This window comes from Triticum dicoccoides, chromosome 3B (genome assembly GCF_002162155.2).
Source record: "Triticum dicoccoides isolate Atlit2015 ecotype Zavitan chromosome 3B, WEW_v2.0, whole genome shotgun sequence".
Lineage (NCBI taxonomy): Eukaryota > Viridiplantae > Streptophyta > Magnoliopsida > Poales > Poaceae > Triticum > Triticum dicoccoides.
The window spans coordinates 671,467,619-671,539,707 of NC_041385.1; the positions used below are offsets into that span (position 1 = coordinate 671,467,619).

At 42.4% G+C, this 72,089-nt stretch overlaps 2 protein-coding genes across 4 annotated transcripts; both read left to right on the forward strand.

The window, feature by feature from the left end:
* The first annotated feature begins 6,907 nt into the window (after window positions 1-6,907).
* LOC119281795 (ammonium transporter 3 member 1-like) lies at window positions 6,908-8,386 on the forward strand. The gene has a single exon (XM_037562225.1). The coding sequence runs from the start codon at window positions 6,908-6,910 to the stop codon at window positions 8,384-8,386; it is 1,479 nt and encodes a 492-aa protein (XP_037418122.1).
* A 16,117-nt stretch (window positions 8,387-24,503) lies between these two features.
* Window positions 24,504-30,892, forward strand: LOC119277754 (phospholipase ABHD3-like). Of its 3 annotated transcripts, none has more exons than XM_037559075.1 (14): window positions 24,505-24,964; window positions 25,204-25,293; window positions 25,674-25,741; window positions 25,818-25,894; window positions 26,033-26,122; window positions 26,417-26,539; window positions 27,032-27,109; window positions 27,635-27,720; window positions 28,374-28,422; window positions 28,687-28,743; window positions 28,930-29,060; window positions 29,438-29,521; window positions 29,772-29,838; window positions 30,175-30,892. In XM_037559075.1, the coding sequence occupies exons 1-14, from the start codon at window positions 24,729-24,731 to the stop codon at window positions 30,634-30,636; spliced, it is 1,698 nt and encodes a 565-aa protein (XP_037414972.1). In that variant the 5' UTR covers window positions 24,505-24,728; the 3' UTR covers window positions 30,637-30,892. The 3 variants fall into 3 exon arrangements, with proteins under 3 accessions (XP_037414973.1, XP_037414972.1, XP_037414971.1); XM_037559074.1 differs by having other exon boundaries at window positions 24,508-24,964; window positions 25,812-25,894; XM_037559076.1 differs by lacking the exon at window positions 29,438-29,521 and having other exon boundaries at window positions 24,504-24,964; window positions 25,812-25,894.
* Window positions 30,893-72,089: the final 41,197 nt, after the last annotated feature.

The following is a 72,089-nucleotide window of genomic DNA, read 5'->3' on the forward strand; positions in this document are numbered from 1 at the left end:
ATACTCCCCCTGCTAGCTGGGACCCACCTTGGTGGGAGGCTAACTTGTGGGCCTACTAAGTTGACGGGGCGGAGGGATTTGTCAACTTAGTCAATATGAACGATTCTAGCTCCAGTGACCGTACGATGTCCATCCAACGGTCGTAGTGCTTCTTCAACCTCTGGTCTTCTTGCTCCAGCCGCCCAAAGCAGCGCCGGTCGTGCCGCCTGCTCCTGCCTCCCGTGGCCGGCTGTGCTGCCGCGGAGGCCTCACCGCCCCTACTATTCCCACCGCTGGCCAGGCCCTACGGCGACGGCAGCCTCACACCACAGCCAAACGAGTGAACCCTCATACTCCTCTCCGCATGGGCATCCACTGCCGCGTCTTCACCGGCTCTGCATCGTCCCCTTCCTAGGCCTCCCCGTCGTCCACCGCCCTGGTGCTCTCGGCGCGGCGTGGTCAACGTGGTTAAGAAACAACTTCCATCGGACGTGGATTGTACGTGGAGAGGCTGACAGCTGGGTCCACAGCCGCAGCAAGGAAGTGCCTCCTTATTACGCGGAAAATAATGATTCCTCCACCTGACAGCAGGGACCCATCGGACGGGCCACCGTATTTTGCGAAAAAAATGTTTCCCCCCTGACTGCTGGGACCCACCAGCTACACCTTCGCCCGCAAGGAACTGCGTCCGGGCAAAAAAAACGATTTGCCCCCCTGACTGCTGGGACCCACCAGCTACATCTTCGCACGCAAGGAAGTGCGTCTGGGCAAAAAAAATCGCCCCCCTGACTGCTGGGACCCACCAGCTACATCTTCGCAAGCAAGGAAGTGCCTGACAGTCGGGACCCACCTGGTCGAAGCGTACGTAGCGTTGTCATTCTGGTCGCGAACGTGTACGTACATATATACTGGTGGATGTAGAGGCGCGCACGTAGCATGTACACGTACGTACAGCGGCCAGGGTGCAAGAAAGAAAACACGGTCACGTACGTACATACGGGCAGGGTCTCGAACGCCTACTCGCGCATACGTACGGCTAGGGCTCGTGTACATGGCTGGGTCGGAACGGAGAAACAGCGCCGTCGTCGTGTCCATGGGGAGCCAACCGGCTGGGTCGGAACGGAATGCGTGGTCGTGTTCATCGGGAGGGCTTGGACGGAACAGGCGATGGAAACGAGGCATGGCGTACCGCAGAACGGAGGAAACGGACCTCCTACGTTCGGAATGGGGTCCTGTTGATCGGAGGGGTGTGGCGTACCGCAAAACGGAGGAAACGGACCTCCTACGGTCGAAATGGGGGTCCTGTTGATCGGGAGGAGTGTGGCGTACCGCAAAACGGAGGAAACGGACCTCCTACGGTTGAAACGGGGGTCCTGTTGATCGGGAGGGGTGTGGTGTACCGCAAAACGGACGAAACAGACTTGCGTTGGAGTGCTACGGTCGAAACGGGGGTCCTGTTCATCGGAAGGGGTGTGGCGTACCGCAAAAAGGGACTCCACGGGATACTGTTCATCTCCACCGTCGACCTCCTCCAGCCTCCACGGGCTACTGTTCATCCACCGTCGACCTCCTCCAGCCTCCACCTGCGACTGTTCATCCACGGGCTCCTGTTCATCCAGCCTCCACCGCGCGCTACTCCACCGGCTACTGTTCAACCACCCCTTTCCACGGGCTCCTGTTCAACCACCCCTCCACGGGCTACTATTTATCCACCCCTCCACCGTCTACTATTCATCCAGCCATCCATGGGGTCGTCCTATTCATCCAGCCCTCCACACCACGGGGTCCTGTTCATCCAGAGGCAATGCCACCGCTCACTGTTCATCGGACCCCCCCCCCCTGCAACGCTCACTGTTCATCCAGAGAGGCAGCCTCGATCGGCTTCAGTTAGCAGCATTAGCGAACGAATCAATCGCTCGGGTTCAGTAACGCGTAGCCTGCAGTGCAATCGCTCGGGTTCAGTTAGAGCCCAACGCCTCGCTCGGGTTCAGTTAGAGCCAATGCCTCGCACACACGGGCGTACGTCTACGAGAGAAACGTGCATCGCTCGGCCCCCGACCTCCCACCGTAACCAGGAACTCCCCAAAATTTTTCTCGCCCTCGCTTCTACCACAGTTTTTTCCGTCATGGACGGCCCAAAGAATGTCATGCAGCTGCGTCTCCGGCCCGCCCAGGACGAAAAGCCCATTTTCTGTCATGATTTTTTGTCATAGAAGTAGGAGCCCACCACATCTATGATGATATCGGGTTTTGTCACAACTATCGTCATAAAAGTGTCATATGTATGACAGGAAAAAAATTCGTTCGACCCAAAATGTCACAGATGTGTCTTTTTTTGTAGTGGTAGGGTTTGCAATATGTTTATGATTTGCTTATGGTGGGTGGTGTGAGTGAACAGAAGCACAGACCCGAGTAAGTAGGTTGTTTGCGTATGGGATAAAGAGGACTTGATACTTTAATGCTATGGTTGAGTTTTACCTTAATGATCTTTAGTAGTTGCGGATGCTTGCTAGAGTTCCAATCATAAGTGCATATGATCCAAGAAGAGAAAGTATGTTAGCTTATGTCTCTCCCTCAAATAAAATTGCAATAGTGATTACCGGTCTAGTTATCGATTGCCTTGGACAAATAACTTTCTCGTGACAAAAAGCTCTCTACTAATACTTACTTTATTGTCTCTTTATCTAAACAGCCCCTAGTTTATATTTACGTGCTCTTTATTATCTTGCAAACTTATCCATCAACACCTATAAAGTACTTCTAGTTTCATACTTGTTCTAGGTAAAGTGAACGTCAAGCGTGCGTAGAGTCGTATCAGTGGCCGATAGGACTTGAGAGAGTATTTGTTCTACCTTTAGCTCCTCGTTGGGTTCGACACTCTTACTTATCGAAAGAGGCTACAACTATCCCGTATACTTGCGGGTCATCACCTCCCCTTTGAACCAAGGGCTCTAGAGGAGTATCAACCTCTCATAATACCTTCCTTAATGTCCAAGGATCCCATAGGAGCAACGGGGATGAAATTGGTGAAGAACCATGGAATTATAGCCAAATATGCAGAGAGTATCATGCAGTACAACCGTGTGCGGCCGTATCACACACGTCTTCTCTTCTGGAACATGCGTGTGTTGTTTCGCATCTTGCTCTCCATTTCGTTATATGAACTCCGATTTGGCTTTTCTTGGCATCACTGGATTTGTATACACTAGCCCGGTAACCAATAGGTATTGGATCTTCAATTTGGGTTCGTTGGAAAATGCAGTTTTTGTCAAACTCTCCAAAAGGCTCGTGTCTGGTGCTCGTAACTTCTCTGGATAGGTCCCAATTTGGTTCCTTTCATCATGGCAAGTTCATGGGAGCTCCGACTCACCTACATACACAACAAGACGAAGGAAAAACTAATAAAACTAAATACTATGCAATGACCTCAAGAAAATGCGCAGAAAATAGAAATTATGCAAAATGGACATGAGAGTTGCTAGATGGATATGATACGAGGGATTTTGATGCGAACCATGAAACTAGTTAGATATAAAACATGATACAAAATCCACCCATCAACATGAGTAACCTTAAACCTTGTTTGTCCTCGAGCAAAATAGGTGGATAAACTGAATGATCTTATCCATCTAGCCTAATGAAGATTACTGCCTAAAGGCACATCTAGAGCTTTAGCCAACGTTTTTATGTACATTGTCAAAGTTAAAGCTAGCAAGAGAGTGTATATTTGGATTCTCCTACTTAATTACTTATTCATTAATTTTTGTTTCTCTTTTGATGAAAACATAATTAAGGATGCAAGAACATGTCAAAGAAAATATAACACTAGGTGTCCATCCTCCTCATGTGTCTTTTATTTCCTTCATGAGTTCTTACCGCATATTTTTCCTATTTTCCATTGGAGCTCCTTTTTCTCGAGTTTGCCGCTTTAAATGTGCTTCCACCAGAATCCTAGATGGGCTGAGTGGTTGTGAGGCCCATCAACATATTCTTTTTAAAATTTATACAATACTGTTAGAAATCTGTTTAACAATGGAAAAATTTAATATGGCAAATAAAAAATCTTCATGTACTATCATCTGTATATGATTAAAATAAAAAACCTAGATACAAACTAAATATTTAGGTCTTTAGAAAATTCCATACATGTCAAAATATAAAATTGTTTACATGCCAAATATGTGTTCATGAAATTTCAAAAAATGTTCTAGTTTTACGAAAAATGAAGATAAAAGAAATAAAAAGAAAAGGGAGAAAAAAAGGAAAACCTTGTCGGCTCAACAGGCCCGTAGGCGGGGACGCATAGGCGTCAACTCCCTTGACGCCCACACGGGCGTTAAATAGAAAAAAGTCGAAATTTCCATGAAGCTACACACATGATTTGCTTAAAATGAAAATATGGGCGATTCCCATAATTCTTAGTATAGCAGTTTTAAAAACAATCAATTTCACCCAAAAAATATTAAACATGAAAATAGATAACTATGTTCTTACATAGTAAGACATAATTTTGACCCCCCAGAAAATGGACAAAATTTTGATGCCATCATCTAAAGTCTATAGTGAATTTTTTTCGTGAAGTAGGTAATTTGAGCAAAGAAATATTTTTAATCAACTTTAAATATACATATCATCATTTTGTATTTTTTATACACACTTATGACAATTTAACTTTTTTCTTATGTACAAGATTTTTGCATGTTAGATGGTACGTTGTTGAAATGACATGGTGGACACGAACAAACCTGTGGTTGGATGGTTAGTAGGACAGTGGTTTCCCAGCCCATAAGAGTTCAAGTCCTTGACTTGACACCGGGTGCCCGCATTTTTCTGGATTTATTTCAGTCCTTCCGGTGATGTGCGTTCAATGGGAAGAGACGTTCTCGTCAACTAAGAAAGTGTATGTGGCGACTTCATCTCTCAAGATTATGTGCCAGCTAAGTCTCTCGAAGGTGCTCTAGGGATAGAGTGTGCGAGTGTGCATTCATAAGGATGAAATCGTGTGCGTATGTATGTGCATCTACGTCAGTACTTGGTCCAAAAAAATGACATGGTGGACTGTTGCGGACTTGCTAGCTGCAAGGAGAAAATGGAGGGAAACGCTATTTGACGCATTAAGTGACAACTTGACGGGGTTTCACACAGACATGCGACACTAGCACTCGAGTGCGCCGACCCAATTTCAAGTAGGGTGCGCAGTGTGCTTTTCTTTTTCCTTCTATTTCTGATTAGGGTTTTCTTCGCTTTTTTCAAAATAGTTCTTTTAAAAAATATGAAATTTCCAAAAATGTTTCTGGACTTTTTCAAAAAAATTCAGGTGTTCATAGTTTGTTCGGAATTTGAAAATGTTTGATGTTTAAAAAAATCATAAATACAAAAAAGCTCTTGTTTTTCCTTTGTTTTGAAAAATTCAAAAAAGGAAATCAACGTCTTAGTTTTTTGGTATTAAAAAATATATGCATGGTTATCAGATATTGTTCGGAATTTTAAATAATATTTCTATTTTCAAAATTCATAAAATAAAAAATGTTTGTGTGTATAACAATGTTTGCTTTAAAAAATCAAAAGACATATCCGTTTTAACAATTTGCTTATAAATTCAAAACTTATTCGTGATTTTATTTTATTTTCGGATCTTGAAAAATGACTACATTTTCAAAATGTTTAGAATTGAAAATACCATCTTTTAAAAAAATTATCAGAATTTTGAAAAAAAAATCTCGTTGAAAACAGTTCTAAATTTTTATTTATTTATGTTTTGCTACAGTGAACCGGGAAGCAACAGTAGAACGCCCTTCAAGACGCCTCTTGTGCGGCAGCCTCCTATCTCACGTCAAACAGGAGCTCCCGAGAAACAGAGGGCGCCAAACTAAAGTGTTATTCAGAACGTTCCATTGTTACTAATAAATAAATAAATCCTTAATGAGATATAAAAAAAATCCTTAATGCTACTTCCTCCATTCACAAATATAAGATGTTTATTTAAAAAAAAATTGAATGTATATGCACACATTTTAGTGTGTTAGTCCATATGTACTTAGAATCGAATATATATATACAAATATGCAAAACATCTTATATTTGTGAATGGAGGGAGTATTAGAGATTCTCTACAAAGAATATGATAAGCCGAAAGTGCCCTTCTCAGCTCGAGCTCATATGAGCTCGAGTGAACAGTAAAATAAGAAAAAAATCTGGTTATTTTATTGCGGCAACATTTGATAAATGTTTTCAATGCATGCACATTTTCATCACGAAATAAACATTCATGAAGGTCGCTCTAAAAATAGCTTTTTTGGAGCATCAATTTTGTTTTTTTGCCACGACTTACGTGAATGTCATCTTACGATGAAATTTTGCAAGCATTTAAAACATTTGTCAAATATTGCCACAAAAGAAATTCAGAATTTTTTGAATTTGTTTTCAATTTTTTTCCTGATTTTATTGTTCACACAGCTCAGTCTGTCCACTTCCCTGATTGTCAGATTTTTTTAGAAGAAGAAAAAAGATAAGCTGATTAGTTTTTTTACATATAGTAAGCTACTACTAGATCTAGATAGCCCTTCCTTCAGTTCCAACGCCCCGTGCTTGGAATCTTCTTCCTCCCTGCAACTCCGAGCACCAGCTCATTGATACAGCTTAGCGGCATAGGATCTACCTCCTCGGCGAGCCACTTAACAATGCTCTAGCTCGGCACGCCCGCCGTTGGTCGGCCTTGCCCCAATGTCAGCCACTGATCAGACTTTGTTTTCTTGGACACGACGGACCTCCCTATACTGATTCCTATATATAAGACCGCGATCCTAGTATAGCTTCACCAGTCATCAGTCACACCGACCGGTAGCTTCTCCGGCTAGCTAGCTCGTACGTGCGCGTACTATCTAACCGCAGGCGAGCTCGGCGCGGGCCTACCGGTCGAAGTAGCAAGATGTCGTCGGCCGCGGATTACAACATGTCCTCTGGGTACTCGCCCAACGGCATAGTGGTGCCGCCATGGCTGAACAAGGGCGACAACGCGTGGCAGATGATCGCTGCGACGCTGGTGGGACTTCAGAGCATGCCCGGCCTGGTGATCCTCTACGGCAGCATCGTGAAGAAGAAGTGGGCCGTGAACTCGGCCTTCATGGCGCTCTACGCCTTCGCCGCCGTGTGGCTCTGCTGGGTCACCTGGGGCTACAACATGTCCTTCGGCCACCAGCTCTTGCCCTTCTGGGGCAAGGCCCGGCCGGCGCTCGGGCAGCAGTTCCTCCTCATGCAGGCCGTGCTGCCGGAGTCCACCCACTTCTTCAAGGACGGCAGCACCGAGACGGTCTGGATCAATCCGAATTACCCCATGGCCTCCATGGTCTACTTCCAGTGCGTCTTCGCCGCCATCACGCTCATCCTCCTCGCCGGCTCTCTGCTGGGTCGCATGAACATCAGGGCCTGGATGATCTTCGTCCCGCTCTGGCTCACCTTCTCCTACACCATCGGCGCCTTCTCGCTCTGGGGCGGAGGCTTCCTCTTCCAGTGGGGCGTCATGGACTACTCCGGCGGGTACGTCATCCACCTCTCCTCCGGGATCGCCGGATTCACGGCCGCGTACTGGGTCGGGCCCAGGTCCACCAAAGACAGGGAGAGGTTCCCGCCCAACAACGTGCTCCTCATGCTCACTGGCGCCGGCATACTCTGGATGGGGTGGGCTGGGTTCAACGGCGGCGACCCTTACTCCGCTAACATCGACGCTTCTATAGCCGTGCTCAACACCAACATCTGCGCAGCGACCAGCCTCCTGGTCTGGACCTGCCTCGACGTCATCTTCTTCAAGAAGCCCTCCGTCATCGGCGCCGTCCAGGGCATGATCACCGGCCTCGTCTGCATCACTCCCGGCGCGGGTCTCGTCCAGGGGTGGGCGGCGATCGTGATGGGCATCCTGTCCGGAAGCATCCCGTGGTTCACCATGATGGTCGTGCACAAGCGCTCCAGGCTGCTGATGCACGTGGACGACACGCTGGGCGTGTTCCACACCCACGCCGTGGCGGGGTTCCTCGGCGGCGCGACCACGGGGCTCTTCGCGGAGCCGCAGCTGTGCAACATGTTCGTGCCGGTGACCAACTCCCGCGGCGCCTTCTACGGCGGCAACGGCGGCATGCAGTTCCTGAAGCAGGTGACGGGCGCGCTCTTCATCATCGGCTGGAACGTGATTGTCACCAGCATCATCTGCCTGGTCGTCCGCCTCATCGTGCCGCTGCGGATGCCGGAGGAGGAGCTCGCCATCGGGGACGACGCGGTGCACGGCGAGGAGGCCTACGCGCTCTGGGGCGACGGCGAGAAGTACGACTCCTCCAAGCACGGGTGGTACTCCGACAACGAAACCAACCTGCAGGCGCGCAACAAGGCGCCCAGCGGCGTCACGCAGAACGTCTAATAAATTGTCGTCGCCGGCCTGATTGGAGTTTGCTTTTTATCCATCTTTTATGTGTTGTGGAATAATGTGGTGCTACCTACACAAGCATGAGCAAGGTGTTCACGACACTTGCTTTTTGTACGGATAGTATCACTACTCTTTGATTGTTCGAGAGGGAATACAACATTCACTTTGTGGTTTAAACTCGTTCTATCCTTTCTTTCCTTTTTTTTTGGTTTTGCTAATTCTCGGTTTACTGGCATTTCCATAAATCGCAATCAACTGAGATTGAACATTACCAAGCCTATATTCTTGGAAGCACCGACTAGCAGTATATCATCGCAACCTTTGTTTTACAAGTTAGATACATGGAGTGGCATCATCGTTGGGTCACTCTGCCTAGGCATTGCTTTGATATTATGTGACTTTGTTTTTATGTTGGCGTGATCTTTTGTGTGTGTGCGCGCGCATTTGTGTTGATTGTGTGCATTCTAGTCATGTAGAGATGAGTATATGATCATTGTATGTGTATCTCCTTAATACAACTACACTATCGGGATGACCGAAGTTTTCTAGCCGGAAGACATTACGGTCGGCTTCAAATCATAGAAGACGAACGGCTTATCTGACACAATGTGCTAAGTACTTGTAAAGACCATAAAATTGAATACGAAAAAGCTAATGAATTGACGCTTATTGGGACTATATTCCATGTGAACAGCTTGTGGGCCGTTGGATTAGACGCCTGAATCTTATTGTAGGGCGCCTTGCCACGTCGTCATCTGGCAACCGTTCGCTCCAGGCTAGCAACCGCGCGAACGGGGGCAACATAGCCCGATGTTCTAGTGCCACACCCTTACCCTACTTGTCCGTGTCGCGTTTCTCCCACCGCCTCTTCCTCTTCTCCCTATCTATTCATGTCTTTAGGTAGATACCTCTCTGCCGGAGATTTGGTCCCAATCTCTTGTTGGCGGCTGCATTCGGCTTTATCATCATGCATTGTTGAAGATTTCAAGGTAAACTGCTCAACCGCCTCCACCACAAGCTTGGCTGCCCACGCCGCCACGAGTCTCTGCCCCACACACACCACCTTTGCTTTCATATCTAATATCCCCGTCGGCCGCTCCAGCGTGTTGTGAGGTGTGGTTCAACACTTCGGCGAGCCTCCAGCGCCGACAAGCCATAGTGGGGGGGGGCATGGTGGGGGGCATTCCGTCCTCTTCCCATTTGCATTGCCTGCAACCTTCGTTGCAGTTGCTCATTGTCGTTGTCGTTTTCTGTCCTACGACCATGCCCATGCTACCTTCGTCGTCATCGCAGCTATCCCCTTCCCTGTGTGGGCGGTCGCAGGGATTCAGAAACGCACAATGGACCAACATTGATGAGGTATCAATCTCAACCCGACAAGGTATGCCTCATCTTCCTCCCTTTTTCCCGTGGTTGTTTCTCTTGCAAAATGATATCTGCAAACCGGGCAAATTCTAAAAATGTTTTTGTACTGGTCCATGGAAAATTTTACAAAAAAAAATTCTCTACAACATGACAGCTTTTACATGCTATTCTCGTAACTACATTATGGCAATTTTCTAAACCTAGGCAACTTTAGGATTTTTCTCCTTTAAAACACGGCATTTTTTGAACATGCTTTGTACTTGTCACGTGTTAGCCTTTTGAATTTTTTGTTTTCTACAACATGGAAATTTTATTAAAAAATTGCTTATTCACATTGCAAACATAGGAAAAAACTGTCTGCTACATCATAGCAAACATAGAAAAAATGTGTCTGCTATAGTGTGGCAAAGATGTATAACTTTTGCTCAGTCACATGGCAATTTTAGAAAGCTATGTATCCTAAATCATTGCACATTTTACGAAAAAAAAGTCACATGCAAAATGTAGGGTTTTATCCTATTATACATGGAGTTTTTATAAATGTTTCAACTGGTGACATAGCACCTTTTTAGAAATTTTGCTTTGTACAGCAGGTCAAAATTACAATTTCTTTGTACATTATCACATGAAATTTTAGGAAATTTGTCCTAAATCATGGAAAAATTAGAGCAAATGTTGTAACAGGCACATGTCGAATGTAGGAATGTTGTTCTCTACGACATGGCAATTTTTTAAAATGTTTGTGTATTGGTCACATTGCAAACTTAGAAGAAAACAAATGTATTTACATGGCAAATACATGATATTTTTTGTACTGTACCATGGAATTTTTCATGTATATTTTTTTGTCTATACCATGTCAGAATAATTTTGCCATGCAATAATTATTATTTTTGTTCCAAAAATCTCATATACCATGTGATACGTTTCTTACTTATTTTTACAATTTGGCATATCATAATTACAATTTTTAAAATTGTCATATGAAGATTACAAAATTTCGAACAAGTCGGCATGCTTTTGGAGAACATAAAATGCTAAATTACAGGTACAATGTTTTTTTTATTTTGTCATGATCGGTAGAACATTTGTCTCTTAGTTTTACCATGGACATGGATCCATCATCCATTTTCTATCTTTTTATTTTTATCTTTTTTGGCAAACACGAACAATCTTGCACACAAACACAACATTCACTAAAGGTGGTATGGGAGAGTGGCAAAAAAAATACCAACTTTGTATTCACCTCTCATGGCAATTTCAGTCATATGTGGATGCCAATTTGTTACATAACAACTACATATACTTTTCCAAACCAAATCCTAACAAACAACTTATTCTTCTTTTCTCATATGCAAGTTTATCCTTCTTCACATGACAGATTTACATCCAATTGCATGGAAAATCATATATTACTTGCATGGCAAGTTCTTTTTGCAAAAAGAACACACATCTTTATAAGCATGAAGCAGTGAGTAGTTCTTTATGCTCACACATTATTCCACATGGAAAAATCAATCACATACTCATGGCAACTTTGCTTATACTATCATTGCAAATTTGACAACTACATGTTGTTATACTAGAAAATTATATCAATCACCCTCATTGTTATCTAGCCATGGCAAATTCACTATCTCTACCTCTGTTTGCTACACAGGTGGGGTATTGGTGTCTTCTTGAGGGTGGGAGTGAAAATAGGGCAAATATATGCTATATTTTCCCTATGCAAGAGATTTACCATGTCCAAATCCTTCTATTCTACCAAACATCACTTCCCATGTCATGTACTACAATGCCATGGCAAATATATGCCAAGTATCATGGCAAACCCCCCAACCATGCATGAATTTATTTCCCCCGAAATTTACATGGCAAATTACCTACATATTTTCACCATGGCAAATCTATTGCTCTGTTTCCTTTTGATTTCACTTGAGATTGATGGAAATTGAGGAGGTGGTGGGGATGGTATGCTTGGAGATCATTGCCTAAATTGAGTGCTCCACCGGCTGATTTTCTTCAAATTAAATGATCTGCGGCAAACTTGCCATGGTGACTGGGCGGAGAAGGAGGAACAGAGAGGAAACCAGATCGTGAAGGGGGAAATGAGGTTTGTATTGCCTCACAAGAAGGTGGGTAGGGGCGGAGTGGTTTGCATGGGGGGTTATCAGGCTGACGCGGCGGTGTAGATAGTTCATGGACCGCAGCCCTTCACGCACTCATGCTCGTCGCGCGGGGTAGGGATCTCGGCAAACAAATTTGTTTGTTTTGTTGATCCCTGTAGCGTGGACAATGGATCGCTCGTATGTCCTCCCTGAGGAAACATCCGCACATTATTGGCATACATAGCATAAGCCAATGACAATCATATAAAAAAGGATGTAACCCTTGAAAATGTTCATATCATTGACCAGCAAAGCTCATGTTCACTAATTAAGTTTAGGCAAATGTAGTGCCTACTAGTGGACACATGCAAACAACTCGAAAAAGCAACCATCATGTGCTTCGCTCATGCTGGAGCTAGAACTAGAGAAATGGCAACTAAATCATCACAAAGGAAGAGAGCTCAAGCACAAAACACTATCAGGATGTCGACAAACTAATCACACAACGACCAGCTGATAGAGACCAAAGGTCCCCCGAGACTATGCCTCTAAGGAGAGAATGGTGACATCCCACTGCCACGGCCATCTGGAGTCGATCACCTTCTACTTAAATAACTATTGTTCATCGAGAGAGTTAGGGAAACAACCTTGAAATGGCCAATCCAACATACACTACTTAATAAATAAATTAAATGTGACATTTTTATTGTGTAACACTTCATGCAAGTGTGAGGATTTTTGTTGGAGAACCATCAAGTCATGTTTCTGTCTCATTTTTATACACTCGCACACCTTCATAGGTCAAAAATTTGCAAACTATCTCTCAAGAAAGCTGCAAATAAGAAGGAAATGATGAAGAGATGAGTTGAACACAAGATCCCCCACTTATGCCATCTTACACATCCTTTCCTTGAACTTAGACATTTTTATCATACAATCCTAAGATCCTTCACTATGAAGATTATAATGAAGTCGGATTAATCATCGTTCCACTCACTTTCTAGCGGTTGCATGGAAATAATTACCATGATCGTCAAGCATGGCCACATGCATCCATCACGGAAATCCACAGAGAATGTTGCAAGAGCATGCATGAGTCATAACCTTTCTACCTGAATTATTTACTTAACTCGCCGCTTATATCGTTTCTGCCAAAATGTTTGTCACTATGCAGTAGTCGTGGTTAATTAGCTAATCTTAGATAGTAGTAAAAATGTGGATTTCGCTACAAATCAAACATCGGTTTTTTTAGCATGGCAAAGCATGGCAAATCTTGTCAAGTTCAATTTTGTGCCGGGAATTTTCATGCTTACGGTCATCCTCGCGACAACATAATTTGTCATTAAAAAAACATTCGATTTGCCATGTCTAAAAAGTCGACACGTTTCTGAAAGATGTTCATGGTGTAAGTATCTTATCTCATTTTGAAGGAGTAATATCTGTAACGCTTTTAAAAGTAAAGAATCTAGAGCAAGGAGGATATGACTTGGAGATTATTCCTAAGCGAGAGAAAGATCATGAGCTCCTTCACCCAAAAAAGAAAAATCATGGCAAGTATACTTCCGGGTGGTTTGCTCAACTGCTACTCTTGGCAGTAGCCCAGATTCCAGCTTCCCTCGAAAATTGGGACCCACGACCACAAGAAAGGAATCTTGTTTTGTGACAACAAGATGTGACATCATCGCTCTACTATTCCGCCTTGGCTCGTCGCGTCGGGGGCGCTCTGCATCTCCGTCGACCGTGTGGATCGCGGCCTCCGCCGCTCCTGGAAACTGCCGCTCAAACAACCTTCATATATCCTGCTTCTCGCATCCTCGCTCTCTCCCGGCTGCTTCCCTCCCTCCCTCCGGCGGCCTCCACGCAGCCGCGCGCGCCATGGCAGCCGAGTCGGTTGGCGAGCTGTTGCGCCGCGCGGCGGCGCTGGTGCCCGCGGAGCACTACGCGCTCGCGGCCCTCGTCGCCGTGTCGGTCGTCGCGTACCGGTTAGTGGAGCTCCACGTCATCGGCGACCTCCTCCGCGGCCTCCGCGGCTGCCGCGTCGAGCTCACCTTCCACCCGGCCTCCGAGATCTACCACTGCGTCGCCTCCAAGTGCCGCTCCCTCCACCGCAGGTACATACATACGGCTGCGAGACCATGGACCTGATCGCTTAATTTTCTCAGTCGCACGAGAAATAGCAGGACCGAAAAGATACTAGTCGGAGTTTTCAGTTTCGTCGCCCGGCCACTGCAATTCGGGGCAACTCCTCACGCGAGTTGAAAGAAAGTTAAGAAACGCTCGCCTGAAGCACATAGCACATGGGCCTCGCCAGAAACGTATGCAGCTCGCACTCGGGGCTTGCCCACCAGAAATGGCGGCCGCAAGGCTCGTTTAATTAGCCCGTTGGTTTATTTTCTTAGGAAAAATAAACTTTCTTGAATTGTTCGACCGACAAGTGGGCTAAACGGCGCGGGCTTTGACATCGTGACCTCCAGTCAATGCACACATCCATACGCTTAGCTAAATTCAAGTCAACCTGCACTTCCAGCACTTGTGCCACTGCATTTTCTTCCAATTGTTTTCTTTTGTTTCTTTTATATTTTTTTTGAGGGGGTTCTGTTTCTTTTATATATACTAACTATCCGTAGGTGGTAGCATGTATTTTCTCTATATTTCGAAATATTCTCAATATATATACTCAAACATCACGTTAACTAAAGTTTTAGAAAAATGTTCATTGTGCAATTAAAACTTACAGTGTAAAGAAGTTCTTCGTTGCAACTTCAACTTTTAGAAAACGTTCATACTATTAAAGAAATGTTTGTGACATCTAAATAAATGTTTACGTGTTTGAGAAAAAAAATGTTCGCCACACTTGAAAAAATGTTAATCGTGTATTTGAAAATATTAGACATGTATAAGAAAAATATTTCTTATGTATACAAAAAATATACAATCAGTATGAAACTGTGACTTCAAAACATATATTTGAAAAAAATGTTAATCATGTATTTTAAAAATGTAAAACGTGTATAAGAAAAATGTTTCTTATGTATACAGCAAATGTACAGTCTGTATGAAAAATGATTAAAGCCGGAGAAAACGAAGAAAGAAAGAAATTAAAAAAGAATAAAAAAGCAAAACAAACAAAGAAAAAAGGTGAAAAAACAGAATATAAAAGTCCATTGAAAGCGAGAAAGAAACAAGTAAAACCGATGGAAAAAGCAAGAAAAACAGAAAAAACTGTAAAGCAACTGAAAGCGACCTCGATCGAAACCATCGAACATTTTTCTAAAAAAAATGGGCCAGCCTAGTAGCTACACGTTTTTAGAGAAAAAGCGAGAGCCCGACATTATAAATAAAGCGATACGACAGAGTCAGAAGCCACAACAACCTTAAGTCTTATACAGAACCAAGGCAGGCAAATCAAGTAAATAGTTCGTCAAGAGGCACGCAGGCCAACTTGATCTTGCTGGTAAAGGGAAGACGATGTCGATCTAACAAGCGAGATCAGCACATCCGTAGCCCCACGGTCCGCCTCCTTAGTCAATAATCTCCAGTGGTGAAGAAAAGATAACAGTTTGAACAAGCAATCAATAGGTTTATTAGGGAAGACATGATCAATAGTAAATTTATTTCTTGTGGTCCAGAGAACCCAGTACATAGTAGCCAGAATAGCCGCTTCAGACCAGAGAGTTGAGATGTAAGAGCACACAATTCCACAAAAAGAGGCAGGGACAAAATTCAGACCCAGGACCGTTATGCTTTCGACAACACGCTTTCGAATCTGGTCAACAACAGGAAGCCTCCCACGAATGGCTTGCCACATAAATTTTTTGATTTTGACAGGAATCTTGGCCTACCAAACGTCTTTGAATTTATTAGTAGTAGAGCCCATAATCAACCTAGAGTAAAGCGACTTGACCGACAACCTGCCAGAAGAGGAGTGAGGCCAGGAAACGGAGCCAACCTCCTCCGAGGGCAAAGGGAAGAGGGCACCAGGACGCTGCCACTCTTCCAACTCTACAGGAGAGAGCACACGCCATAGTCCCAGGTCCCAATTATTACGAGAAAGCCCCAAGATGGAAATGTCAGGGGAAGAACAATGCGAGAACAAAACAGAGAAGGAAGCAGACAGAGGTCCATCGCCACACCACCAATCAAGCAAAAAAAGAACAGACACCCCATTACCCACAACGAATTTGACTTGAACCCGAAATTCATCCCTTACTTTAATTAAATCACGCCAAAGTTGAGAACCCCCAACGGCGTGGCCGATATTTCTTTTTGTTCTCAGCAGTAACTACACGTGGGGCTAAAAACCTTCAGCGAGACGTATGTTAGTCTCGCGTTGAGCAAGATATAACATTTGCGCTGCAATTCGTTGTAGAAAACTGAAGCTGCATTGGTGCAAGTCCTGGCCATATGGCCGTGCTTTTAAGGCTGGCCCGTGGGCACGGAATTTTGGCCTGACATGGCAGAGGAAGAACTTTTTGAATTTTGTTTACTAGTATATCTTAGTGTTGTATCTAAAACAACCTCGGTCAATGTATTTTGTGGGAGAAAAGTTGTGAGATGTTTTTTATTTGATGCGAAGATCTATATCTAGATTAAGATATGATTGGTCACTTTTTCCTCATTAAATAAAGTGCCATATTAGGGAGTGAAGTTTTTGCACCCGAACTCAAATGAGCTTGGGTGAATAGTAAAATTGGAAAATATTTAAAATTCAAAAAAATCTGAATTTTTTATGAAAAACTTTGACAAATGTTATAAGAGCTTGCATAGTTTCATCATGAAATCATATTTGTGAAAGTCGTGGCAAAAAAATTGATAAAGTATCGATTTTTTTTTGCCACAACTTCCACAAATGTGATTTCGTGATGAAATTTTGCAAGCTCTCAGAACATTTGTCAAAGTTTTCCAAAAAAAAGTCAGATTTTTTAAATATTTTTTGAGTTATTGTTCATCCCGAGCTCATTTGAGCTCGGGTGTAGAAAGGGACTTTCGGCCATATTAGATATTTACCTGTGAAATTGTGCTAACATATAAACATTGGGATGATAGGGAAAAGTAAGTAACATAAAATATGAATGAAATTATGCTACAATAAAACTAATGAAGCAAAAGCAAAGACTACTTATGAGCTACTACCTCCGTCCGGGTTTATTGGTCCCCATTGTATTTCGTGCCAAATTTTGACCATAGATTAAACTAACAAAATGTTCACGCATGTCACCAAACATTATATTTTTGAAAACTATGTTCAAATACGAATCCGATGAGATAATTTCTCTTGACATGCATTAACATTTTGTTAGTTAAATTTTTAGTCAAAATTTAACACAAACTATAAAGGGGACCTATAAATCAGGACGGAGGTAGTAGTTCATTTAGCTAGTTCCTTACGTGCATATGTATCTCTTGCGAATAAATACACATGTCAGCTTAAAAAAATACACACGACTCCTTATGTTGGATTCAATGAACTTATCCTAAGTGCCTGTACATGTATGTACAATAACTAATTTTTCTCGAATACGCACGAGTATGCGGACTATATAAGTATTAAAGAAGAGGAATGTACAACAACTAATTAAATAGGACTCAGAACAAATCAACTACTCCCTCCGTCTAGGTGTGTAGTCATCTTACAAAAATCAGATATTCCCAAAAGTCCTAAACGCATTACATTAAATTTCGTTCTCGTTTTCGTCACAGCCTCGTACTACTGCCCACATAGAATATGTGCAGGGGCGAAGAGAAGGCGCCGGCCAGTGAATGCATCGCTGCTGGACTTTGATTAGGCAAAAGATTAATGGTTGTTTTGCATGCACTCACGTATTCAATGCTAATTTTATTTTTGTTTTAAACCAGCATTGTGATTGGAAGTTTCCTTGCTTGCCGTGCTCCTTCTCATCCAATCTCAATCCACCTAGGTTGTGATGCTCTTTCTAATGTGACTTATACACCTAAACGGAGGGAGTACTTTTACAGCGTTCAGAATATTCTGCGCGTCGTGGGAGCAGCCGGCTGCACCGAAGACAACGACACTAGCATGGACCGAGTGGATTTTGTCAAAGCTTTCACGAGAACAGTCTTTGGTCATCAATGGAAGATGCTGCTGCATGGAGTAATTAATTAAGCTGAATTTTGCCTAAGCTTTCATGAGAACAGTCTTTGGTCATCGATGAAAGATAATGCTGCATGGAGATTTAGCTGACACCGTGACCTTCTCTTCCAGCTTCAGTCGACTAGTAGTAAAAAAGTAACAAAAAAGGATGGATTTCTTGACGCAAAAGTAACTAAATTATCAGTTAATAGAAAACCGGTATGTTATCACTTGAAGGTCCGTCTCTCTGGCATACACGGAATAAATCGCGGAAGAAAGGAAATTGCGGTAGAGAAACTTGCAGCGATTGTTAAGGCATGAATGGCACGATCTCCCACGATTTCATGAGTCATGCAAATCATAGGGCAGTTTCAGATCGGCGATAGCACTACAATAGCTGCTATTTCGCTGGCGATTAATCCTTCCTAACCTATGATAGAAATTCGTCTCCTCACAGCTGACTACCTTGCCTTTGATCCCGTTGTGTTCATTACACAACAGTTGTCTCATGGGTGCAGCTTTAGGGAGCATGGTCATGCTCGTGATTAAATTTATAGGGGCATTGCTGTTACGAATTTGTTACTACTACATACTCCCTCCGTTCCTAAATATTTGTCTTTTTAGAGGTTTCAAATGGTTACCACATACGGATATATGTAGAAATATTTTATAGTGTAGATTCACTCATTTTGCTCTGTATGTAGTCACTTGTTGAAATCTCTAGAAAGACAAATATTTAGGAACGGAGGAAGTACTATAGTTGCATGGGCGGATCCAGTGCGGGGGATATGGGGCCATTTTGTAAAGCTTTTTTTTACTGGTGAATGTTTATTATCCATTTCCTCCGTCCAACAATACAGTGTGTATTATGCCTTTTTAAAGTCAAAACGATATAAACTCTGATCGTAAATTTTACAAACAAAATATGAATTATATGCCGCAAAAAGTATGCATATTTCAAACAACATTCCGATGATATATTTTTAATGGCATATAACCATATTTTGTTGATCAAAATTATAAGTCAAAGTTTGACAGGAAAAACAAAGTGATCTTGTATAAAAAAAGAAGGGGGTATAAGATGTTTTGGATATTTCAATATGGACTACATACAAACCGAAATGAGTGAACAATCACACTAAAACATGTATATATACATCCGATTCTGAAAAAGGTAGAACATCTTATATTTGTGAACGAAGGGAGTATTATAGAAATAGATAAATTTCTCTATAAACTTGGTCAAACTTTGCGACGGTTGACTTCCAGGAAAACCAGTGTGCACTATATTATATGGGACAAAGGAAGAATTATTATAATCTGGTGCAGCCTAAATACTTCAATACTAAAGGCCTAAAGCCCACGGAAATAGAAGATTAGGTTTCAGCCCAACATCATATAATTCAAACTTTGACCTGGAGCCTAATACAACCCATTTCTACTCCCCATAAATACTACACTAGACCATAAAGGCGCGCATTGCGGCGCCCGTTCATTCTAAATTAACTGTAATAGAAATTTCTTATAAGTAACTGAAATTTATAAATAATTGATTGGGAAACCACATATTTGCTTCACTACCTAACATCGGGTTTTCAGTAGTATAATAATACGCAAAATCTTGAGACAAAATAGGGAAGTGAATAGATCTTGTTTTAATTAGAAGTCTGAACAAATAGCACCCTGCGAGTGAACTTTTCCTGAGTACATCAAGCATAAACGATGTTAGTCCTAATCGGAGGAACAAATCTACCATAAGCATGGTTATGACAGAAATGAAATCCTCAACTCGACAGATCACCAGATCATCAACATTTGATCAACGCAAAAATCATGCCAGGATGGTCTTACTCAGGCATAAATCATCACACTCGGACAATTTTCATGCTAATAGATGATAACGGAACAAAATTGCAAGTTCACAACCCAACATGATAGCTGTGCATATTTCATAATTTCAGTACCGATTCTTGGCCTTCCTCATCACAAGGATATTCCCTCACGTGATTCAAATGTTTTATCAATATAAAAACAAAACAAAAGGTCTATCAAATAACATGCAGAACAAGAAAGAACAGTCCGAGGGGAGGCGGACGAGGTGAAGGGATGCGACACAGTAGACAACGCCGCCATAGCCACCCGAGCCCATCCAAGCAGCTTCTCGTCCATTAATTTACAAACAGTATATGCACTAGCCGGAATAGAATCAAGATAGGGGTAGGCTTCTATCCATGCCAAAGAAAAAACGAAATAATATCGGGAAATCTGCAAGAAAGAGCTAGCAAGAATGGTAGTTGCAGAAAGCAAGAGGAAATACAATACTCTAATCCATATATAAGGGAGCAAAGGCAAAAAAAAGGCAAACAATGAGTAACGCGCCTCCACTCCGAGCAGCAGTAATGGAAGGAGACGTCCAAGCTACCTTCCATTATTCCTCCGACGTAGGGATGCACAACGTCGGGACAAATCGATCGCTCGAAAGAGATTATTTTGGGGTATGATCGAGACAGAGAGAGAGATGGAAAGCACGGTACGGGCCTTGTTTACCAACATTTTGGGCCTATCTATGATTTAACAGTCAGTCGGCCCGATTAAGGAGAGGTTGGCTAGGTCGGCCCTCAGAGTAGCGGCCCCTTGATGCGGTAACGGACTCAGAAACTCAAGTCGTGGGACCTGTAAGATCAACAACGTTAAATAGCACGATCCGACGGCTGACAAATGAAATCGCTGCGGTGAGCCGTAGCTAGCTCCGTTATACTGTTTCTCAATTCCACATCTAAATAAATGACGACACTTCCACTAAAAAATTGTGAAGTTGTGTTCTCCGCTTCATCAACGAAGCTATGTGTTAAGTTGAGGGGGCCATTGCCCCCAACTATAAACCCAATTTCCGGAGAAATTTTTATTGAAGGGCTTAGGGCATCTCCAACGCTGACTCCCAAATCGGACACCGTATCCTTCCATGGACCGGTGGGGATCAATTTACGGACAGTGATGCAGGAGAGAGCCATCCAAAGCTTATTCGCTAATAATCCTCATTTGTTCATTTGGGAGGCAAGAGAAGAGATAGGAGGACCATGCATGTGTTGTGTGGTTGGGAGGCGAGAGAGGGGAGAGGAGGACCACATGGATGTTTTTTGTTGGCTAAGTGGATATCTAAACGCCCGCAAACCAGCCACGAATTTGCTTTCACTATACTGAATTTCGGACATGCGAACTGGTCCGCGAACACTATGGGGACTCGATTGGTAGCAAAAATGGGAAAAGGTGGTCCGAACACCATGGCCCGGACATATACGGGAGGTTTGAGGGTCCGCTTTGGAGATGCCCTTAGATGGGAAAATTTTAGCCTTTGTGAGCCTTAAATAGTCATATTATGTCTTGCTCCACAATTGATTTTGTCTAGCTCCGCCACTGTATAGTTGATTGGCTAATGATCATGCACACATGCACTAGTGTCAGTTTCTACATTACAGTACGTACTAACCACTTCCATCCAACACTAATTTATTAATTTTGTTAACCGGTGATGATTAATGAGATCAAGAACCCTTGGAATTTAGGGGATGAGAGGCGAATCAAGAGGAGGGGAAAGGGCTTACTATTCCACCATTGGGGAGAGGGGCTTCATCAATGGGGCCATTCCCGTCACAAAGAAACACGTGTCACTGTTACTCTGGGTCACCATCGTTGTTCGCGCCATTACAGTTGGACGGGGAGAGGGTGGAGGACGCATGCCGTTGTCGTCTCCCTCGGTAGGGTTGTCGCTGCCCTCCATCATTAGTGCCGATGCTGAACCGAGCACTAGTAGAAACTGGAGCTTTAAAACCGGTTTGTAAGGGCCTTTAGTGTCGGTTATAGAACCGGCACTAAAGCCCCCCCCCCCCTTTAGTACCGGTTCGGCACGAACCGGCGCTAAAGTGCCACCACGTGGCGTGAGCTCGCGTCCTAGTATGGGGGACTTTTAGTACCGGTTGGTGTTACCAACCGGTAATAAAGTTTTTTTTTTGAAAATTTTGAAAAAAAAATTGTTTTTTTTTCTATTTTTAATTTTTCTGAATTATTTGATGATTTAGTCTCTGATCACCTCTCTTAACTGCTCAAGTGTGGATCACTCATTCCAAATCATCTAACTTCCTGACCGGTCACCCATCCCTCTCACTACTCCAGCCCGAGCACGCTTAACTTTCAGGTTCTATTCTCCTTCGTTTCCGAGTCTGCACTTGTTGTTTTTCTGACAATAGTAAGATGTCAATCCTATTAACTCTCAGAAGTTTAGCTTGAGCATGAAGTCACACATTTCACCGTTTGAGTTTGAAACTATTATTCTAAAAAAAACAGTAATTATTTAGTAACGCTAATATTTCTTGAATAAGTTTGACCATAGTTTGACCAAAATTCAAAAAATTGAAATAATTATTTAGTAACACTAATATTCTTGAATAATTATGTAGTAACATTAATACTTCTTGAATAAGTAGTTTGACCAAATTTAACCATTTTTTCTTTAAAAACTAAAATTTGACCATATCTTTTTTTCCTTTTCGAATTTGAGGATTCTAAAAAATTCCAAACAGACCGTAGGCTGTCTCTATCGGATGCGGATTTTCGTGCTGAATTTTTTGATATATTATACGTTTTTTCCGACATCGTATGCAAAAGTTATAGCCGTTTTACATTTTCCCTACACTTTTTGCAAAACATGTCCAAATTTAAGTTTTCAAATTTTCCTAACTAGTAGATATAGTAATATAACTACCTCTCGAAGGATTTTATTTTTTGAAGTTTTTATCATTTTCTTTTGATTTTTTCAAAACTGAAATGGCGATACACGGGGGGGGGGGGTAGAGTTTGAAAATTGGCCCCTTTAGTACTGGTTCGTGGCACGAACCGGTACTATAGGTTAGACCTTTAGTACCGGTTGGTAACACAAACCGGTACTAAAGGGGCTCGTGGGGACCCGGCCTGACGCCAGCCTGCCACTACCCCTTTAGTACCGGTTCGTGGCACGAACCGGTACTAAAGGCTCAACACGAACCGGTACTATTGATCGCAGCCACGAACCGGCACTATTGATCACATTAGTGCCGGTTTTTTTACAAACTGGCACTAATGTGCTTCACATTTGACCCTTTTTCTACTAGTGGAGAGAGAGAGAGAGAGAGAGAGAGACGTGGTTTGGTTCCACGGGGTGGGACACATGAGTTGTTTCCCGACAGTTTCCATGAGGGTTGGGAGGGGTTTAATCCTAGTCAGGTCTAACCAAAGGCAGCCAGATCGGATCCAACCCCCCGCCGAGGCAAAACCCACTGGGAATGACATGATGGTATTACACGAACAAGGCCTAAGCAGGAGAAAGATCATAAGCTCCTCTTCACCGAGAAAAGAAAAGAAAATCTTATACCCCTCAAGACATAGAAAACAAGAAAAAATCATGACAAGCACACTCGTGCGGTTGTTTTCCTCGTACTATCATGATGTACCAAGAAAAACGCGGTTGTTCAAGTACGAGAATGCTTGTCTCAGCCCAAAGTCGGGACTTGCGAGAAAGGAGTCTCATGTCATGACGGTTTGCCTAAAAGCGACAAGAGGAGATGATATCGCTATAGTCCTCCGACAAGATGCCATGAGTTTCGGGCAAGCCATGGAGAGACTAGAATCTAGGCTATGCAACAAGAATAGTGATTGAACATGAGGACTATGTAACAAGAATAGAGATTGAGCAACTCACAAGAGGGCATAACGAGAAAGCAACAAGAGGTGACATATCGCTATAGTCCTCCGCGATTCGGGGTACTCTCATTGTCAAGATTACCGAAGCCAGGTTGATCATTGATCCAGTCATTTATGGCATCTTTCTATATACCTTTTTTTAAGTCAAACAATTTTTATTAGGCAATTGTAAGACAACTCAGTCACTATGAAGCCACATTGATCAACGGTCCACTCACTCTCTAGCAACTGTATGAAAATACGACGATTGTCACGCATGACCACATCTATTCCACATTTATCTTGACAATGTCCTTGGGATGCTTAAGCCACACCTTTCTACCTGCATTATTATCTATACATAACATGTTGTTTATACCGTTTTGGCCCAAATGTATGTTACCGCGGTAGTTAAAATGTCATGTGTTACTAAAAAAGTTAAAATGTTCATAGTATCTTGGCTTTACATGTTTACTAAAAAAAAGATCCATAAACACTAGCACCCAGGACATATTTTTATAGAAGGAGCCCACCCGGGTGAGATCGCGGGAATTCGTTTCCGACTGCAGTCGAACCCCGGTCTACAAGGAAGCGCCACTAGGCTACTGCCTAGTCGTCTACATGTTTATTAGAAGTAAAGAATCTAGAGCAAAGAGGACATGACTTGGAGATTATTCCTAAGCGGGAGAAAGATCATGAGCTCCTCCTCACCGAGAAAAGAAGGATCGTGACAAGTCCGTACGTACGTGGTTGTTCAACCGCAGCAACCTCCGCCCAAATCGGGGACCCGCGAGGGAGGAGCCTCGTGTCCTGAGCGACGGTTTTTGCCTAAAGGCGACAGAGAGGGCGACGCGACGTCTCGCTCTCGTGTTCGTCCTCCGGCTCGCGTCGGGTCCGCCCCGCATCTCCGTCCGTCGCGTGGGTCGCGGCCTCCGCCGCTCCTGGAAACTGCCGCTCGAACAACCTTCCATATATACCACTGCTCCCACTCTCCCTCTCTCCCGGCTCCTCCCTCCCTCCCTACCCCCGGCCTCGTCTCGTCCGATCCCCGCGCCCCGCAATGGCAGCCGAGTCGGCCGGCGAGCTGCTGCGCCGCGCGGCGGCGCTGGTCCCTGCGGAGCACTACGCGCTCGCGGCCCTCGTCGCCGTGTCGGTCCTCGCGTACCGGTTCGTGGAGCTCCACGTCATCGGCGACCTCCTCCGCGGCCTCCGCGGCCGCCGCGTCGAGCTCACCTTCCACCCGGCCTCCGAGATCTACCACTGCGTCGCCTCCAAGTGCCGCTCGCTCCACGGCAGGTACACACACACGGCCGCCAGGCGCCAGGCCCTGGGCCTGATCGGCAAATTTTCTCGGTCGCGTCAGAAATAGCAGGACCCGAATAATAATTAAATTAAATGCCGCCTGGGGTTTTCAGTCTAATCGCTCGGCCACCGCAATTCGTGGTCAAAGCTGCATTGGTGCGACTGACTGTTTTCCGGCATTTCGTCATGGCTGCCTGAGATTGACTGTGCTTGTGTTATGACGATGGATGCAGGTACCTGGCGACGCCTTGGCTTGCGAGCCCGCATTTGCAGACATTGTTCCTGGGAATCCATGGGAGACCGCCGTCCTTCACCTACAAAAGGTTAGGCTAGATCCTTGTAGAGATTAGTTAGTACAAGTGCATTGTACTCTTGAACATTGCAAACTATCCGATTATAGTGTCCCTTTGTAAATTTTAGTACAGTCTGCACTGGCAATTATTCTGCTACTGTATTACAAATCTAACTACACGCCGGACTGTAGTTGCTGGTTCTGTGAACGCAAAACAATCAACTCATGTGATTTAATTTGGCTATGTATTATTTCTTCATGGCTGCTGTTATTGCTATCCAATATGATAAAGATCAATGCATTATCTCTTTTTGTTCATGATGTATGACTTCTTGATTCTGGAGGAGCACAAGAATCACTTTCCTCATTTTTTTGGTTGACAATGGACCGATTATACCCTCTATACTGCAGGCAACTGTACACAGTTCGTGATGGTGGAACCATTGCTTTGGATTGGCTGCTGGCCTTTGATTTGGAGGGTATGGGGCTCGCATATTGTGGAATTGTATATATCATATATGGTGGTGTCTGACATTTTTAGCTTGGCAGATGCAGATGAGATCATTTCAAAAGATTCTTCAACACCCCTTTTAGTTGTCGTCCCTGGATTAACCAGTGATTCTGATGCTGCTGTTAGTCTCTAACCTTTTTCTGATGTTGGCTTATACAGTTATACCTGTGTTGCATTTTTGAAGAGCTCTGGGTTTCATGATTAGATAACTTATTACTATATTTGGTAACCATTCTAAAGATTTAGTTGGCTATTGCAGTATGCAAAACACTTGGTTCATTCCATGGCAAGAAAAGGGTGGAATGTTGTTGTAAGTAACCACAGGGGTCTTGGTGGTGTGTCCATTACAGTAAGTTCAGTTATATAATTTACATTTCCAGTTATTTGTATTTCACTTCGCAATCTCCCTGTCACCTTGCTGCATACTTACAAATTCTTGATTACTGTTTGGAGTTCGCTTGTCACCTGTAAATTGTCAAGAAGATTAATGTCTATTACTTGAGCTATAAACCTGGTTACCTTAAAATGACCAGAACATGCCGAAAGTCAAAGTTGTAGACTGCAGAAAGAAGTTTGATTTGCACTGAATGAATTGATTTGGACATTCACCATCACTCACCCATAAATTTTATTTGCCTGGCAGTCAGATTGCCTCTACAATGGTGGATGGACAGAAGATGTCCGAGAAGTTATTAATTATCTCCATCGCAAGTATCCAAAGGCTCCGATGTTCTGTGTTGGTACAAGCATAGGTGCCAATATTCTGGTATGTTATCTTTGTCTAAACTTGCCTTTCATTTTCTACCACAAGTGACGATTGAACAGTTGTTAGTTGCTTAGTCTACTAACACCACTTGGACCTTTGTATTTGACTTTGATTTAGTTTTAAAACTATAACTTCTTTACATACTACGTAAGAAACTAGACTGTACCATCCAGGAAGTGTCTGAAACCAGCTATTCTATTAAGTCTTCCCTCCACATATGATGTTAAACTAAGTAGTTTTTTGAAGAAAAATTATACACACATAATTAATGCAAATCTACCCTTTTTTCTCTCGCCAAAACCCCCGTAAGGATCATTTGGCAATCCTTGTCAGATCTATCATTTAGGTAATGTGGATTTCTACTATTGTGTTCACTAACTCCCGTGCTGCTCTTGCTTATTATCTTAATAAATGCTAAAGTATGTCACTGGATCTAAGAGCAATCTTGATATATGTACTGACAATGTGTATTGAATACACATCTTTGCCCAGGTCAAGTACCTTGGAGAAGAAGGTGAGAGTACTCCTCTGGCTGGTGCTGCATCTATTTGTTCTCCATGGGATCTGGTGGTTAGTTGCTGGACCTGATTAACTGTAGTACATATTACTTATAACTGCATATGCAATTTACTGCAACTCTCACTAATTTTGAACTTAGTTTGGCACCACCTTCCTGAGAAGAATGTATTTGTCATGAATAAAGAGATTCACTGCTCAAAGAACCTATGAATAATCTTTCATATGTTTTGATTTATTGGTGACTTAGGGTTAGGGTGGCATCTGGGGAGATTTCTGGAAGTGCTTTTGATTTTTTCTTGTTTACCGAAAACTGTTAGGGGAGGCCGCAGCAGTAAATTTAAGTATCAAATTTTGTTTTTGCTTTACTATTACAGAGTTATCAATTCTTAACCTCCTCTTTTGAGTCCTAGCAAAATCATTTCGATAGAATGGCAAGGATTCTCTTCTGTACTACCAAGTTTACCCAATTGCTTCCACAGAGCAACACCAAGTCAGCACTTAGCATCATTGTATCAGTGCAACACCAATTCAGCGCTTAGAATCATTGTATTTTGTCATTTAACTTCAATTTTGTAGGTATGTGACAGATTTATTTCCCGTAAGCTTGTGCAACGGTTTTATGACAAAGCCCTTGCATTTGGTCTAAAGGGCTATGCAAAGCTGTAAGTATCCGGTCCTTAGTAAGCATTTTTACATTACTCTTTTTACCGAATCTCCAGTTTTGACGTCATTCTTACTGTTTTGGTTTTGGTGCTACTGCTATACTCTCCTGTAGATTCCTACCATGTGTATATAACCTAAATTTAGTTTTTTTAATAAATTAAAGTCTCACTTGAGGACAGAAGATAAACTTTGTCTATGTAACCCTAGTTCAGTGATGCCATTTTTTGTAGTTCTAATTCTTTTACAGCTTGGTAATACATGTCTGTACAAGGGGAAAAACTATATTTTGTACAGGTTTGAGCAAATGTGTGATATGTTCCCATTATCCAATAATCTCTGCAGCTTTGCCAAAAATAAAACAATGTCTATGCAAGTGTATTGGTTCCTTTAGCAGTCTGGAGCTAGAACAGAACCTAGAAATGCTCTATATTTTCCATTTTTTGGTTGCAAGAGGCACTGGGTACAAGTCTATTGTCCATACTGCACTTCTGATCTGATCTCACTATGTTAGTACCCTTTGCACAGTGGTGACAGGAATAATGACAAAAGATCCAAGTTGTAGTTCGTGGCACTAAAACTTGTAATCGATTATATGATGGCTGTTGAGCAAGAGGGCCCTTTCTTAGATGCCTTACGTTTTCCCCTTTTGCAGACATCAACCTGTCTTGGCTCGCCTTGCAAATTGGGAGGGTATTAAAAAGGTTTGACTCGCTCTGCTGCAAAATTGTTTCAGGCACTGAATAAATTTGTGGGATTTATACTGAAACTGTCCTTCTGTTAATTTGGTCGCTTTCCCTTTGTGGAGCCAGAACACCGATTTGTTGGCATGCACCGTTTTATAATTAGCTACCTCTCTACTTTAAATGCTGCCAACAGTTTGACTACTTTGCTACTTCATAACTGGGAGAATTCATTTAGAGGGATTATTCACGACGTGTGATATTCATTTTTTTTCATTTTTTCAGTCACGCTCTATCCGGGAGTTTGACCACCATGCCACTTGCATTGTTGCAAAATATGAGGTACCTTCCTAGCACGCACCAGTTGCCTAGCTTTGCTCATTACCTGACTCTGTCATCAATCAGATGTCTTACTCTTCCTGTTGCTTAAATCACATGCCCACTGCTCTATGATTATAAGATTAAGAACAGCTTGCTGTTGAATGATGGGAGAATCTCATTGCTCACGTAATTTTTCTTGTTTCTCAGACTGTGGATACCTACTACCGCCGGTGCAGCAGTGCTAGTTTTGTTGGTAATGTGTCAGTTCCCTTGCTTTGTATAAGTGCTTTGGATGACCCCCTTTGCACAAGAGAGGCAATTCCTTGGGATGAATGCAGGTGAATTTTTTTTCCTTGTAACAAGCATTCTCCTGAAATTTATATTTTCTATACCAATGTTAAAGCATGAGTTCTTTCTGAGTTTGATCCAATCAATCCAGAGCATACATAAGGAATTGATCCAATGGATGAGAAAATAAGCTCAAACACATGCGCTAGTTATCCTCTTATTCCACATCTAGCTCTCTTAACTTCTTAACAAATTTCTCTGTACATGTTTCTATCCCATCACATTCCTTATGTTTGATTCACATACCCTGCTGCTTCTCTTGCTCGCACGTCATTTTATATTTCACAGGATGTATAATGTGAATACGTCCATTGCATGTACATGATTGCCAGTATGTACTCATTGAAAGCATCTTGATTTGATTTAGAGCCAACAAGAACATTGTTTTGGCGACTACTCAGAATGGTGGCCATCTTGCATTTTTTCAAGGACTAACTGCTGGAAAACTATGGTATTGATGATCGTACTAAATCTGAAATGTCTAGTATATCCATGTGAGTTGTACTCCCTCCGTTCCCAAATATTTGTCTTTCTAGGCATTTCAAATGTACACAACATACGGATGTATGTAGACATATTTTAGAGTGTAGATTCACTCATTTTGCTCCGTATGTAGTCACTTGTTGAAATCTCTAGGAAGACAAATATTTGGGAACGGAGGGAGTATGTTTATTGCATGATTTAATTGATATACTTTGTAGGTGGGTCGGAGCTGTGTCTGAGTTCCTCTGTGCTCTGCACGACAGCTCGTACATGCATCGACAAAAGGTGTGTCACTATATCATGGTTCATGGATGGTGTTTTGCCTCCTGGGTCCATTGGAGCTCGAAATTTTCAAGAAATGAAAAACATACTTTAAAGTTTCAGGGAAATTTTGAAAATACATAAAGATGTGATCTACATGCATGTAAAATAGTTAAATCTATATGTACTTGTGCAAAAAAAAAGGAAAAATAAAACAGATCTCTTTAGGAACACCAAAATGTGTTTTGGAAACTTTGAATAAAAAGGGGCTCCAAGTGAACTGAGCTCATCTTATGATATCGTTGCGCACCCAATTTTGGTAATGGTCTTTTGGTTTGTTCATGCCGTAACTGAATGCAGGCGGAAGATCATGTCTTGCATTCTTCACTGGAGTCGTCCATTGACAAGAGCCCGTACGTCAACATCCTTGCAGACGGAATGATAGCTCCGGTCGGAAACGATGGCCCCCCTTCTAGCCAGATCACCGATGATCTGAAGCCGGATGCCACGGTGAACAGCACACAACATGATGAACAAGCCAAGGAAGTGGAGAACAAAAGCGTCACGGATGCAGATACAGTGCCCGCTCAAAGCCCTGCAGCTGCAGGGTACGCAAAGCAGCAAGGGGAGGAACGCTACGTTGATAAGATCCGCGACGCCATCGCTCCCGTCAAGAGATCCGTAAACAAGCTCGCCCGGTACCAAGGGAGGTCGGTCTGGCTCCTCGCGTACGTTGCCTTGGTGACATCGTGGCCGCTGCTTGGCTCCCTGGCTTTCATGCTCTTCAGGAAAAAGTCGAGGAATCCTCTGTCCGCCAAGTAACCATGGGGCAGATAAGTAAACTGTGCTCATAGTATTTATTATACTTACTCTGTTTGCATCATGGTCTGTATGTACGCCATGGTGCAGTGGTCGGAATAATAACAGTGTCATACGTGCACCTGCCTTCAGTTAAGCTATATACGTGTTGAGGCAATTTTATACCGATAAGATGCTTCCATATCGTCGTGTTGCTATCTCGCAACAACCTGCATCTATGTTAGTACTACCGTGGAAGAGAAAAAGGCTGAGTTTGTCTTGTTGATCCCCTCTCCGTGCACTTGGTAGAGACAAGTGGCTGGTGTGGAGTTTCTGTCTTCTTTAATCCAAGTGAGAATGAGGAAATTGTTGGTTTGCGTCGGCGGTAAACATTGCAAGTGTCAACCATTTGAAGCGAAGGGACAATGGCTGACACTGATGTATCCAGCTAGCCGCTTGATGGTCCGATTTGCTTGGATTGTCTACGATTTCGGTGCAGTGACTAGTGAGATATCTTTTCGGAGCACTTGTCCGATTCCGATTCCTGGCCACACACGCGCGGCCCCGGCCGGCCTCTGCTCCGCTTTCGTTCTTGGCCTAGCATAAAATCCCCTTCCCGCCTTTTCACGCCGATAAGATGTGCTTTTCTGAGAAACGATTCTGAATTTTCCGCTGGGAGATATACTTGCATCTCCCTCCGAATAATCTATTCGTTGTCACGCAAGCCACTTTGACTTGTGTATATACTACTAGTACTAGTACTTATATAACTATATATGGTGGAGAAATTATGGTGGCTTGTGATTTGCTGGCCTGTTGCGTGAGCCATTCCGTCCGATCTTGAGGCGTGCACGGTTTTCACAAGACTGATAAACAAATACTGCCAAGGTCAACTACTAATCCTTCCAACTCTCTGCTGGATAATCGAAAACTACGTAAGTAGCTGCATATACGTGCTGGCCCCACCACAGCCAAATGTAGAGCCAAAGTACTTCTAGGGAGCGAGTTTGGCGAGACGGCTGCGTCGGTCGCTATGACTGGTCTGGTTTAAGCAGCACCGAGGCGGGTGTGCCCAGGCCAGCTGCCCAACGGTGATTTGGACTGAAAGAACGAACAGGACCGCACGAACCAACAGGTCAGGCACAGTGTGCTTCTGTTGGAGTGCGTGAGATGTTTCTTCGCTTGTGTGGTGTCCCATGTGCGGCGGATGACCTCAGGGATGATGTCAAAACGAGTTTCTTCTTCTGCCGCGTCGCCGTCGCCATTGTGGCAGCTCTTGTGTGCCGTGACATCCTTGCCAATGTAGTGAGCTCCTGTGTGCATCCTGGCCATAGATTTTTGTGGGTGTTTGCAATTTTTGGTTGATAGCTTACCAAGCTGGCCACATATTTCCTGGATGTTTCTAGTAAGATTTTACGAACTTCTATCGACAGCTTCTTTCCATGTGCTGCTCAATGACACTGTTGGCACCCCCATTCCTCACGGGGGGAGGCTTGCGGCAGGGCAACCCCCTCTCCCCTCTGCTGTTTGTAATGACGACAGGCCCCGTCAACCACGTCCTTGAGCATGCCACCACCATCGGCCTCCTTCCAAGGTTCGGGGGACGCACGCGCATGATCAGGGCATCGCTATGTGCGGGAGATGCGGCTATTTTTTGTGACCGCAACTAAAGACGACGTCTTGAAGCTTGCCTTGATCCTCCACCACTTTGGGATTGTCAAGGGCCTGGTAACTAACTGTTAGAAGAGCTCGACGGTGCCGATCCGATGCCATGGGATTGACCTCAATGATGTGCTCCGCGACTTCCTGACAATTAGACCCGCTTTCCGCATAAGATACCTTGGGCTCCCGCTTACCACTGGTTGCATTAGGCGTAGCGATTTGCAGCACCTTTGAGGACAAGGTGGCAGCCAAGTCGATGTCGTGGTGTGGCAGGCACACTACCACAATCGGGAGAAATGTTTTGGTAAAGGATGTGCCCACCTCGCTTGTCATCTACCACCTCACCCCGTTGGACAACCCCATTTGTTGTTCTATGCTACATTGATAAGCTTCGGCATGCGTGCCTTTGGGCGGCTAGCGACAAGGCCTTGGTGCAAATGTAAGACCTGGTGGGATAAAGTTTGTTGTCCTTGGAATCCTTAACCTGGAAAATTTTGTTCCCGCTCTTCGCCTGCGATGGCTTTGGCTTGAATGGACGGACGACTCTAAGTCTTGGATTGGCCTCGGGAACCCCTACACCAATGACGATAGAGATATCAGTTGTCATTGGTGATGGAGAGAAGGTGAGGTTATGGAGCTCACCGTGAACCTAAATCGATAGATCTCGGGGTAGGGGATCCTAAGCTAGGTGTCTAGGAGCGATGGTAACAAGGACACATGATTATACCTAGGTTCGGGCTCTCTGAAGAGATAATAACGTACGTCATGCTTGTGTTTATTGCGTTGGAGAGTTTAGTAAGAGGACTACGTCGGTATGATTGCAATTTCTTGAGCTTGCATTGATTTTTCCCTTGAAGAGAAAATGGTGATGCCGCAAAGTAGAGATAAGTCTTTCCCTCAGTTAAGAACCAAGGTATCAATCCAGTAGGAGGCACAAGCAAGTCCCCAATAGATGCACCTGCACAAACTAACAAACACTTGCACACAACGCGAAAAAGAGGTTGTCGATCCCTTCACGGTTACTAGCAAGAGTGAGATATGATAGAGATAGTTATAAAAGATAAGTAAAAAGGTAAACGTAAATAAATTGCAGCAAGATATTTTTGGATTTTTGGTTTTATAGATCTGAAATAATATGGTAAAAAAATAGACCCGGGGGCCATAGGTTTCACTAGAGGCTTCTCTCTTGAAGAAAGCATACGGTGGGTGAACAGATTACTGTTGAGCAATTGATAGAAAAACGCATAGTAATGACGATATCTAAAACAATGATCATGAATATAGGCATCACGTCCGTGACAAGTAGACCGACTCATACCTGCATGTACTACTATTACTCCACACATCGACCGCTATCCAGCATGCATCTAGTGTATTAAGTTAACAAGAATGGAGTAACGCCTTAAGCAAGATGACATGATGTAGAGGGATAGATCCAAATAATATGATAAAAACCCCATCTTTTTATCCTTAATGGCAACAATACAATACGTGCCTCGCTACCCCTACTGTCACTGAGTGAGAACACTGCAAGATTGACCCCAAAACAAAGCACTCTCCCATTGCAAGATATATCAATCTAGTTGGCCAAACCAAATCAATAGATCAGAGAGAAATACAAAGCTATCTTAATCATGCATAAAAGAGTTCAGAGAAGATTCAAATAATATTCATAGATAATCTGATCATAAACCCACAATTCATCGAATCTCAACAAACACACCGCAAAAGAAGATTACATCGAATAGATCTCCAAGAACATCGAGGAGAACATTGTATTGAAGATCAAAGAGAGAGAAGAAGCCATCTAGCTACTAGCTATGCGAAGGAAATATGCCCTAGAGGCAATAATAAAGTTGTTACTTTATATTTCCTTATTTCATGATAAATGTTTATTATTCATGCTAGAATTGTATTAACCGGAAACTTGATACATGTGTGGAGATATAGACAAAAACACCGTGTCCCTAGTAAGCCTCTACTAGACTAGCTCGTTAATCAAAGATGGTTAAGTTTCCTAACCATAGACATGTGTTGTCATTTGATGAATGGGATCACATCATTAGGAGAATGATGTGATGGACAAGACCCATCCGTTAGATAGCATATTGACCGTTCAGTTTTATTGATATTCCTTTCTTCATGTCAAATACATATTCCTTCAACTATGAGATTATGTAACTCCCGGATACCGGAGGAATGCCTTGTGTGCTATCAAACGTCACAACATAACTGGGTGATTATAAATACGCTCTACAGGTATCTCCGAAGGTGTTTGTTGAGTTGGCATAGATCGAAATTAGGATTTGTCACTCCAAGTATCGGAGAGGTATATCTGGGCCCTCTCGGTAATACACATCATAAGAAGCCTTGCAAGCAAAGTGACCAATGAGTTAGTTGCAGGATGATGTATTACGGAACAAGTAAAGAGACTTACCGGTAATGAGATTGAACTAGGTATGAAGATACTGACGATCGAATCTCAGGAAAGTAACATATCGATGACAAAGGGAATAACGTTTGTTGTCATACGGTTCGACCGATAAAGATATTCGTAGAATATGTGGGAGCCAATATGAGAATCCAGGTTCCGCTATTGGTTATTGACCGTAGAGGTGTCTGGGTCATGTCTACATAGTTCTCGAACCCGTAGGGTTCGCATGCTTAACGTTCGATGACGATATAGTATTACATGAGTTATGTGATTTGGGACCGAATGTTGTTCAGAGTCTCGGATGAGATCACGGACAAGACGAGGAGTCTTGAAATGGTCGAGAGGTAAAGATTGATATATAGGACGATGGTATTCGGACAATGGAAGTGTTCCGGAGGGTACCAGGTACATATAGGATCACCGGAAGGGGTTCCGGGCACCCCCGACAAAAGATATGGGCCTTATGGGCCAAGAGGGGAACACACCAGCCACAAGGGGCTGGTGCGCCCCCCATATGGGCCGGACAAAGAGGAGAAGGAAAGAGGGAAAGGGAAAAAGGAAAAGTAGGAAGTACTACTTCCTTCTTCCCCCTTTCCTTCCCCCCTGGCAATTTATGGAAATGGGGCGCCACTTGGGAAAACCCCAAGTAGGATTCAGATCCTACTTGGGGCGCCCCATGGTTGCCTCCCCTCTCCCTCCCACCTATATATATGAGGAGGGGGGCGCCTAGCGCACCCACGACATAATCTTAGCCGTGTGCGGCGGCCCTCCTCCATCGTTTACACTCCCAGCCATATTTTCGTAGTGCTTAGGCGAAGCCCTGCGAGGATCACTTCACCATCATCGTCACCATGCCGTTGTGCTGACGGAACTCATCTACTACCTCGACAACTTGCTGGATCAAGAAGGTGAGGGACGTCACCGAGCTGAACGTGTCCAGAACTCGGAGGTGCCGTACGTTCGGCACTCGATCGGTGGATCGGGAAGAAAATTCGACTATATCAACTGCGTTGTGAAACGCTTTCGCTTATGGTCGACGAGGGTACGTAGACATATTCTCCCCCTCATTGCTATGCATCTCCTACATAGATCTTGCATGAGCGTAGGATTTTTTTTGAAATTGCATGCTATGTTTCCCAACAGTGGTATAAGAGTCAGGTCTATGCGTAAATGATATGCACGAGTAGAACACAAAGAGTTGTGGGCGGTGATCGTCATACTGCTTACCACCAATGTCTTATTTTGATTCGGCGGTATTGTTGGATGAAGCGCCCGGACCAACCTTACATGACCACGTTCATGAGACTGGTTCCACCGACAGACATGCAACTAATTTTGCATAAAGGTGGCTGGCGGGTGTCTGCTTATCCTACTTTAGTTGAATCGAATTTGACTGTGGCCGGTCCTTGTTGAAGGTTAAAATGACAAACTTGATAAATCACCATTGTGGTTTTTGTGCCGTAGGTAAGAACGGTTCTTGCTAGAAGCCCGTAGTAGCCACGTAAAACTTGCAACAACAAAGTAGAGGACATCTAACTTGTTTTGCAGGGCATGTTGTGATGTGATATGGTCAAGACATGATGTGATATACGTTATTCTATGAGATGATCATGTTTTGTAAAAGTTATCGGCAACCGGCATGAGCCTTATGGTTGTCTCTTTATTGTATGAAATGCAAACACCATGTAATTGCTTTACTTTATCACTATGCGTTAGCGATAGTTGTAGAAGAAATAGTTGGCGAGACGACCACGATGCAACGATGGAGATCAAGCGAGCCGGTGACGATGGAGATCATGACGATGCTTTGGAGCTAGAGATCAAAATCACAAGATGATGATGGCCATATCATGTCACTATTTTGATTGCATGTGATGTTAATCTTTTATGCATCTTATTTTGCTTAGTATGACGGTAGCATTATAAGATGATCCCTTAACTAAAATTTCAAGGTAAAAGTGTTCTCCCTGAGTATGCACCGTTGCTACAGTTCGTCGTGTTGAGACACCACATGATGATCGGGTGTGATAGACTCTATGTTCACATACAATGGGTGTAAGCCAGATTTACACACGCGAAATACTTGGGTTAAACTTGACGAGCCTAGCATGTACAGCCATGGCCTCGGAACACTAGAGATCGAAAGATCGAACATGAATCATATAGTAGATATGGTCAACATAGAGATGTTCACCTTTGATGACTACCCCATCTCACGTGATGATCGGACACGGGTTAGTTGATTTGGATCACGTTACACTTAGATGACTTGAGGGATGTCAGTTTAAGTGGGAGTTCTTAAGTAACTTGATTAATTGAACTTTAATTTATCATGAACTTAGTCCTGATAGTATTTGCAAATTATGTTGTAGATCAATAGCTCGTGTTGTAACTCCCCTATGTTTTTTGATATGTTCCTAGAGAAAACTAAGTTGAAAGATGATAGTAGCAATGATGCAGACTGGGTCTGTGATCTGAGGATTATCCTCATTGCTGCACAGAAGAATTATGTCAATGATGCACCACTAAGTGACAAACCTATTACAGGAGCAGATGCAGATGTTATGAACGTTTGGCAAGCTCGATATGGTAACTACTTGATAGTTTAGTGCACCATGCTTTACGGCTTAGAACCGGGACTTCAAAAACATTTTGAACGCCACAGAGCATATGAGATGTTCAAAGAGCTGAAATTGGTATTTCAGACTCATGCCCATGTTGAGAGGTATGAGACCTCTGACAAGTACTTTGCCTAAGCGATGGAGGAGAATAGCTCAGCTAGTGAGCATGTGCTCAGAATGTCTGGGTACTACAATCGCTTGAATCAAGTGGGAGTTAATCTTCTAGATAAGATAGTGATTGACAAAGTTCTCTAGTCAAAATCACCAAGCTACTAGAACTCCGTGATGAACTATAATATGCAAGGGACGACAAAAACGATTCCCGAGTTTTTTGCGATGCTGAAATCAGCAAAGGTAGAAATCAATAAAGAGCATCAAGTGTTGATGGTTAACAAGACCACTAGTTTCAAGAAAAAGGGCAAGGGAAAGAAAGGGAACTTCATGAAGAATGGCAAGCAAGTTGTCACTCCCGTGAAGAAGCCAAAAGCTGGACCTAAGCCTGAAACTGAGTGCTTCTACTGCAAAGGGAATGGTCACTAGAAGCGGAACTGCCCCAAATACTTGGCGGATAAGAAGGATGGCAAAGTAAACAAAGGTATATTTGATATACATGTGTACCTTACTAGTATTCGTAGTAGCTCCTGGGTATTTGATATTGGTTCAGTTGCTAAGATTAGTAACTCAAAACAGGAGTTGCAGAATAAATAGAGACTAGTTAAGGGCGAGGTGACGATGTGTGTTGGAAATGATTCGAAGGTTGATACGATCACCATCGCACGCTCCCTCTACCTTCGGGATTAGTGTTGAACCTAAATAAATGTTACTTGGTGTTTGCGTTGAGCATGAATATGACTGGATCATGTTCATTGCAATACAATTATTCATTTAATTTAGAGAATAATTGTTATTCTGTTTACATGAATAAAACCTTCTATGGTCATACACCCAATGTGAATGGTTTATTGAATCTCAATCGTAGTGATACACATACTCATAATATTGATGCCAAAAGATGCAAAGTTGATAATGATAGTGCAACATACTTTTGGCACTACCGTTTAGGTCATATTGGTGTAAAGCGCATGAAGAAACTCCATATGGATGGACTTTTGGAATCACTTGATTATGAATCATTTGATACTTGTGAACCATGCCTCATGGGCAAGATGACTAAAACTCCATTCTTCGGAAAAATGGAGCGAGCTAATAACTTACTGGAAATAATACATACCAATGTATGCGGTCCGATGAGTGTTGAAGCATGCAGCGGGTATCGCTATTTTCTCACCTTCACTGGTGATTTAAGTAAATATGGGTATATCTACTTGATGAAACACAAGATTGAAAAGTTCAAAGAATTTCAGAGTGAAGTGGAGAATCATCGTAACAAGAAAATAAAGTTTCTACGATCTGATCGCAGATGCGAATATTTGAGTTACGAGTTTGGCCTTCATTTAAACAATGTGGAATTGTTTCACAACTCATGCCACCTGGAACACCACAGCATAATGGTGTGTCCGAACATCGTAACGACACTTTATTAGATATGGTACGATATATGATGTCTCTTACCGATTTACCACTATCGTTTTGGGGTTATGAATTAGAGACAACCGCAGTCATGTTAAATATGGCACCGTCTAAATCCGTTGAGATGACACCGTATGAACTGTGGTTTAGCAAGAAACCTAAGCTGTCGTTTATTAAAATTTGGGGTTGCGACACTTATGTCAAAAGGCTTCAGCCTGATAAGACCGAACCCAAATCGGAGAAGTGCGTCTTCATAGGAAACCCTAAGGAAACAATTGGGTACACCTTCCATCACAGATCCGAAGGCAAGATCTTTGTTGCTGAGAATATGTCCTTTCTAGAGAAGGAGTTTCTCTCGAAAGAAGTGAGTGGGAGGAAAGTAGAACTTGATGAGGTAAATGTACCTTCAATCAAATTGGAAAGTAGTACATCAGAGAAATTTTTTCCCGTGATGCCTACATCAACTAGAGAGGAAGCTAAAGATGATGATCATGAAACTTCAGATCAATTTACTATTGAATTTCGTAGGTCAACCAGAGCATGGTCCGCACCATAGTGGTATGGTAATCCTGTTCTAGAAGTCATATTACTAGACCACGACAAACTTACGAAGTGTGAAGAAGCTATGATGCGCCCAGATTTCGATAAATGGCTTGAGGCCATGAAATTTGAGATAGGATCCATGTATGAGAACAAAGTGTGGACTTTGGTGGACTTGCCCGATGATCGGCGAGCCATAAAGAATAAATGTATCTTCAAGAAGAAGGCTGACACTGATGGTAATGTTACTGTCTACAAAGCTCAACTTGTCGCAAAAGGTTTTTGACAAGTTCAAGGGGTTGACTACGATGAGACTTTCTCAATCATAACGATGCTTAAGTCCGTCCGAATCATGTTAGCAATTCCCACATTTTATGAAATCTGGCAAATGGATGTCAAAACTATATCGCTTAAATGGATATATCTAAGAAGAGTTGTATATGATGCAACCAGAAGATTTTGTCGATCCTAAAGGTGCTAACAAGGTGTGCAAGCTCCAGCGATCCATCTATGGACTGGTGCAAGCATCTCGGAGTTGGAATATATGCTTTGATGACGTGATCAAAGCATATGGTTTTATACAGATTTACAGTGAAGCATGTATTTACAAGAAAGTGAGTGGGAGCTCTATAGCATTTCTGATATTATATGTGGATGCCATATTGTTGATTAGAAATGATATAGAATATCTGGATAGCATAAAAGGATACTTGAATAATATTTTTTCAATGAAAGACCTCAGTGAAGCTGCTTACATATTGGGCATCAAGATCTATGGAGATAGATCAAGACGCTTGATAAGATTTTCATTGAGTACATACCTTGACAAGATTTTGAAGGAGTTCAAAATGGATCAGTCAAAGAAGGAGTTCTTGCCTGTATTGTAAGGTGTGAAGCTGAGTAAAGACTCAAAACCCGACCACGACAGAAGATAAAGAGAGAATGAAAGTCATCCCCTATGCCTCAGCCATAGGTTCTATAAAGTATGCCATGCTGTGTACCAAACCTGTTGAGTACATTGCCATGAGTTTGGCAAGGGGGTACAATAGTGATCCAGGAGTAGACCACTGGACATCGGTCAAAATTATCCTTAGTTACCTTAAAGAGGACTAAGGAAATGTTTCTCGATTATGGAGGTGATAAAGAGTTCATCGTAAAGAGTTACGTCGATGCAAGCTTTGACACTAATCTAGATGACTCTAAGTCTAAATCTAGATATGTATTGAACGTGGGAGAAATTAGCTAGAGTAGCTCCATGCAGAGCATTGTAGACATAGAAATTTGCAAAATACATACAGATCTAAATGTGGCAGACCCCTTGACTAAACTTCTCTCACAAGCAAAACATGATCACACCTTAGTACTCTTTGGGTGTTAATCACATGGCGATGTGAACTAGATTATTGACTCTAGTAAACCTTTTGGGTGTTGGTCACATGGCGCTGTGAACTATGGGTGTTAATCACATGACGATGTGAACTATTGGTGTTAAATCACATGGCGATGTGAACAAGATTATTTACTCTAGTGCAAGTGGGAGACTGAAGGAAATATGCCCTAGAGGCAATAATAAAGCTGTTATTTAATATTTCCTTATTTCATGATAAATGTTTATTATTCATGCTAGAATTGTATTAACTGGAAACTTGATACATGTGTGGATACATAGACAAAAACACTGTGTCCCTAGTAAGCCTCTACTAGACTAGCTCATTAATCAAAGATGGTTAAGTTTCCTAACCATAGACATGTGTTGTCATTTCATGAACGGGATCACATCATTAGGAGAATGATGTGATGGACAAGACCCATCCGTTAGCATAGCATATTGATCATTCAATTTTATTGCTATTGCTTTCTTCATGCCAAATACATATTCCTTCGACTATGAGATTATGCAACTCCCGGATACCAGAGGAATGCCTTGTGTGCTATCGAATGTCACACCGTAACTGGGTGATTATAAAGATGCTCTACAGGTATCTCCGAAGGTGTTTGTTGAGTTGGCATAGATCGAGATTAGGATTTGTCACTCCGAGTATCGGAGAGGTATCTCTGGGCCCTCTCGGTAATACACATCATAACAAGCCTTGCAAGCAAAGTGACTAATGAGTTAGTTGCAGGATGATGTATTACGGAACAAGTAAAGATACTTGCCGGTAACGAGATTAAACTAGGTATGAAGATACCGACGATCGAATCTCGGGCAAGTAACATACAGATGACAAAGGGAATAACGTATGTTATCATAACGGTTCGACCGATAAAGATCTTTAAAGAATATGTGGGAGCCAATATGAGCATCTATGTTCCGCTATTGGTTATTGGCCGGAGAGGTGTCTCGGTCATGTCTACATAGTTCTCGAACCCGTAGGGTTCGCACGCTTAACGTTCGATGACGATATAATATTATACGAGTTATGTGATTTGGTGAACGAATGTTGTTCAGAGTCCCGGATGAGATCATAGACATGAGGAGGAGTCTTGAAATGGTCGAGAGGTAAAGATTGATATATAGGACGATGGTATTCGAACACCGGAAGTGTTCCAGAGGGTACCAGGTACATATCAGATCATCGGAAGGGGTTCCGGGCACCCCCGGCAAAATATATGGGCCTTATGGGCCAAGAGGGGAACACACTAGCCACAAGGGGCTGGTGCACCCCCCATATGGGTCGGCCAAAGAGGAGAAGGATCGAGGGGAAGGGAAAAAGGAAAAGTAGGAAGTACTACTTCCTTCTTCCCCCTTTCCTTCCCCCTCCGACAATTTATGGAAAGGGGGGCGCCACTTGGGAAAACCCCAAGTAGGATTCGGATCCTACTTGGGGCACACCATGGCTGCCTATCCTCTCCCTCCCACCTATATATATGAGGAGGGAGCGCCTAGCACACCCACGACATAATCTTAGCCGTGTGCGACGCCCCCTCCACCTTTTACACTCTCGATCATATTTTTGTAGTGCTTAGATGAAGTCCTGCGAGGATCACTTCACCATCACCATCACCACGCCATCGTGCTGACGGAACTCATCTACTACCTCGATGACTTGCTGGATCAAGAAGGCGAGGGACGTCATCGAGTTGAACGTGTGCAGGACTTGGAGGTGCCGTATGTTCGGCACTCGATCGGTGGATCGCGAAGTAAATTCGACTACATCAACTGTGTTGTGAAATGTCTGCTACCTCTTGAGCACTGCGTTGGTTTTCCTTGAAGAGGAAAGGGTAATGCAACAAAGTAGCGTAAGTATTTCCCTCAGTTTTTGAGAACCAAGGTATCAATCCAGTAGGAGGCTCCTCAAAAATCCCACGCACCTACAAAAACAAACAAGAACCTCGCAACCAACGCAATAAAGGGGTTGTCAATCCCTTCACGGTAACTTGCAAAAGTGAGATCTGATAGGGATAATAAGATAAGATAAATATTTTTGGTGTTCTTATAATATAGATTGGAAAGTAAAATATGCAAATAAAAGTAGATGGAAAACTTATATGATAAAAGATAGACCCAGGGGCCATAGGTTTCACTAGTGGCTTCTCTCAAGATAGCATAAAGTATTACGGTGGGTGAACAAATTACTGTCGAGCAATTGATAGAAAAGCGCATAGTTATGAGATTATCTAGGCATGATCATGTATATAGGCATCACGTCTGTGACAAGTAGACCGAAACGATTCTGCATCTACTAATATTGCTCCACACATCGACCGACTCATGCCTGCATCTAGAGTATTAAGTTCATGAAGAACATAGTAACGCATTAAAAAAGATGACATGATGTAGAGGGATAAACTCATGCAATATGATATAAACCCCATCTTTTTATCCTCGATGGCAACAATACAATACGTGCCTTGTTGCCCCTGCTGTCACTGGGAAAGGACACCGCAAGATTGAACCCAAAGCTAAGCACTTCTCCCATTGCAAGAAAGATCAATCTAGTAGGCCAAACCAAACTGATAATTCGAAGAGACTTGCAAAGATAAATTAATCACACATAAAATAATTCAGAGGAGATTCAAATATTTCTCATAGATAAACTTGATCATAAACCTACAATTCATCGGATCTCGACAAACACACCGCAAAAAGAGTTACATCGAATAGATCTCCAAGAAGATCGAGGAGAACTTGGTATTGAGATTCAAAGAGAGAGAAGAAGCCATCTAGTTAATAACTATGGACCCAAAGGTCTGTGGTAAACTACTCACAACTCATCGAAGAGGCCTCGGAGATGATGTAGAGGCCCTCCGTGGTCGATTCCCCCTCCGGAGGAGCACCGGCGAAGGCTCCAAGATGGGATCTCGCGGATACAGAAGGTTGCGGCGGTGGAATTAGGTTTTCGTGGTGCCCTCCGATGTTTTCAGGGTACGGGAGTATATATAGGAGGAAGAAGTAGGTCGGTTGACGCTCGAGGGGCCCACGAGGGTGGGGGGCGCGCCGTGCACCCTCGTGTCCGCCTCGTTTGTTGCTTGACACCCACTCCAAGTCTCCTGGTTGGCATTTGTTCCAAAAAGATTGCTCCCAAAGGTTTCATTCCGTTTGGACTTCGTTTCTTATTCCTTTTCTTCGAAACACTGAAATAGGCAAAAAAAACTGCAATTCGGGTTGGGCCTCCGATTAGTAGGTTAGTCCCAAAAATGATATGAAAGTGTAAAGTAAAGCCCATAAACATCCAAAACGGGTAATATAATAGCATGGAACAATAAAAAATTATAGATACATTGGAGATGTATCAAGCACCCCCAAGCTTAATTCCTGCTCGTCCTCGAGTAGGTAAATGACAAAAACAGAATTTTTGATGTGGAATGCTACCTAGCATAATTCTTAATGTAATTTTCTTTATTGTGGCATGAATGTTCATATCCAAATGATTCAAAATAAAAGTTCATATTGACATAAGAAATAGTAATACTTCAAGCACACTAACAAAGCAATCATGTCTTCTCAAAATATCATGGCTAAAGAAAGTTCATCCCTACAAAATCATATAGTTTGGTCATGCTCCATTTTCGTCACACAAAAATGCTCTCATCTTGCACACCCCTGATGACAAGCCAAGCAATTGTTTCATACTTTAGCAATCTCAAACTTTTTTCAACTTTCACGCAATACATGAGCGTGGGCCATGGATATAGCACTATGGGTGGAATATAATATGATGATGGAGGTTGTGTGGAGAAGACAAAAAGGAAGAAAGTCTCATATTGACGAGGATAATCAACGGGATATGGAGGTGCCCATCAATTGATGTCAACATGAGGAGTAGGGATTGCCATGCAATGGATGCACTAGAGCTATAAATGTATGAAAGCTCAACAAAAGAAACTAGTGGGTGTGCATCCAACTTGCTTGCTCACGAAGACCTAGGGCATTATGAGGAAGCCCATCGTTGGAATATACAAGCCAAGTTCTATAATGAAAAATTCCCACTAGTATATGAAAGTGACAACAAAATGAGACTCTCTATATGAAGAACATGGTGCTACTTTGAAGCACAAGTGTGGAAAAGATAGTAGCATTGTCCCCCCTTTTTTGGGCCTTTTTTGGCCTTTTTTTGGCCTTTATTTTTTCTTTCTTTTTGGCCTTTCTTCTTTTTTAAAAGGGACAATGCTCTAATAATGATGATCATCACACTTCTATTTATTTACAACTCATGAGTTACAACTCAAAACTAGAACAAGATATGACTCTATATGAATGCCTCCGGCAGTGTACCGGGATGAGCAATGAAACAAGAGTGACATGTATGAAAAATTATGAAGGTGGCTTTGCCACAAATACGATCTCAACTACATGATCATGCAAGGCAATATGACAATGATGATGCATGTCATGATGAACAGAACGGTGGAAAGTTGCATGGCAATATATCTCGGAATGGCTATGGAAATGCCATAATAGGTAGGTATGGTGGCTATTTTGAGGAAGATATAAGGAGGTTTATGTGTGATAGAGCATATTGTATCACGGGGTTTGGATGCACCAGCGAAGTTTGCACCAACTCTCAAGGTGAGAAAGGGCAATGCACGGTACCGAAGAGGCTAGCAATGATGGCAGGGTAAGAGTGCATATAATCCATGAACCCACATTAGTCATAAAGAACTCATATACTTATTGCAAAAATCTACAAGTCATCAAAAACCAAGCACTACACGCATGCTCCTAGGGGGATAGATTGGTAGGAAAAGACCATTGCTCGTCCCCGACCGCCACTCATAAGGATGACAATCTAAGAACACCTCATGTTTCAAATTTGTTACACAACGGTTACCATACGAGCATGCTATGGGACTTGCCAACTTCAACACAACTATTCTTTAAATTCACAATTACCCAACTAGCATGACTCTAATATCACCACTTGTATATCTCAAAACAATTATCAAGCATCAAATTGATCGTAGCATCCAATTCACTACCTATGATAGTTTTTATTATACCCAACTTGGATGCCCATCATTCTAGGACCAATTTTATAACCATAGAAAATACCATGCTGTTCTAAAAGACTCTAAAAATAATATAAGTGAAGCATGAGAGATCAACAATTTCTACAAAATTAAACCACCGCCGTGCTCTAAAAGGTATAAGTGAAGCACTAGAGCAAAACTATCTAGCTCAAAAGATATAAGTGAAGCACATAGAGTATTCTAATAAATTCCAAATCATGTGGGTTTCTCCCAAACGGTGTGTACAGCAAGGATGATTGTGGTAAACTAACAAGCAAAGACTCATATCATACAAGACGCTCCAAGCAAAACACATATCATGTGGCGAATAAAAATATAGCTCCAAGTAAAGTTACCGATAGACGAAGATGAAAGAGGGGATGCCTTCCGGGGCATCCCAAGCTTAGGCTTTTGGTTATCCTTGAATATCTTTGGGTGCCATGGGCATCCCAAAGCTTAGGCTCTTGCCACACCTTATTCCATAGTCCATCAAATCTTTACCCAAAACTTGAAAACTTCACAACACAAAACTCAACAGGAAATCTCATAAGCTCCGTTAGTGCAAGAAAGAAAACCACCACATAAGGTACTGTAATGAACTCATTCTTTATTTATATTGGTGTTAAACCTACTGTATTACAACTTCTCTATGGTTCATACCCCCCGATACTAGCCATAGATGCATCAAAATAAGCAAACAACACACGAAAAACAGAATCTGTCAAAAATAGAACAGTCTGTAGAAATCTGTAACTTTGGAATACTTCTGGAACCCTAAAAATCTTACAAAAATAGGAAGTCCTGGAAAAATTGTATATTGATCTACAACAAAAATATTCAACGCAAAATCACGTCTCTCTGATTTACTAAAAATTATTTTCGTGTGTGCAAAAGTTTCTGTTTTTCAGCAGAATCAAACTAATTATCACCGTAGGTTATCCTATAGGTTCTACTTGGCACAAACACTAGTTAAAACATGAAAACACATCTAAACAAAAGCTAGATGAAATATTTATTACTAAACAGAAGCAAAAAGCAAGAAACAAAAATAAAATTGGGTTGCCTCCCAACTAGCGCTATCGTTTAATGCCCCTAGCTAGGCATAAAAGCGAGGATAGATCTACGTAGTGCCATCTTTGGCATTCAATTCATAAGTAGCTTGCATGATAGATTCATAAGGTAATTTAAATTTCTTTCTTGGAAAGTGTTCCATGCCTTTCCTTAATGGAAATTGGAATCTAATATTCCCTTCCTTCATATTAATAATTGCACCAATTGTTCTAAGGAAAGGTCTACCAAGAATAATAGGACATGAAAGATTGCAATCTATATCAAGAACGATAAAATCTACGGGCACATAATTCCTATTTGCAACAATAAGAACATAATTGATCCTTCCCATAGGTTTCTTAATGGTGGAATCCGCAAGGTGCAAGTTTAAAGAGCAATCATCCAAATCATGGAAACCTAGCACATCACATAAAGTTTTCGGAATCGTGGAAACACTAGCACTTTCCACCCAAATCACACAAAGCATAGCACTCATGATCTTTAATTTTAATCTTTATAGTAGGTTCCCACTCATCATAAAGTTTTCTAGGTATAGAAACTTCCAAATTAAGTTTTTCCTCATAAGATTGCATCAAGGCATCAACAATATGTTTGGTAAAATCTTTATTTTGACTATAAGCATGAGGAGACTTCAACACAGATTGCAACAAGGTAATACAATCTATTAAAGAACAATTATCATAATTAAATTCCTTGAAATCTAAGATAGTGTGTTCAATGCTATTTAAGTCTTGACCTCTCCAATCCCACTTTTACCAAATTTAGCATCAAGATCTAAAAACTCCAAATTATTGGGACGCCTTTTAAGTAAAGTTGACTCATCTCCAGTCCCATCATTATCAAGATTCATATTGCAAAACAAGGATTTAATAGGGGACACATCAATTACTTTTAGATCTTCATCATTATTTTCATGGAAACTAGAAGAACACGCTTTTACAAAGCAATCTTTCTTAGCACGCATCCTAGCGGTTCTTTCTTTGCACTCATCAATGGAAATTCTCATGGCCTTGATAGACTCATTGATATCATGCTTAGGTGGAATAGATCTAAGTTTCAAAGAATCAACATCAAGCGAAAGTATATCAACGTTCCTAGCCAATTCATCAACTTTAAGCAATTTTTCTTCGAGCAAAGCATTAAAATTCTTTTGAGAGATCATAAATTCTTTAACACTATTCTCAAAATCAGAGGGCATCTTATTAAAATTTCCATAAGATTTGTTGTAGTAATTACCATAATTATTAGAGGAATTACTAGGAAACGGTCTAGGATTAAAGTTTCCTCTATAAGCATTGTTACCAAAATTATTCCTACCAACAAAATTCACATCCATAGATTCATTATTATTCTAAATCAAAGTGGACAAAGGCATATCATTAGGATCAATAGGAGCACCCTTAGTAGCAAACAATTTCATAAGTTCATCTATCTTTCCACTCAAAACATTAATTTCTTCTATAGCATGCACTTTTTTACTAGTAGATCTTTCGGTGTGCCATTGAGAATAATTAGCCATAATGTTATCAAGGAGTTTAGTAGCTTCTCCTAAGGTGATTTCCATAAAGGTGCCTCCCGCGGCCGAATCTAAAAGATTTCTAGAAGCAAAATTCAATCCGGCAAAAAAAGTCTGTATGATCATCCATAAGTTCAAACCATGAGTAGGCCAATTGCGAATCATTAATTTCATTCTTTCCCAAGATTGGGCAACATGCTCATGATCAAGTTGTTTAAAATTCATAATATCGTTCATAAGAGAGATGATCTTAGCAGGAGGAAAATACTTAGAGATAAAATCATCTTTGCACTTATTCCATGAATCAATACTATTCTTAGGCAAAGACGAAAACCAAGTTTTAGCATGATCTCTAAGTGAAAACGGAAATAACTTAAATTTGACAATATCATTATCCGTATCTTTCTTCTTTTGCATATCACACAAATCAACAAAGTTGTTTTGATGAGTAGCGGCATCTTCACTAGGAAGGCCAGATAATTGATCTTTTATAACAAGATTCAGCAAAGCAGCATTGATTTCACAAGATTCAACATCATTAAGAGGAGCAACAGAGTGCTAAGGAAATCATTATTATTGGTATTGGAAAAGTCACACAATTTGGTATTATCTTGCGTCATCGTGACAAACAATCCAACACACAAGCACACAAAAAGGCAAGCAAAAGAGAGAGAAGATTGGGAAAGAGAGGGCGAATAAAACGGCAAGGGTGAAGTGGGGGAGAGGAAAACGAGAGGCAAATAGCAAATAATGTAATGCGAGGGAGATGAGTTTGTGATGGGTACTTGGTATGTCTTGAATTGAACGAAGACCTCCCCGGCAACGGTGCCAGAAATCCTTCTTGCTACCTCTTGAGCACTGCGTTGGTTTTCCTTGAAGAGGAAAGGGTGATGCAGCAAAGTACGTAAGTATTTCCCTCAGTTTTTGAGAACCAAGGTATCAATCCAGTAGGAGGCTCCTCAAAAGTCTCACGCACCTACACAAACAAACAAGAACCTCGCAACCAACGCAATAAAGGGGTTGTCTATCCCTTCACGGTAACTTGCAAAAGTGAGATCTGATAGAGATAATAAGATAAGATAAATATTTTTGGTATTTTTAGAATATAGATTGGAAAGTAAAAGATGCAAATAAAAGTAGATGGAAAACTTATATGATAAAAGATAGACCCGGGGGCTATAGGTTTCACTAGTGGCTTCTCTCAAGATAGCATAAAGTATTACGGTGGGTGAACAAATTACTGTCGAGCAATTGATAGAAAATCGCATAGTTATGAGATTATCTAGGCATGATCATGTATATAGGCATCACGTTCATGACAAGTAGACCGAAACGATTCTGCATCTACTACTATTGCTCCACACATCGACTGACTTCTGCCTGCATCTAGAGTATTAAGTTCATGAAGAACAGAGTAACGCATTAAGAAAGATGACATGATGTAGAGGGATAAACTCATGCAATATGATATAAACCCCATCTTTTTATCCTTGATGGCAACAATACAATACGTGCCTTGCTGCCCCTGCTGTCACTGGGAAAGGACATCGCAAGATTGAACCCAAAGCTAAGCACTTCTCCCATTGCAAGAAAGATCAATCTAGTAGGACAAACCAAACTGATAATTCAAAGAAACTTGCAAAGATAACTTAATCACACATAAAAGAATTCAGAGGAGATTCAAATATTTCTCATAGATAAACTTGATCATAAACCCACAATTCATCGGATCTCGACAAACACACTGCAAAAAGAGTTACATCGAATAGATCTCCAAGAAGATCGAGGAGGACTTGGTATTGAGATTCAAAGAGAGAGAAGAAGCCATCTAGCTAATAACTATGGACCTGAAGGTCTATGGTAAACTACTCACAACTCATCCGAGAGGCCTTGGAAATGATGTAGAGGCCCTTTGTGGTAGATTCCCCCTCCGGCGGAGCGCCGGTGAAGGCTCCAAGATGGGATCTTGCGGATACAGAAGGTTGCGATGGTGGAATTTGGTTTTCGTGGTGCCCTCCGATGTTTTCAGGGTACGGGAGTATATATGGAGGAAGAAGTAGGTCGGTTGATGCTCGAGGGGCCCACGAGGGTGGGGGCGCACCGGGCACCCTTGTGGCCACCTTTTTTATTGCTTGACGTCCACTCCAAGTCTCCTGGTTGGCATTTGTTCCAAAAAGATCGCTCCCGAAGGTTTCATTCCGTTTGGACTCCGTTTCTTATTCCTTTTCTTCGAAACACTGAAATAGGCAAAAAAAACAGCAATTCAGGCTGGGCCTCCGGTTAGTAGGTTAGTCCCAAAAATGATATAAAAGTGTAAAGTAAAGCCCATAAACATCCAAAACGGGTAATATAATTGCATGGAACAATAAAAAATTATAGATACATTGGAGACGTATCAACGCCTCCGTTTATGGTCTACGAGGGTACGTAGACACACTCTCCCCCTCGTTGCTATGCATCTCCTAGATAGATCTTGTGTGAGCATAGGATTTTTTTTTGAAATTGCATTCTACGTTTCCCAACACTATGTACCCTTAGGTCCGTGGTAAACTATTCACGCATCACTGGAAGGGCAACAAGGTTGGTGTAGAGGCCCTCCGTGATCGAATCACCCTCTGGCAGAGTGCCAAAAATGGCCCCAAGATGGATCTCACGTGAATAGAAGCTTGCAGCGGCAGAAAAGTATTTTTGGTGTGCCCCCTGGTGTACGAGGAATATTTAGGTATTTATAGAGCTGGAATTAAGCCCACAAGGGGCCCACAAGGGGCCCACAAGCTTGTGGGGGCGCGCCCTGTGATCTTGTGGCCCACTCATGGCTCTCCTGGGCTCCTCCTGAAGCTTCATGGTTGTCTTCTAGTCCAAGAAAAATCCTCAAAATGTTTCATTCCGTTTGGACTCTGTTTGGTATTGATTTTTTGTAAAATACATAAACAAGGAAAAAAACAGCAACTGACACTAGGTTAATTGGTTAGTCCCAAACAATGATATAAAATAGCATATTTAATGCATAGAAAACATCCAATATGGATAATATAATAGCATGGAACAATAAAAAATTATAGATATGTTGGAGACGTATCAATGACTAGTCTAGATTAAGCAGAGGGTGTATCGTGCACACTGCACAAGCCAGCTGCCCAGCAGTCATTTGGACTACAGGAATAGAGAGAGGTAGGACCGCGGGGCACAATGTGCTTCTGTTTGAGTGCGTGAGATGTTTCCTCGCTTCTCTTGTGTTCTGTCCCATGTGCCACAAGTGACCTCAACGATGTCGTCAAAAGGTGACCTCAACCGTCTAGGGTGTGCTCAAACACCCAAGAGTAACAAGATCCGCAAGGGATTAGTGGGGGGAATAAATTTTCTCTTGGTGGAAGTGTAGATTCGGGCCTTCGCAACCAATCCCTTGTAAATCAACAAGTTGATTGGCTAGGGAGAGAGATCGGGCGAAAATGAGCTTTGGAGCAGCAATGGAGCTTGGGGGAAAAGAGGTAGGTCAATTTGGAGAAGAAGACCCCCTTTTATAGTGTGGGAACCAATCCAACCGTTACCCCCTCTTCAGCCCGCACAGAGCGGTGCTACTGCTCAGTGGGCGGTAGTACTGCTGGTAGCAGCGGTACTACCACGACAACCAGTGGTACTACCATGGACACTGAGAGTAGAGGCATAAGAGGGAGAACAGGGGAGAGAAGGAGGGTTTGGGCGGTACTAGTAGCAGTGGTAGCTGATACGTCTCCAACGTATCTATAATTTTTGATTGTTCCATGCTATTATATTACCCCTTTTGGATGTTTATGGGCTTTATTCTACATATTTTATATCATTTTTGGGACTAACCTACTAACCGGAGGCCCAGCACATATTGCTGTTTTTTTGCCTATTTCAGTATTTCGAAGAAAAGGAATATCAAACGGAGTCCAAACGGGATGAAACCTTCTGGAGCGTTATTTTTGGAACAAATCTGATCCGGAGAGCCTGGAGTGCAAGTCAAGAAAGCTCCAAGGTCCCCACGAGATAGGAGGGAACCCCCCCTAGGGCGCGCCCCCTGTCTCGTGGGCCCCTCAGGCATCCACCGACGTACTTATTCCTCCTATATATATCCACGGGCCCTGAAAACATCCAGGAGCACCACGAAACACAATTTCCACCGCCATAACCTTCTGTATCCGTGAGATCCCATCTTGGAGCCTTCGCCGACACTCTGCCGGAGGGGAAATCGACCATGGAGGGCTTCTACATCAACACCATAGCCTCTCCGATGAGTTGTGAGTAGTTTACCATAGACCTACGGGTCCATAGTTATTAGCTAGATGGCTTCTTCTCTCTTTTTGGATCTCAATACAATGTTCTCCCCCTCTCTTGTGGAGATCTATTCGATGTAATCTCTTTTTGCGGTGTGTTTGTCGAGATCTGATGAATTGTGGGTTTATCATCAAGTTTATCTATGAATAATATTTGAATCTTCTCTGAATTCTTTTATGTATGATTGAGTTATCTTTGCAAGTCTCTTCGAATTATCAGTTTGGTTTGGCCTACTAGATTGATCTTTCTTTCCATGGGAGAAGTGCTTAGCTTTGGGTTCAATCTTGCGGTGATCTTACCCAGTGACAGCAAGGGTTGCAAGACACGTATTGTATTGTTGCCATCGAGGATAACAAGATGGGGTTATATCATATTGCATGTGTTTATCCCTCTACATCATGTCATCTTGCTTAAGGCATTACTCTGTTCTTATGAACTTAATACTCTAGATGCAGGCAGGAGTCGGTCGATGTGTGGAGTAATAGTATTAGATGTAGGCAGGAGTCGGTCTACTTGTTATGGACGTGATGCCTATATACATGATCATGCCTAGATAATCTCATAATTATTTGCTTTTCTATAGTAATTTGTTCACCCACCGTAATACTTATGCTATCTCGAGAGAAGCCTCTAGTGAAACCTATGGCCCCCGAGTCTATCTCTTATCATATTTGCTTTCAATCTACTTTTATTTGCATCTTTACTTTCTGCATCTATATCACAAAATACCAAAAATATTATTATCTCTCTATCAGATCTCACTTTCGCGAGCGGTCGTGAAGGGATTGACAACCCCTTTATTGCGTTGGTTGCGAGTTCTCAGTTTGTTTGTGTAGGTGCATGGGACTTTTGAGGAGCCTCCTACTACATTGATACCTTGGTTCTCAAAACTGAGGGAAATACTTATGCTACACTTTGTTGCATCACCCTCTCCTCCTCGAGGAAAACCAACACAAGCTCAAGATGTAGCAAGAAGTATTTCTGGCGCCGTTGGCCGGGAGGTCTTTGCTCAAGTCAAGACATACCAAGTACACATCACAAACCCATCTCCCTTGCATTTACATTATTTGCCTCTCGTTTTCCTCTCCCCCACTTCATCCTTGCCGTTTTATTCGCCCTCTCTTTCCCAATCTCCTCCTCTCTTTTCGCTTGCCTTTTCTGTTTGCTCGTTGACCTTGTCATCATGGCTAGCTCAGTTTTTATCCCTTCGTCTCCCGACTTTGAAGTTCTCCACTTCAAACAAAGACAAGGTGAAAATTTAAAAGATGCTTGGTTTAGGATGTTACAATCTTATCGTAGTTGTGCCCTAGAAGGAGATTTCAAGATTTTAATTCGCAATTTTTACATTGGGTTAACCTTACCCCATAAACAACTCCTTGATGTTGCCGCAGAAGGGGAATTTATTGAGATTGATCCTAGTTCCGCTTATGAAATTTTAGAGGGGATAGTAGGAATACTTCCCCGACAAGAAAGATCATCTTTATCTCTTGAAGGAACCCAAATTTTACAGAAACTCCTTGAATTGCAAAAACTTGTTGAACCTTTTAAGAATATTGTTGCAAGTATCAATCGCATGAACAATTTGATCACACTTCGGTTGGATGCCTTAGATCTTAGGATCTCTGGGCATGAAGGGAAATGCAAAGAGCCTCCTGGACTTGAGCATAACCCAATTAAAAAGACAAGTGCCAAGGATGGCACTAGTTAAATCTATCCTTGCTTTTATGCCTAGCTAGGGGCGTTAAACGATAGCGCTAGTTGGGAGGCAACCCAATTTTTATTTATGTTTTTTGTTTTTGCTCCTGTTTAGGAATAAATCTTGCATCTACTCTCTGTTTAGATGTGTTTTTATCTTTTAATTAGTGTTTGTGCCAAGTAGAACCTATAGGACAACCTACGATGATAGTTGATTTGATTCTGCTGAAAAACAGAAACTTTGCACGCACGAATATAATTTTGTTAAATCACAGGAACGTGATTTTGTGCTGATTCTTTTTGCTTCTGTTCAATAGACAAATTGTCCAGGACTTCTATTTTGGTAGGATTTTTAGAGTTCCAGAAGTTTACGTTAGTTACAGATTTCTACAGACTGTTCTGTTTTTGACAGATTCTGTTTTTCGTGTGTTGTTTGCTTATTTCAATGCATCTATGGCTAGTAAATTAGTTTATGAACCATAAAGAAGTTGAAATACAGTAGGTTTAACACCAAAATAAATAAAGAATGAGTTCATTGCAGTACCTTATGTGGTGGTTTTTTTTTCTTTCACTAACGGAACTTACAAGATTTCCTGTTGAGTTTTGTGTTGTGAAGTTTTCAAGTTTTGGGTAAAGCTTTTATGGACTATGGAATAAAGGGTGGCAAGAGCCTAAGCTTGGGGATGCCCATGGCACCCCAAGATATTCAAGAGTAGCCAAAAGCCTAAGATTGGGGATGCCCCGGGAAGGCATCCCCTCTTTCGTCTTCGTTCATTGGTAACCTTACTTGGAGCTATATTTTTATTCGCCACATGATATGTGTTTTGCTTGGAGCATCGTGTATTATATTAGTCTTTGCTTGTTAGTTTACCACAATCATCCTTGCTGTACACACCTTTTGGGAGAAGCCTATTTGATTAGAATTTGCTAGAATACTCTATGTGCTTCACTTATATCTTTTTGAGCTTGATAGTTTTTGCTCTAGTGCTTCACTTATATCTTTTAGAGCACGGTGGTGTCTTAATTTTGAAGAAATTTCTAGTCTCTCATGCTTCACTTATATTATTTTGAGAGTCTTTTAGAACAGCATGGTATTTTCTATTGTCATGAAGTTGGTCCTAGAATGATGAGCATCCAAGTTGGGTATAATAAAAACTATCATAGGAAGTGAATTGGATGCTATGATCAATATGATGCTTGATAATTGTTTTGAGATATGGAGGTAGTAATATTAGAGTCATGCTAGTTGGGGTGATTATGAAAAATACTTGTGTTAAGGGTTGTGATTCCTGTAGCATGCACGTATGGTGAACCGCTTTGTGATGAAGTTGGAGCACAATTTTATTTATTGATTGTCTTCCTTATGAGTGGTGGTCGGGGACGAGCGATGGTCTTTTCCTACCAATCTATCCCCCCTAGGAACATGCGCATAGTGCTTTGATTTTTGATGACTTCTAAATTTTTGCAACAAGTATATGAGTTCTTTTGATTAATGTTGAGTCCATGGATTATACGCACCCTTTCACCCTTCCACCATTGCTAGCCTCTCTTGTACCGCGCAACTTTCGCCGGTACCATAAACCATTTATTTACCTTCCTCAAAACAGCCACCATACTTACCTATTATGGCATTTCCATAGCCATTCCGAGATATATTGCCATGCACACCGTTCCGTTCATATGACACACATTACTTTTGTCATATTGCTTTTTGCATGATCTTGTAGTTGACATCGTATTTGTGGCAAGGCCACCTTCATAATTTTCATACATGTCACTCTTGATTCATTGCATATCCCGGTATACCGCCGAAGGCATTCATATAGAGTCATATCTTGTTCTAGCTTTGAGTTGTAAATCCATAAAAGTGTGATGATCTTCATTATTAGAGCATTGTCCTAGCGAGGAAAGGATGATGAAGGCTATGATTCCCCCACAAGTCGGGATGAGACTTCGGACTTTACAAAAAGAAAAAAATTAGAAAAAAAAGAGAAAGGCCAAAAAGAAAAAAAGAAGGCCAAAGAAAAAGAGAAAAAGAAAGAAAAAAATAAAATGAGAGAAAAAGAGAGAAGGGACAATGATACTATCTCTTTTTCCACACTTGTGCTTCAAATAGCACTATGATCTTCATGATAGTGAGTCTCTTATGTTGTCACTTTCATATACTAGTGGGAATTTTTCATTATAGAACTTGGCTTGTATATTCCAATGATGGGCTTCCTCAAAAGTTCCCTAGGTCTTCGTGAGCAAGCAAGTTGGATGCACACCCACTTAGTTTCTTTTGTTGAGCTTTCATATACTTTTAGCTCTAGTGCATCCATTGCATGGCAATCCCTACTCACTCACATTGATATCTATTAATGGGCATCACCATAGCCCGTTGATACGCCTAGTTGATGTGAGACTATATTCTCCTTTTTGTCTTCTCCACAACCACCGTTCTATTCCACATATAGTGCTATGTCCATGGCTCATGCTCATGTATTGCGTGAAAGTTGAAAGAGTTTGAGATTATTAAAGTATGAAACAATTGCTTGGCTTGTCATCGGGGTTGTGCATGATTAAATACTTTGTGTGATGAAGATAGAGCAACAGCCAGACTATATGATTTTGTAGGGATAACTTTCTTTAGCCATGTTATTTTGAGAAGACATGATTACTTTGATTAGTATGCTTGAAGTATAACTATTTCTATGTCAATATGAACTTTTATTTTGTATTCATTTGGATCTGAACATTCATGCCACAATGAAATAAAATTACATTATATATTATGCTAGGTAGCATTCCACATCAAAAATTCTCTTTTTATCATTTACCTACTCGGGGATGAGCAGGAATTAAGCTTGGGGATGCTTGATACGTCTCCAACGTATCTACAATTTTTGATTGTTCCATGCTATTATATTACCCCTTTTGGATGTTTATGGGCTTTATTCTACATATTTTATATCATTTTTGGGACTAACCTACTAACCGGAAGCCCAGCCCATATTGCTGTTTTTTTGCCTATTTCAGTATTTCGAAGAAAAGGAATATCAAACGGAGTCCAAACGGAATGAAACCTTCGGGAGCATTATTTTTGGAACAAATCTGATCCGGAGAGCCTGGAGTGCAAGTCAAGAAAGCTCCGAGGGCCCCACGAGATAGGAGGGCGCGCCCCCTAGGGCACGCCCCCTGTCTCGTGGGCCCCTCAGGCGTCCACCGACGTACTTCTTCCTCCTATATATATCCACGAACCCCAAAAACATCCAGGAGCACCACGAAACACAATTTCCACCGCCGTAACCTTCTGTATCCACGAGATCCCATCTTGGAGCCTTTGCCGACACTCTGCTGGAGGGGAATCGACCACGGAGGGCTTCTACATCTACACCATAGCCTCTCCGATGAGTTGTGAGTAGTTTACCACAGACCTACGGGTCCATAGTTATTAGCTAGATGGCTTCTTCTCTCTTTTTGGATCTCAATACAATGTTCTCCCCCTCTCTTGTGGAGATCTATTCGATGTAATCTCTTTTTGCGGTGTGTTTGTTGAGATCCGATGAATTGTGGGTTTATGATCAAGTTTATCTATGAATAATATTTGAATCTTCTTTGAATTCTTTTATGTATGATTGAGTTATCTTTGCAAGTCTCTTCGAATTATCAGTTTGGTTTGGCCTACTAGATTGATCTTTCTTGCCATGGGAGAAGTGCTTAGCTTTGGGTTCAATCTTGCGGTGATCTTACCCAGTGATAGAAACGGTTGCAAGACACGTATTGTATTGTTGCCATCGAGGATAACAAGATGGGGTTTATATCATATTGCATGTGTTTATCCCTCTACATCATGTCATCTTGCTTAAGGCGTTACTCTGTTCTTATGAACTTAATACTCTAGATGCAGGCAGGAGTCGGTCGATGTGTGGAGTAATAGTAGTAGATGCCGGCAGGAGTCGGTCTACTTGTTATGGACGTGATGCCTATATACATGATCATGCCTAGATAGTCTCATAATTATTCGCTTTTCTATCAATTGCTCGACAGTAATTTGTTCACCCACCGTAATACTTATGCTATCTCGAGAGAAGCCTCTAGTGAAACCTATGGCCGCTGGGTCTATCTCTTATCATATTTTCTCTCAATCTATCTTTATTTGCATCTTTACTTTTTGCATCTATATTACAAAATACCAAAAATATATTATTATCTCTCTATCAGATCTCACTTCCGTAAGTGGTCGTGAAGGGATTGACAACCCCTTTATTGCGTTGGTTGCGAGTTCTTAGTTTGTTCGTGTAGGTGCATGGGACATTTGAGGATCCTCCTGCTGGATTGATACCTTGGTTGTCAAAACTGAGGGAAATACTTACGCTACACTTGCTGCATCACCCTCTCCTCTTCGGGGAAAACCAACGCTAGCTCAAGACGTAGCAGTAGTCCCGAGGATATGATTTATTATTTCTCTGCAAAATATTTCCCTGCTCATAAGAAACAAGCTGCCTTAAGGGAAATATTTAATTTTGTGCAAATTGAAGAAGAGAGTCTCCCACAAGCTTGGGGGAGGCTTCTCCGATTACTTAATTCTTTGCCTGATCATTCTCTCAAGAAAAATGAAATACTTGATATCTTTTTATAATGGACTAACTGTCGGGGAAAATGAACACCTACGGGGTCACAAGGATCCCTTCTACGTTCGATGGGGGATTAGCTGTGCGAAGAGCAGGTCGAGCCATTAGCACACAGGGGATTTTACCCAGGTTCAGGCCACAAAGATGCGTAATACCCAAGTCCTTCTTGTCTAGATATATGTGTTCTTGAGCTTTTCAACTAGCTATGATGCGAGCACGGTCCAAAAGTCCGAATCCTCTCTCTGTATGCCTTGGGACTCCTTTTATATGTAAAGAGGTTGCCACTGTGGCACACATGAGGTGGCAAGCTACAGTGTACGAGCTTATCGCTCGGCAACGTAGGACAAACGCATTTAATGTGCTGCCTAAGTTCCCTCTTGCTTTATCGGAGACGGCCACAGAAGCCATCCTGTCCGTTACCGCTCCTCCTTGCTTCGACATGCGTCCGGGCTGACGAGGCATGCAGCGCCACGCTGTCTAACTAGCTGTTGTGTTGGCACAATGGTAGAGCCTCCACGAAGATCTACATGTCGCCATGCAGGCGCTTGCTTAGTTGGCACACCGATCGTTGCACTGGAGTGGTGGTGAGGTGGCGAACTCTTGCCGGGCGCGGGTCTGGCCGTGGCCCAACGATCGTCCCCGGCAAGGCTTGCCGAGGGCCTTGGAGTCGTCCCCGGCAAGGGTCTTGCTGGGGGTCCTCGTCTTCTGGTACCGCGTTGACCCATGGGTTGCCAATCTTTATGAGGATCTGCATGCTACCAAGCATGCGCTCTCAGATCTTGGTCTTAACATTGTCGATGGTGTCTGAACTCTCAGCCCCAAGGGTTGCTGGTGTTGTGCAGGCTACCCCAGCAAGGGTGTTGCCGGGGGAGGTCCAGCTCACCCTCTGCTCCTTGTTCTTCGAGTATCTGTCCTGGTAGTCTTCGGGTTTTATCCTCCTCTGCCTTGCCAAGCCCTACCGCAGGTGTGGCTGCGACCGCCTGTGCACAAGTAAGGGGTACAAAAGTACCCATACTTTTGTATACCGACAGGAGCCCCCGGGCCTGGGCCACACATAAGCGCAAGGCGTAGTTGGGCCAGGCCCAAAGCAGTGCACGGGCGGGCGTGGCAGAGATGGATCGCCATGTTCTTTCTATCAGTTGCGCTTCCCCACGACCCGCATTGGAAGCGCGACGTGGGGGTCGTGCGTGGGATGGCCTTAGCATGCTTGCGTCATCCCGCAGTTGATAGTAAAGAGGCGGCCCGTGATACATCCATTTTGCATCATGCTTTTATATCAATATTTATTGCATTATGGGCTGTTATTACACATTATATCTCAATACTTATGGCTATTCCCTCTTATTTTACAAGGTTTACCATGAAGAGGGGGAATGCCGGCAGCTGGAATTCTGGCTGGAAAAGGAGCAAACATTGGAAACCTATTCTGCACTGCTCCAAAAATCCTGAAACTGCATGGAACTTATTTATGGAATTAATAAGAATTATTGAGCGAAAGAAACACCAGAGGGGGACTACACCCTGGCCAGGAGGGTGGGGGGCGTGCACACCCCTACTGGGCGCGCCCCCTGTCTCCTGGGCCCCCTAGTGGCCCTCCAGTGTCCATCTTCTTCTATATGAAGGCTTTTACCCTGGAAAAAATCGCGGGCAAGCTTACGGGATGAAACTCCGCCGCCACGAGGTGGAACCTTGCCGGGACCAATCTAGGGCTCCAGCGGAGCTGTTCTATCGGGGAAACTTCCCTCCGGGAGGGGGAAATCATCACCATCGTCATCACCAACCATCCTCCCATCGGGAGGGGGTCAATCTTCATCAACATCTTCACCAGCACCATCTCCTCTCAAAACCCTAGTTCATCTCTTGTATCCAATCTTGTATCAAAACCACAAATTGGTACCTGTGGGTTGCTAGTAGTGTTGATTACTCCTTGTAGTTGATGCTAATTGGTTTACTTGGTGGAAGATCATATGTTCAGATCCTTAATGCATATATTACTCCTCTGATTATGAACCCGAATATGCTTTGTGAGTAGTTACATTTGTTCCTGAGGACACGGGTGAAGTCTTGCTATTAGTAGTCATGTGAATTTGGTATTCGTTCGATATTTTGATGAGATGTATATTATCTTTCCTCTAGTGGTGTTATGTGAACGTTGACTACATGACACTTCACCATTATTTGGGCCTAGAGGAAGGCATTGGGAAGTAATAAGTAGATGATGGGTTACTAGAGTGACAGAAGCTTAAACCCTAGTTTATGCGTTGCTTCGTAAGGGGCTGATTTGGATCCATATGTCTAATGTTGTGGTTTGGTTTACCTTAATACTTCTTTTGTAGATGCGGATGCTTGCAATAGGGGTTAATCATAAGTGGGATGCTTGTCCAAGTAAGGGCAGTACCCAAGCACCGGTCCACCCACACATCAAATTATCAAAGTACCGAACGCAAATCATATGAGCGTGATGAAAACTAGCTTGACGATAATTCCCATGTGTCCTCGGGAGCTCTTTTCTCGTTATAAGAAATTGTCCAGGCTTATCCTTTGCTACAAAAAGGATTGGGCCACCTTGCTGCACTTTATTTACTTTCATTGCTTGTTACTCGTTACAATTTATCTTATCACAAAACTATCTGTTACCTACAATTTTAGTGCTTGCAGAGAAAACCTTACGGAAAACCGCTTATCATTTCCTTCTGCTCCTCGCTGGGTTCGACACTCTTACTTATAGAAAGGACTATGATAGATCCCCTACACTTGTGGGTCATCAAGACTCTTTTCTGGCGCCGTTGCCAGGGAGCGTAGCGCTTCTGGTGAGTGGAACTTGGTAAGGAAACATTTATATAGTGTGCTGAAATTTTCTGTCACTTGTTACTATGGAAATTAATCCTTTAAGGGGCTTGTTCGGGGTATCTTCACCCCGACCAGAAGAGCAAAGAGTTGCTCCTCAACCTACTGAACCTACTAAAAATATTTACTTTGAGATTCCTTCGGGTATGATAGAGAAACTGCTAGCTAATCCCTTTGCAGGAGATGGAACATTGCATCCCGATTTACACCTTATCTTTGTGGATGAAGTTTGTGGATTATTTAAGCTTGCAGGTATTCCCGATGATGTTGTCAAAAGGAAGGTCTTCCCTTTATCTTTGAAGGGAGATGCATTGACATGGTATAGGCTATGTGATGATACGGGATCTTGGAATTATAAACGATTGAAGTTGGAATTTCACCAGAAGTTCTATCCTATGCATCTTGTTCATCGTGATCGTAATTACATATATAATTTCTGGCCTCGCAAAGGAGAAAGCATCGCTCAAGCTTGGGGGAGGCTTAAGTCGTTATATTCGTTCCCCAATCGTGAGCTCTCCAGAGAAATGATTATTCAAAAATTTTATGCTCGGCTTTCTCTCAATGATCGCAACATGCTCGATACTTCCCGTGTTGGTTCTTATATGCTAAAGACTATTGAATTCAAATGGGACTTATTGGAAAGAATTAAACGCAACTCTGAAGAATGGGGTTCCGTCGATGGTAAGGAGTCAGGTATGACACCTAAGTTTGATTATGTTAAATCTTTTATGGATACCGATGCTTTCCGTGGATTTAGCGCTAAATATGGACTTGACTCTGAGATAGTAGCTTCTTTCTGCGAATCTTTTGCTACTCACGTTGATTTCCCTAAGGAGAAGTGGTTAAATATAATCCTCCCGTTGAAGTAAAAGTAGTTGCACCTATTACAGTTGAAGAAAAGACTGTCACCTATAGTGATCCTATTGTTCCTACTACTTATGTTGAGAAACCTCCTTTTCCTGTTAGGATAAAGGATCATGCTAAAACTTCGACTTTTGTTCGTAAGAGTAATACTAGGACTTATACACCTCCTGAGCAAACCAAAGTTGAACCTAGTATTGCTATGGTTAAAGATCTCTTGGATGATGATTTAGATGGGCATGTCATTTATTTCTGTGGTGAGACTGCTAATATTGTTAGACCAGATACTAAGATACATAGACTTGTGGTAGGCATGCCTGTTATTTCTGTTAAAATAGGAGATCATTGTTATCATGGCTTATCCAATATGGGTGCTAGTGCTAGTGCAATACTCTATGACTTATATAAAGAAATTATGCATGATATTGCACCCGTTGAATTGGAAGGTATTGATGTTACTATCAAACTTGCCAATAGAGATACTATTTCACCAATTGGGATTGTTAGAGATGTTGAAGTCTTGTGCGGGAAGGTTAAATATCCTGCTGATTTTCTTGTTCTTAGTTCCCCACAAGATGACTTTTGTCCCATTATCTTTGGTAGACCCTTCTTGAACATAATTAATGCTAAGATTGATTGTGAAAAGGATATTATTACAATTGGCTTAGAGGGTATGTCTCATGAATTTAATTTTGCTAAGTTTCGTAGACAACCCCGTGATAGAGAATCAACTAGTAAGGATGAGATTATTGGTCTTGCTTCTATTGCCGTGCCTCCTACTGATCCGTTAGAACAATATTTGCTAGACCATGAAAATGATATGTTTATGAAGTAAAGAAGGGAAATAGATAAAGTGTTCCTTCAACAGGAACCTATGCTGAAACACAACCTACCCGTTGAAATTCTAGGGGATCCCCCTCCACCCAAGGGTGATCCCGTGTTTGAACTCAAACCATTACCTGATAATCTTAAGTATGCTTATCTTGATGAAAAGAAAATATATCCTGTTATTATTAGTGCTAACCTTTCAGAGCAAGAAGAAGAAAGATTATTGAAAACTCTGAAGAAGCACCATGCTGCTATTGGATATACTCTGGATGATCTCAAGGGCATTAGTCCCACGTTATGCCAACACAAAATTAATTTGGAGAACGATGCCAAACCAGTTAGAGATCCTCAAGGACGATTGAATCCTAAGATGAAAGAAGTGGTAAGAAAGGAGATACTAAAGCTCCTTGAGGCGGGTATAATTTATCCCGTTGCTGATAGTGATTGGGTAAGCCCTGTCCATTGTGTTCCTAAAAAGGGAGGTATTACTGTCGTTCCTAATGATAAAGATGAATTGATCCCGCAAAGAATTATTACAGGTTATAGGATGGTAATTGTTTTCCGTAAATTAAATAAAGCTACTAAGAAAGATCATTACCCTTTACCTTTTATTAATCAAATGCTAGAAATACTATCCAAACACACACATTTCTGCTTTCTAGATGGTTATTCTGGTTTCTCTCAAATACCTGTGTCAGCAAAGGATCAATCAAAAACTACTTTTACTTGCCCTTTTGGTACTTTCGCTTATAGACGTATGCCTTTTGGTTTATGTAATGCACCTGCTACCTTTCAAAGATGTATGATGGCTATATTCTCTGACTTTTGTGAAAAGATTTATGAGGTATTCATGGATGATTTCTCCATCTATGGATCCTCTTTTGATGATTGCTTGAGCAACCTTGATCGAGTTTTGCAGAGATGCGAAGACACTAGTCTCGTCTTGAATTGGGAAAAGTGCCACTTTATGGTCAATGAAGGCATTGTCTTGGGGCATAAGATTTCCGAGAGAGGTATTGAAGTTGATAAAGCCAAAGTTGATGCTATTGAAAAGATGCCATGTCCCAAGGACATAAAAGGTATAAGAAGTTTCCTTGGTCATGCTGGTTTTTATAGGAGGTTCACTAAGGACTTTTCTAAAATCTCTAGGCCTCTGACTACTTTATTGCAAAAAGATATTCCTTTTGTCTTTGATGATGATTGTGTAGAAGCATTTGAAATACTTAAGAAAGCTTTGATCACTGCACCTATTGTTCAGCCACCTGATTGGAATTTACCTTTTAAAATTATGTGCGATGCTAGTGATTATGTTGTAGGTGTTGTTCTAGGGCAAAGAGTTGATAAGAAATTGAATGTTATCCAGTATGCTAGTAAGACTCTTGATACTGCCCAGAGAAATTATGCTACTACTGAAAAAGAGTTTTTAGCAGTTGTGTTTGCATGTGATAAGTTTAGGCCTTATATTGTTGATTCCAAAGTTACTATTCACACTGATCATGCTGCTATTACATATCTTATGGAAAAGAAAGATGCTAAGCCTAGACTTATTAGATGGGTTCTCTTGCTCCAAGAATTTGATTTGCATATTATTGATAGAAAGGGAGCTGAGGACGCCGTTGCGGACAACTTGTCTAGGTTAGAGAATGTTCTTGATGACCCACTGCCTATTGATGATAGCTTTCCTGATGAACAATTAGCGGTCATTAATGCTTCTCGTACTGCTCCTTGGTATGTTGATTATGCTAATTACATAGTTGCTAAATTCATACCACCTAGTTTCACATACCAGCAAAAGAAAAAGTTCTTTTATGATTTAAGACATTACTTCTGGGATGATCCACACCTTTATAAAGAAGGAGTAGATGGTGTTATTAGACGTTGTGTACCTGAGCATGAACAGGAACAGATCCTATGCAAGTGTCACTCTGAATCATATGGAGGACACCACGCTGGAGATAGAACTGCACATAAGGTATTGCAATCTGGTTTTTATTGGCCTACTCTCTTCAAAGATGCTCGTAAGTTTGTCTTATCTTGTGATGAATGTCAAAGAATTGGTAACATTAGTAGACGTCAAGAAATGCCTATGAATTATTCTCTTGTTATCGAACCATTTGATGCTTGGGGCTTTGATTATGTGGGACCTTTTCCTGCCTCTAATGGTTACACACATATTTTAGTTGTTGTTGATTACGTTACTAAGTGGGTAGAAGCTATTCCAACTAGTAGTGCTGATCATAACACTTCTACTAAAATGCTTAAAGAAGTTATTTTTCTGAGGTTTGGAGTCCCTAGATATCTTATGACTGATGGTGGTTCACATTTTATTCATGGTGCTTTCCGTAAGATGCTTGCTAAGTATGATGTTAATCATAGAATCACATCTCCTTATCACCCACAGTCTAGTGGTCAAGTAGAGTTGAGCAATAGAGAGCTCAAATTAATTTTGCAAAAGACTGTCAATAGATCTAGAAAGAATTGGTCCAAGAAACTTGATGATGCACTATGGGCCTATAGAACTGCATACAAAAATCCTATGGGTATGTTTCCGTATAAGATGGTTTATGGAAAAGCATGTCACTTACCTCTAGAACTTGAACATAAAGCATATTTGGCTATTAAAGAGCTCAACTATGACTTCAAACTTGCCGGTGAGAATAGGTTATTTGACATTAGCTCACTTGATGAATGGAGAACCCAAGCCTATGAAAATGCCAAGTTATTCAAAGAAAAAGTCAAATGCTGGCATGATAAAAGGATATAAAAGCGTGAGTTTAACGTAGGTGATTATGTGTTATTATTCAACTCCCGTTTAAGATTTTTTGCAGGAAAACTTCTCTCTAAATGGGAAGGTCCTTACGTTATCGAGGAGGTCTATCGTTCCGGTGCCATAAAAATCAACAACTTCGAAGGCACAAGTCCAAGGGTGGTGAATGGTCAAAGAATTAAACATTATATCTCAGGTAATCCTATCAATGTTGAAACTAATATTGTTGAAACCGTAACCCCTGAGGAATACATAAGGGACACTTTCCAGAACATTCCAGACTCCGAAAAGCAATAGGTATGTGGTACGGTAAGTAAACCGACTCCAAAACAATTCTAATGGCAATTTTTATCAGTTTTGGAATATTTAAGAATTTTAGGAAGAAAGAAGTAGTCCGGGAAGGACATGAGGCCTCCACGAGGAAGGAGGGCGAGTCCACCCTTCCTGGGCGCGCCCCCTGTCTCGTGGCCACCCCGTGTGCCTCTCGGACTCCGTTTTCTTGCACGTTACGTATTTTGGTCAGTAAAAGTTCATTATATAATCTCCCGAAGGCTTTGACCACCGTATCACGCAAATATCCTCTGTTTTTGTTTTGAGCTGTTTCTGTTATAGATCTAGAGCACCATGACGTCGCCCTCCTTCAACAATGAAGACAAGGATGCTTGGCTATTTAAGATAGAGCTGAAAAGAGAAGAACCGGAAGAGATCAACAAGGATGAAGGGATCAAGAAGGCCATGGAGGTTCAAGCTCCGGCGGTGAAAGAAGAAGACATCCCTCAACCGTTACCTAACCTCTTTACTCCAACTGACATTGAAGCTTTCAAGATGATTGAGTTAGCTCGCATACAGAATAAGTATCTCACACAGGAGAATATTTTGCTGAAGGATCATATCACCGACTCAAGGGCATTATCCGCAAGTTGGAGGAGCTTTTACGCTCGATGTGCGATTATCCACCATCATCATCACCACCTCCATCACCTCTGAGGACATAATCACATGGGTATGGGCACTCCCCTTGGCAACTGCCAAGCTTGGGGGAGGTGCCCCGGTACCGTATCACCATCACACTCCTATCTTTACCGTTTTATTTAGCTCGATTATTTTTATTAGTATCTTGATCTAGTAGATTGAAGTTTTAGTATCAAGTAGTTTTGAGTTTTGCTTTGTGATCTCTTTATGTAATCGAGTCCATGAGCTATCTATAATAAAGATTAGTGTTGAGTCAAGGGCTTTGCTATGTTGCTATGATCTTGAGAAAGTAGATAGAATAAAAGAGTTCATATTGATCTTATGGATAGTAATAACTTCACACATAGAAAGTATGAGGCATAAAGGTTGTTTAGAGTTGGCGAACGTAGTTTTGGTCATCGTTGCAATTAATAGGAATTAATATGGAAAGAGAGGTTTTCACATACAAATATATTATCTTGGACATCTTTTATGATTGGGAGCACTCATTAAGTATGACATGCTAAAAGAGTTGAGGTTGGACAAGGAAGACAACGTAATGGTTTATGTTTTCTCACATCTCAGTTAAAGTATATTGTCATTGACCTTCCAAACATGTTGAGCTTGCCTTTCCTCCTCATGCTAGCCAAACTCCTTGCACCAAGTAGAGATACTACTTGTGCTTCCAAATATCCTTAAACCAGTTTTGCCATGAGAGTCCACCATACCTACCTATGGATTGAGTAAGATCCTTCAAGTAAGTTTTCATGCTGCAGGCAATAAAAATTGCTCTCTAAATATGTATGACTTATTAGTGCAGAGAAAATAAGCTTTATACGATCTTGTTGTGGAAGCAATAAAAGCGACGAACTGCATAATAAAGGTCCACATACAAGTGGCAATATAAAGTGACGTTCTTTTGCATTAAGATTTTGTGCATCCAACCCTAAAAGCACATGACAACCTCTGCTTCCCTCTGCGAAGGGCCTATGTTTTACTTTATGTTTTTTTTCATTTTATCCTTTGGCAAGCTCCTCGTGTTTGAAAGATCATGATATATATATCCAGTTGGATGTAAGTTAGCATGGACTATTATTGTTGACATCACCTAAAGGTGAATACGGTGGGAGGCAACACAATAAGCCCCTATCTTTCCCAGTGTCCGGTTGAAACTCCATAACCACAAGTATTGCATGAGTGTTAGCAATTGTAGAAGACTACATAATAGTTGAGTGCGTGGACTTGCTGAAAAGCTCTATTCTTGACTCTTTCTAATGTTATAATAAATTGCAATTGCTTCAATGACTGAGATTATAGTTTGTTAGCTCCCAATGAAGTTTCTGAACCATACTTGACATTGTGAATCGATTGTTACTTGAGTACAAGAAATCATATGATAAAATCTATATATGTTGCTGTTATAAGAATGATCATGAGGCCCTCATGTCCGTATTTTATTTTTATCGACACCTCAATCTCTAAACATGTGGACATATTTTTCGATATCGGCTTCCGCTTGAGGACAAGCGAGGTCTAAGCTTGGGGGAGTTGATACGTCCATTTTGCATCATGCTTTTATATCAATATTTATTGCAGTATGGGCTGTTATTACACATTATATCTCAATACTTATGGTTATTCCCTCTTATTTTACAAGGTTTACCATGAAGAGGGGGAATGCCGGCAGCTGGAATTCTGGCTGGAAAAGGAGCAAACATTGGAAACCTATTCTGCACTGCTCCAAAAATCCTGAAACTGCACGAAACTTATTTTTGGAATTAATAAGAATTATTGGGCGAAAGAAACACCAGAGGGGGACCACACCCTGGCCAGGAGGGTGGGGGGCGCGCACACCCCTACTGGGCGCGCCCCCTGTCTCCTGGGCCCCCTAGTGGCCCTCCGATGTCCATCTTCTGCTATATGAAGTCTTTTACCATGGAAAAAATCGTGGGCAAGCTTAAAGTACAAAACTCCGCCGCCACGAGGTGGAACCTTGGCGGGACCAATCTAGGGCTCCAGCGGAGCTGTTCTGCCGGGGAAACTTCCCTCTGGGAGGGGGAAATCATCACCATCGTCATCACCAACGTTCCTCCCATCGGGAGGGGGTCAATCTCCATCAACATCTTCACCAGCACCATCTCCTCTCAAAACCCTAGTTCATCTCTTGTATCCAATCTTGTATCAAAACCACAAATTGGTACCTGTGGGTTGCTAGTAGTGTTGATTACTCCTTGTAGTTGATGCTAATTGGTTTACTTGGTGGAAGATCATATGTTCAGATCCTTAATGCATATTACTACTCCTCGGATTATGAACATGAATATGCTTTGTGAGTAGTTACGTTTGTTCCTGAGGACATGGGTGAAGTCTTGCTATTAGTAGTCATGTGAATTTGGTATTCGTTCGATATTTTGATGAGATGTATGTTGTCTTTCCTTAGTGGTGTTATGTGAACGTCGACTACATGACGCTTCACCATTTTTTGGGCCTAGAGGAAGGAATTGGGAAGTAATAAGTAGATGATGGGTTACTAGAGTGACAGAAGCTTAAACCCTAGTTTATGCGTTGCTTCGTAAGGGGCTGATTTGGATCCATATGTCTAATGTTGTGGTTAGGTTTACCTTAATACTTCTTTTGTAGTTGCGGATGCTTGCAATAGGGGTTAATCATAAGTGGGATGCTTGTCCAAGTAAGGGCAGTACCCAAGCACCGGTCCACCCATGTGTCCTCGGGAGCTCTTTTCTCATTATAAGAAATTGTCCAGGCTTATCCTTTGCTACAAAAAGGATTGGGACACCTTGCTGCACTTTATTTAATTTCATTACTTGTTACTCATTACAATTTATCTTATCACAAAACTATCTGTTACTTACAATTTCAGTGCTTGTAGAGAAAACCTTACAGAAAACCGCTTATCATTTCCTTCTGCTCCTCGTTGGGTTCCACACTCTTACTTATCGAAAGGACTAAGATAGATCCCCTAAACTTGTGGTTCATCAGCCTGTGCCTACCTTATTATTATTAAAAAAGAGGGATTCATAGCGGCGCTACTCATTTACTAAGTGGACTTGGATCGCAACCTGCATGGCGCCACACCCCATGATCACGGGGTGGAAAACGGTCACCCCACCTGTTCCCATGCTTCTGACTCACTTGCCACGTGTCCCACATGCCTTGGGAAGGGCACACGGTGGACGTGGGCATTAACGCCGAGGCGGGAAACCAGGCATTGCTGATTGGGGCAGCGGGTCGGTTCCGATTCCATGTACTTCAGGAGGCCGTATTGGTCGTGCGGGGCGGCCGCCCCTTGGGATGGGTGGCCAGGCTCTGGCTTTGCTCTTATATAAAAAGGGAGAGGGATGATGTTTCTCCACACTCGTCCTCCTCTCCTCCTTCTTGACATTTTTCTTCCATTCACCATGGTGAGAGGGCGTGCTAGTGCTTCGACGGTGGCGACGAGGGCTTCTTCTCGACAGTGCGCTCCTCCTCCCTCGGAGCTTTCGGCGGCTGAGCCCGCTGCAAGGGGGAGAGGAAGAGGACGAGGCCGAGGCCACCGTGGTGCTTAGGGAAGAGGAGGAGGGGGCGGCGCGCCGGCTACGCTTCCGCTGGCGGCCCCTCCTCCAATGGACGGCCATGTCGGAGACCAGCCCCTCGAGTTCTTCATCCACCTGTATAAGCGTGTGAGCAGCCATCTCCGTCTCCCTACCCCGTTCGCACGGGTGATGGAGCAGGATCCGTCGCAGGCTTTCAGGCTACACATGAGAGGCTGCAAGAATGGCAACACGTGGGTCAATGTTGGCTTCATGCGCCCTCATGTCATGTACCTCCACCGCGGGTGGAAACTTTTGCACGCGCCCACAGCTTGTCGGAGGGGAACGTTCTCCATTTTAAGTTAACGGAGAACGGCCTGCTCTCCGTCAAGGTCTTTGGGAGCTCAGGAATTCGCTTAGGGTGTTGCGTGGAGAGTTCCAGTGACGGTGAAAGCTCCTCCTCGAACGACAGTGGCGAGAAGGACAGCTCCAGCGATGATGACGACAGTGGGCGGGAGGATGATGACTCTGACTCCAGCTGACCATCAGTGGCAGCACCATCATCTACTCCACTTCCTGCTGGCTCTGGCGTCGGTGGTCGACGGGCTTCCCCGCCAAGCTCTCCATCGCCCCGTTCCCCATTCCCGTCACCTTTCTTTGCCTACCGTGCCTGGGAGGAAAGGGGCAAGAACGGGGATTATGGGGCACTTATCTTTTTCTCAATTTATAGGCACTTGCCGAATCTTAACTTTCTAGAAAATGTAATCTTCCGAGCCCATGCTTATGTTCTGTAACATCTGTACTTGTATCAACATATTAATGAAAAATATAAGATTTTGCCGGGAACTCATGCACATAAACGTTCGTGCAGAGGCGAAACGCCCCTTTAATACAAATAAATGAGTCTCCCCGGTAAGCTACCTTGCCGGAGCCCTCTGTGTCTGCCGGAGAATCACATATGCCAGGTTACAGACACAGGGTCCAGCCCCCTGCCAATCTCTTTTTGCCAAAGGTTACTACAACCACCCCGGTCGAAGCAGCGTTCAAGTCGGGGATGGGAGCACCTAAGTCTAATTAGAGTGGCGAGGTTTTCTAATGCACAAGTCACAAATTACGAACATGAATGGGCAGGGGATGACCTTTATCTGGTTGGGTTGTCGGGGACGACGTGCCGTGCAGTCTTCTCAATTTCTTGCCGGAGCGTTGTTACTGCGGCTAAAAGGAGGAGAGGATAGCGGCACAGAGCCTTGATGGTTCCCCGG

Coding starts and splice junctions, on each gene's coding strand:
- LOC119281795 (XM_037562225.1), top strand. CDS start 6,908: ATGTCGTCGGCCGCGGATTACAACATGTCCTCTGGGTACTCGCCCAAC.
- LOC119277754 (XM_037559074.1), top strand. CDS start 24,729: ATGGCAGCCGAGTCGGCCGGCGAGCTGCTGCGCCGCGCGGCGGCGCTG. Junction 25,294..25,673: donor CCGTCCTTCACCTACAAAAG/GTTAGGCTAGAT, acceptor TCTATACTGCAG/GCAACTGTACACAGTTCGTG. Junction 29,061..29,437: donor ATTCCTTGGGATGAATGCAG/GTGAATTTTTTT, acceptor GATTTGATTTAG/AGCCAACAAGAACATTGTTT.